The sequence below is a fragment of the Berghia stephanieae genome, chromosome 8, assembly GCF_034508935.2.
Source record: "Berghia stephanieae isolate SIO BIC M18660-M18661 chromosome 8, UCSD_Bste_1.3, whole genome shotgun sequence".
Lineage (NCBI taxonomy): Eukaryota > Metazoa > Mollusca > Gastropoda > Nudibranchia > Aeolidiidae > Berghia > Berghia stephanieae.
The window spans coordinates 32,235,331-32,304,908 of NC_088367.1; the positions used below are offsets into that span (position 1 = coordinate 32,235,331).

The 69,578-nt window shown below is 34.7% G+C and overlaps 3 protein-coding genes across 3 annotated transcripts in view; 2 read left to right on the forward strand and 1 right to left on the reverse strand.

The window, feature by feature from the left end:
- Positions 1–3,242, forward strand: part of LOC144978520 (uncharacterized) — a 16,469-nt gene extending 13,227 nt beyond the window's left edge. Inside the window, exons 12-14 of the mRNA XM_078924700.1 lie at positions 463–552; positions 801–914; positions 2,993–3,242. Coding sequence (XP_078780826.1) covers positions 463–552; positions 801–914; positions 2,993–3,217 — 429 coding nt within the window. The 3' untranslated portion in view covers positions 3,218–3,242. The remainder of the gene's footprint in view (positions 1–462; positions 553–800; positions 915–2,992) is intronic.
- A 19,839-nt stretch (positions 3,243–23,081) lies between these two features.
- On the reverse strand, positions 23,082–30,971 carry LOC144978521 (uncharacterized). The gene is made up of 3 exons (XM_078924701.1): positions 30,896–30,971; positions 27,042–27,576; positions 23,082–25,886 (listed from the first exon to the last, which is right to left on the reverse strand). The coding sequence occupies exons 2-3, from the start codon at positions 27,514–27,516 to the stop codon at positions 25,495–25,497; spliced, it is 867 nt and encodes a 288-aa protein (XP_078780827.1). The 5' UTR covers positions 27,517–27,576; positions 30,896–30,971; the 3' UTR covers positions 23,082–25,494.
- Positions 30,972–31,280: 309 nt separating this feature from the next.
- On the forward strand, positions 31,281–59,639 carry LOC144978522 (BBSome complex member BBS2-like). The gene is made up of 22 exons (XM_078924703.1): positions 31,281–31,401; positions 32,431–32,575; positions 34,415–34,624; positions 37,072–37,197; positions 37,584–37,646; positions 38,186–38,263; positions 39,571–39,675; positions 40,876–40,962; positions 41,811–41,888; positions 42,570–42,636; positions 43,922–44,019; positions 48,109–48,285; positions 48,607–49,008; positions 50,096–50,152; positions 50,463–50,496; positions 51,683–51,746; positions 53,431–53,538; positions 54,779–54,905; positions 55,490–55,756; positions 56,996–57,108; positions 58,654–58,802; positions 59,086–59,639. Exons 2-22 carry the CDS (start codon positions 32,459–32,461, stop codon positions 59,184–59,186), a joined length of 2,628 nt encoding a protein of 875 aa, XP_078780829.1. The 5' UTR covers positions 31,281–31,401; positions 32,431–32,458; the 3' UTR covers positions 59,187–59,639.
- The last annotated feature ends 9,939 nt before the right edge of the window (positions 59,640–69,578 follow it).

The window sequence follows — 69,578 nt, forward strand, 5'->3', positions numbered from 1 at the left end:
ATCCACTCTGATGACAGATTTGTTTATAGGCATTATAATTATTTTTATTGTGGCAGTCAACATCGTTTCCCCAATTCTAACCATTAGAATATACTAAGCTAAACAAACATTTATCACCCACCTTTTGTCAGCTTATCATTCAAACCCGTGTCAGTTGAAATTGGTGAAAATCGTTGACATACACAGCTACATATAGGCCTTCACCTGGAACACCTACAAAAGACGTCTAACTTCTTCGTTGTGGCACAAGACCGAAGGGCTACAGCTCAGGTGGTCGCTGGTTTAGATAAGTAAGTAAGTAAGTATAGGCTTTCATTGGACAATCAGGATCTCTCCTCAAAAAAGTAAATTGGTTTCGATGGAGATAATTTTATTTAGACGGGTCTAGCTTTTTTTTTTTTTTTCAATTTAAAAAGAAAGGTGTATTTTAATTTTGTTTCTTTTTTTTCTTTCCCTTCTCAGGCGGAATATTCAATGAAATTAGAGGAGGAAAGAAAGAGGCAGGAGGAAGCTCTTGTTGTTGTGAGACAGGAAGAGGCAGAAAAAGCCAGGGTGAGGAACATCATTTTAAAAATTTCTTCCATGTTAGTTTCGTTTATTTTATTTTTAAAATTTTATTCTTTTATTTTTTCTTTTTCAGTGTCTTTTTTCTTTTTTAAAGGTACAAAACTTTTTTGTTGTTGGTGAAAACTTATAGTTTTTGCTATTATAGGAGCCTTATGGCCAGGGTAAGTAAGCACAGGGATGGGATGTTATTCCAATTAAGGGGAGAGAATTAAAAATTTGCTTTTGTTTTCCAGGACCACATGGCATCTTTAGTTACAGAAGAGAGGGAAAGAGGAAGGGAATCTGTCAGGGAAGCGTTAGAAGCAGCACGGGCTGACACAAGATCTTATATCGATGAACAGCGACGGGTAAGTCCAATTATTGAGCTTTTTAAAAACTGAGCTTTTTATATAGCGCAATATCCACTAAATGTGCTCAAAGCGCTTTACAAGGGGTCCCTGGCCAACAGCAACATTTAACATGTAGGACGGGAGATGGCGCCTATTAGGCGATAATACAATTTTTTCGGACAGTTAAATGCCGTTAATGGCCAGGCACTCATTTTACACCCGAGTACGGTGAGAGAATGTGAGTAAAGAGCCTTCTCCAAGGACTTTACTATGCGCAGAGCGAGGCTCGAACCCAGGACCTTCCAATCCGAAAAGATTGTCTTACCACAAGACAACATAGCCGCACTATTAGGAGACTTGTATATAGACAATAGAAGTATTTACATTTTAATTACACCTGTCAGTTATTATACCAAAAAAAGTGGTGTTTATACAGGCTTTGTCAAGGTCCAATTTGGCAAAATGTAGTTTTCTTCCCTCAATTCAGATTTTTTTAAACCAAGTTTTTAATGCACAACTGGTGATAATACTTTCTTTTGTTCACACTCACCAGAATGTTAGGGTCTAAATGGTTCAATACAAAATTTATTTGACAACAGTTTTGTGAGTTATTGACAAATGGCTGAATTCTCGGGTCTGTTTTTTCTTTTTAATGGAGGTTGGAGGGGGGGGGGGGGGGGAGGTACAGGGCCCAAAACTGTTATCTAATATTAATTTTTGTTTTTTTTATTGGATAAATTGCACCTTTAAAAAAAAAGCCAATAAAATTCAATTTTAGGCTTTCAATCAATTCGAATTGATGTTGACTTAGGATTATTTCTTAATTGTTGTAAGATTTGAATTACAGAACATTTTTGTTTCAACATGGGGTGATGTTGTAATAAAACATAAATGATTCAAAAATCCTAGATATTACCAACAACAAATTTGGTCAACTATTAAACATTTATCTTTCAACTCAATGACAAATAATGAAGAAAGTCACCACATAATTGTATAAAATCTGCAGTGATGGGCAATCCGCCTTTTGGAGATAAAGACATTGAACTTGAACTTGAATTCAGGCAGTACGATCGACCCATTAAGTCAATTTGTTTGGTAAAATGGTTCAAATTCGCAGCTCAGTTGAAATCTTTTGCAAGCCATTACTGGTTTGTATATTTTTGTTTGTGTTCTTTTTATTGGAATTAAATAGATGCTGGATGGCGTCTTTTGACCGTCCAAGGTGGATGGGGGTCACCATGGCCGAGTCTTCTATCCCTCCATATCTCTATGAACGTATATCAATATTCTACCATCTACCATCTACCATCTACCATTCTACCATCTACTTTTGACGTCCATGGTGGATGGGGGTCACCATGGCCGAGTCTTCTATCCCTCCATATCTCTATGAACGTATATCAATATTCTACCATCTACCATTCTACCATTGACTTTTGACCGTCCATGGTGGATGGGGGTCACCGTGGCAGAGTCCTTTATCCCTCCATATCTCTAATTTCCTTTTCCAGGTTCCTTTATCTGTCTTCGTCTTTTTTTTGAGATTTAAGATTACTTTATTTCGTCCTGGTCCTAGCTGGAGTCTTTGGCTGAGATGTAAATCATCTCACTCTTATGCTCTGATTCAGTTGTTTTTTTTTTTTTAATATTGTGTAAACTTTTGAGTACTTCTCTTAGTGGGACCCTGTGTTTGTGTTTGGATGGGACTAAAGACATCTTGGAATCTTCTTCCAGTCCCTATTTGAACCAGTATCCTTTCTCTTACTATTTTTCATGAGCTTTTAATCAATCATAAATCTAGAATTTTTTACTTTCCCATTTTCATTTTTTTACTGGTGTTGACCTTCAAGTTTTACAAGTCGTACTGTAAAACCCTCAAAAAAACAAAAACAAAACAGAATCCCATCTAGTAAGTAGATAAACCTTATCCGGGTCTTAATGAAAATACTTTGCGATGTAATGAGGAACAGTGATTTATATTCAAAATACAAGAAGCAATTTTTACCATCATAGCTTCAAAAATATGGATGAGGAGTGTTACATTTAAAAAGTTTATCTATTATTATATTTATTTATTTACTTTTTCATTCCAGAGGGATTCAACCATAAGGCAAAGACACTTTGCCAGTCTTGACCTCTTCCTAGAGAGCTGCAGACAGCAAGTTTCTTTTCTCATGAATCACGAGCAGGATAACGATGGCGCAATTTTACAACTTCCCCAGGCTGCAAATGTGCAAAACCACGACCAACAGCATCCAAGACAAAATGACAATAGGAATTCCAATGAAGATCTAAATAAAGAGACGGGCGACTCATGAGGTCGAGTCGATGATGGAATATTGACATATGTTCGTATTTATTCTATGGAGTGGAAATACCAGCCGTTATATTATATAAGCTATGCGGGTATTTATGTTAATTCATGGAAAAGAAAATACCTTTGCTTTTTGTAGATGGGCAAGATGGCTGAGTGAATAAGGCCTTGCACCAATACCCAAAGGTCCATATTTCAGGCCATACTGTCGATATCCTTTTTTTTTTTTATCTTGAGCAAGAACTTTATCCATTTTCGCTCACTTCGCTGCACTGCACTGCAGCTGTTGTTTTGTTTTGTTTTGTTTTTTTGTTGTCATTTTTCATGTCAGACCCTAAAGAAACATTTCCTTTAATGACGAGTGAAGGGAATTTTAAATAGCTGTCAATTGAGATGACTTGGGCACCTTTTCTTTATAGCTTCTTCTATTGCTGACAGTTGGCCAACAGTAACTGTTTACTGGTGACAAAGAAGGCCTGGCACAAGCATTGCTTAGTGGATATTATTGTGATACTAAGCTGTTAGAAGCTGTGGACTGTAAAAAATAATAAACTAATATGAATGTAACAGCTTCAAACAAGAACAAAATACCAAACACGTTTCTGGCTTTTAAAACATGTTTTAAAAATATTTTTCTGTCGTTGATCTGGTTTTTATTTTTTAGTAATGTAATTATGTTCTCATTGTTTTTTTGGGTTTTTTTTTTTTATGGCTGAAGAAGGGTTTTGAGCCCAAAACGTTCTGGGTTGTTTTTATTTTTGGTATTTTATTCTCTTTTGAAGCTGTTATATTCATTTTTGTTTGTTACTTTTTTTTACAGTGGATATTATTAATGATTACTATTAATCTTTGGAGATTTTGTGTACTTGATCTGGACAGAGCTGAAAGAGGTTTGATAATAAAAATGTTAAAAATTCCAGCAACAGCTAACAGAATTAGCCATTTTTGACTGGGAATGGAACCCCAGACCTACTGATTGTAGTGTATTTTTTTGGTTTTAGACAAATCTTCGTAGATCTATTATTAAAAGATAATAATAGGAAGTGGTGTATAGAATTAAAATAAAAATCTGAACAAGTGTATATGAAAGGTGCCAGACAAAACAAGAAAAAGAAAACATTCCAAAAAAATCAGTCGACCTCGACTGGGGATCGAACCTCAGACCTTCTTAATTACCGGTCAGACATGCTTCCATTAAGGTAATCAGAAGGCCTGAGGTTCAATCCCCAGTCGAGGTTGACTGATTTTTTTGGGATGTTTCTTTCTCGTATTTTTCTTTCTTTCTTTGTCTGACACCTTTCATACACACTGATTCAGATATTTATCTTACACCGTGCCTGCTCCTTAATTTCTTATTCTGTATAGAGTTTATAGCATCTCTTTGATTTCTGATATTTTACAGAAGAGTAAACTGTGCTTAGAAACAGATGACAAAATTGTTTGCTTTTGTTTCCATGGTGCTATTTTTTTTCTCAATTTACTGATTGAACTTGGTTTTTTAAAAATATAAAGCTCTTAAATATTTTCAAAGGCAAAAAAAGATAATAAGTTCTTTAAAAGAGCTTTTGTAAGACCATGTAGGTGCTGCAGAATTTTTAGCGTATTTATACATGACTTACCACCTCAATAGGGTAATATATGAGTGAGTCAAATTGAATATATTGTCACAATGCTCAGAGTTACAAAATTAAAGTTCTCCTGCAGATTAAGAAAAAATATTGATTTTTTCTCAACAAAATCAGACAAATAGTTTTCATTTAGCTTTATGGAAAAAAATGTGGGTATCCATGAGTGGAAAATTTCCGGCTTAATCCAGATTTTTGTAATGCATCTAGCTCACCTCAATATAATACCATTCAGAGGCAACATGTCACATTGAAAAATAAGTGTCAGACATCTTGAATTTGTTACAGTCGGATTTCAGGCTTTTGGCAATAAACAAAAATTGAAATTAACAGCTTCAAAAAAAAACAAAAAAACAAAGAACAAAATACCAAACACGGAACGTTTCGGACTCAATTCCCTTCTTCATCCAACAACAAAAAAATTATAAAGACATTTATGTTTTTTTTGTGTTTGGATGAAGAAGGGGTTTGAGCCCAAAACATTCCGTGTTTGGTATTTTTTTTTTTTTTAAAGCTGTTATTTTCAATTTTTGTTTCTTTCTATTTTACAGTCCACAGCTTATAGCAGCTTTGTATCACTTTGGCCTGACCTTCTTGCACCATGAGTATCGTTTTGAACCTAAAATTGTTACCAGGTTGAGGTGGTGGGTCACATATTGTTGTTGCCTTCATTGTTCAAACTCATCTTATCCAAAGTTGTTTTAAATTGGAGGTTTAAAAGTGCCATTGATGGAAGAATTGTGGATGGAGTTAATTTCACATCATATATTGTCATATAATCCCTGTGAACCACATAAGTCAATTTCTGTTGTACAGCCGTTTCATTTATTTCTGTTTGTTTTTTTGTTTTGTTTTTAAGGGTTTTACGGTGCTTGCAACACATTAAGGTCATATCAGCGCCAGTAAAAAGGAAGAAAATGGGATAGTAAAAAGCTCTAGAATTACAATTAAAGCACCCAAGAGAAAGAAAGACAAAGGGGAAATGGGAACAAATAGGGATCAGATGTAGATTCCAAGAGAATACCACCAATGTACTTAGTTTGAGATCACCTATAAGTCTCATCTGGACACAAGCACAAAATCCAATAAAGACGAATAGAGTCAAATGCTTACATCATACATTCAAAATAACAAATATACTAATACATAACAGAGAGATGATTTACAAGGAAAAAAATATCATCTCCCAAAACAATAACCATGCATTTGACTGTTTCCCTCCTAGCCAGGACTCCGGCCAGGGCCAGGACAAAACCAAGTAATCTCATTCCAAGACAAAGACAGAAAGCATGTTGGAAAACAGATATAAGGGGATAGAAGACACAGTATGTACCCCCCTGCCCCCCAGCATTTATTTCTCCGAATTATTTTTTCGCATAACCATTTGCCCAACCGGTTATGCCAAATGTAGATATTCAATGAAATTTTGTGACGATTGCAAAATGAGAGCTTTAAAAAATATCAGGATGGTGACGTCAAAAGATGAAGTTGGGCCAGATCTTCTTAGAGTATAGGCTAAACTGGTGTGATCCTATTACTATTACTGATATATTTACTTTATAACAGTACTCTCAATATTAGAGTTATAAATCCAGGCCTTGACTTCTCACTTTACTATTTAATTCTCCGCACGAGGAGTAAGAATGTAATGTACAGGTCGAGTGGAGTCCGGGTCAACTCAACTATCTAGTCATGGTGCGGTAAGTTTAGGCACCTCTAGTTGCGGTAAGTTTGCACTGTCTTCCCATTTGTACAATAAATTGATGAACAGTCGAGTTCTGGGTGGGGTTCCTGACTTCCCATTGTGGGCAAGGAGGTACTTGTAGTGTCTTCTATACCCCTGTATGTTTTTCAATTGCTTTCTGTCTTTGTCCTGGAATGAGATTACTTGGTTTTGGCCTGACCCAGGCCGAAGTCCTTGGCTGGGAGGGAAACAGTTGAATGTATAATTACAGTTACTTTTTCATTCCAGAGGGATTCAACCATAAGGCAAAGACACTTTGCCAGTCTTGACCTCTTCCTAGAGAGCTGCAGACAGCAAGTTTCTTTTCTCATGAATCACGAGCAGGATAACGATGGCGCAATTTTACAACTTCCCCAGGCTGCAAATGTGCAAAACCACGACCAACAGCATCCAAGACAAAATGACAATAGGAATTCCAATGAAGATCTAAATAAAGAGACGGGCGACTCATGAGGTCGAGTCGATGATGGAATATTGACATATGTTCGTATTTATTCTATGGAGTGGAAATACCAGCCGTTATATTATATAAGCTATGCGGGTATTTATGTTAATTCATGGAAAAGAAAATACCTTTGCTTTTTGTAGATGGGCAAGATGGCTGAGTGAATAAGGCCTTGCACCAATACCCAAAGGTCCATATTTCAGGCCATACTGTCGATATCCTTTTTTTTTTTTATCTTGAGCAAGAACTTTATCCATTTTCGCTCACTTCGCTGCACTGCACTGCAGCTGTTGTTTTGTTTTGTTTTGTTTTTTTGTTGTCATTTTTCATGTCAGACCCTAAAGAAACATTTCCTTTAATGACGAGTGAAGGGAATTTTAAATAGCTGTCAATTGAGATGACTTGGGCACCTTTTCTTTATAGCTTCTTCTATTGCTGACAGTTGGCCAACAGTAACTGTTTACTGGTGACAAAGAAGGCCTGGCACAAGCATTGCTTAGTGGATATTATTGTGATACTAAGCTGTTAGAAGCTGTGGACTGTAAAAAATAATAAACTAATATGAATGTAACAGCTTCAAACAAGAACAAAATACCAAACACGTTTCTGGCTTTTAAAACATGTTTTAAAAATATTTTTCTGTCGTTGATCTGGTTTTTATTTTTTAGTAATGTAATTATGTTCTCATTGTTTTTTTGGGTTTTTTTTTTTTATGGCTGAAGAAGGGTTTTGAGCCCAAAACGTTCTGGGTTGTTTTTATTTTTGGTATTTTATTCTCTTTTGAAGCTGTTATATTCATTTTTGTTTGTTACTTTTTTTTACAGTGGATATTATTAATGATTACTATTAATCTTTGGAGATTTTGTGTACTTGATCTGGACAGAGCTGAAAGAGGTTTGATAATAAAAATGTTAAAAATTCCAGCAACAGCTAACAGAATTAGCCATTTTTGACTGGGAATGGAACCCCAGACCTACTGATTGTAGTGTATTTTTTTGGTTTTAGACAAATCTTCGTAGATCTATTATTAAAAGATAATAATAGGAAGTGGTGTATAGAATTAAAATAAAAATCTGAACAAGTGTATATGAAAGGTGCCAGACAAAACAAGAAAAAGAAAACATTCCAAAAAAATCAGTCGACCTCGACTGGGGATCGAACCTCAGACCTTCTTAATTACCGGTCAGACATGCTTCCATTAAGGTAATCAGAAGGCCTGAGGTTCAATCCCCAGTCGAGGTTGACTGATTTTTTTGGGATGTTTCTTTCTCGTATTTTTCTTTCTTTCTTTGTCTGACACCTTTCATACACACTGATTCAGATATTTATCTTACACCGTGCCTGCTCCTTAATTTCTTATTCTGTATAGAGTTTATAGCATCTCTTTGATTTCTGATATTTTACAGAAGAGTAAACTGTGCTTAGAAACAGATGACAAAATTGTTTGCTTTTGTTTCCATGGTGCTATTTTTTTTCTCAATTTACTGATTGAACTTGGTTTTTTAAAAATATAAAGCTCTTAAATATTTTCAAAGGCAAAAAAAGATAATAAGTTCTTTAAAAGAGCTTTTGTAAGACCATGTAGGTGCTGCAGAATTTTTAGCGTATTTATACATGACTTACCACCTCAATAGGGTAATATATGAGTGAGTCAAATTGAATATATTGTCACAATGCTCAGAGTTACAAAATTAAAGTTCTCCTGCAGATTAAGAAAAAATATTGATTTTTTCTCAACAAAATCAGACAAATAGTTTTCATTTAGCTTTATGGAAAAAAATGTGGGTATCCATGAGTGGAAAATTTCCGGCTTAATCCAGATTTTTGTAATGCATCTAGCTCACCTCAATATAATACCATTCAGAGGCAACATGTCACATTGAAAAATAAGTGTCAGACATCTTGAATTTGTTACAGTCGGATTTCAGGCTTTTGGCAATAAACAAAAATTGAAATTAACAGCTTCAAAAAAAAAAAAAAAAACAAAGAACAAAATACCAAACACGGAACGTTTCGGACTCAATTCCCTTCTTCATCCAACAACAAAAAAATTATAAAGACATTTATGTTTTTTTTTGTGTTTGGATGAAGAAGGGGTTTGAGCCCAAAACATTCCGTGTTTGGTATTTTTTTTTTTTTAAAGCTGTTATTTTCAATTTTTGTTTCTTTCTATTTTACAGTCCACAGCTTATGGCAGCTTTGTATCACTTTGGCCTGACCTTCTTGCACCCATGAGTATCGTTTTGAACCTAAAATTGTTACCAGATTGAGGTGGTGGGTCACATATTGTTGTTGCCTTCATTGTTCAAACTCATCTTATCCAAAGTTGTTTTAAATTGGAGGTTTAAAAGTGCCATTGATGGAAGAATTGTGGATGGAGTTAATTTCACATCATATATTGTCATATAATCCCTGTGAACCACATAAGTCAATTTCTGTTGTACAGCCGTTTCATTTATTTCTGTTTGTTTTTTTGTTTTGTTTTTAAGGGTTTTACGGTGCTTGCAACACATTAAGGTCATATCAGCGCCAGTAAAAAGGAAGAAAATGGGATAGTAAAAAGCTCTAGAATTACAATTAAAGCACCCAAGAGAAAGAAAGACAAAGGGGAAATGGGAACAAATAGGGATCAGATGTAGATTCCAAGAGAATACCACCAATGTACTTAGTTTGAGATCACCTATAAGTCTCATCTGGACACAAGCACAAAATCCAATAAAGACGAATAGAGTCAAATGCTTACATCATACATTCAAAATAACAAATATACTAATACATAACAGAGAGATGATTTACAAGGAAAAAAATATCATCTCCCAAAACAATAACCATGCATTTGACTGTTTCCCTCCTAGCCAGGACTCCGGCCAGGGCCAGGACAAAACCAAGTAATCTCATTCCAAGACAAAGACGGAAAGCATGTTGGAAAACAGATATAAGGGGATAGAAGACACAGTATGTACCCCCCTGCCCCCCAGCATTTATTTCTCCGAATTATTTTTTCGCATAACCATTTGCCCAACCGGTTATGCCAAATGTAGATATTCAATGAAATTTTGTGACGATTGCAAAATGAGAGCTTTAAAAAATATCAGGATGGTGACGTCAAAAGATGAAGTTGGGCCAGATCTTCTTAGAGTATAGGCTAAACTGGTGTGATCCTATTACTATTACTGATATATTTACTTTATAACAGTACTCTCAATATTAGAGTTATAAATCCAGGCCTTGACTTCTCACTTTACTATTTAATTCTCCGCACGAGGAGTAAGAATGTAATGTACAGGTCGAGTGGAGTCCGGGTCAACTCAACTATCTAGTCATGGTGCGGTAAGTTTAGGCACCTCTAGTTGCGGTAAGTTTGCACTGTCTTCCCATTTGTACAATAAATTGATGAACAGTCGAGTTCTGGGTGGGGTTCCTGACTTCCCATTGTGGGCAAGGAGGTACTTGTAGTGTCTTCTATACCCCTGTATGTTTTTCAATTGCTTTCTGTCTTTGTCCTGGAATGAGATTACTTGGTTTTGGCCTGACCCAGGCCGAAGTCCTTGGCTGGGAGGGAAACAGTTGAATGTATAATTACAGTTACTTTTTCATTCCAGAGGGATTCAACCATAAGGCAAAGACACTTTGCCAGTCTTGACCTCTTCCTAGAGAGCTGCAGACAGCAAGTTTCTTTTCTCATGAATCACGAGCAGGATAACGATGGCGCAATTTTACAACTTCCCCAGGCTGCAAATGTGCAAAACCACGACCAACAGCATCCAAGACAAAATGACAATAGGAATTCCAATGAAGATCTAAATAAAGAGACGGGCGACTCATGAGGTCGAGTCGATGATGGAATATTGACATATGTTCGTATTTATTCTATGGAGTGGAAATACCAGCCGTTATATTATATAAGCTATGCGGGTATTTATGTTAATTCATGGAAAAGAAAATACCTTTGCTTTTTGTAGATGGGCAAGATGGCTGAGTGAATAAGGCCTTGCACCAATACCCAAAGGTCCATATTTCAGGCCATACTGTCGATATCCTTTTTTTTTTATCTTGAGCAAGAACTTTATCCATTTTCGCTCACTTCGCTGCACTGCACTGCAGCTGTTGTTTTGTTTTGTTTTGTTTTTTTGTTGTCATTTTTCATGTCAGACCCTAAAGAAACATTTCCTTTAATGACGAGTGAAGGGAATTTTAAATAGCTGTCAATTGAGATGACTTGGGCACCTTTTCTTTATAGCTTCTTCTATTGCTGACAGTTGGCCAACAGTAACTGTTTACTGGTGACAAAGAAGGCCTGGCACAAGCATTGCTTAGTGGATATTATTGTGATACTAAGCTGTTAGAAGCTGTGGACTGTAAAAAATAATAAACTAATATGAATGTAACAGCTTCAAACAAGAACAAAATACCAAACACGTTTCTGGCTTTTAAAACATGTTTTAAAAATATTTTTCTGTCGTTGATCTGGTTTTTATTTTTTAGTAATGTAATTATGTTCTCATTGTTTTTTTGGGTTTTTTTTTTTTATGGCTGAAGAAGGGTTTTGAGCCCAAAACGTTCTGGGTTGTTTTTATTTTTGGTATTTTATTCTCTTTTGAAGCTGTTATATTCATTTTTGTTTGTTACTTTTTTTTACAGTGGATATTATTAATGATTACTATTAATCTTTGGAGATTTTGTGTACTTGATCTGGACAGAGCTGAAAGAGGTTTGATAATAAAAATGTTAAAAATTCCAGCAACAGCTAACAGAATTAGCCATTTTTGACTGGGAATGGAACCCCAGACCTACTGATTGTAGTGTATTTTTTTGGTTTTAGACAAATCTTCGTAGATCTATTATTAAAAGATAATAATAGGAAGTGGTGTATAGAATTAAAATAAAAATCTGAACAAGTGTATATGAAAGGTGCCAGACAAAACAAGAAAAAGAAAACATTCCAAAAAAAATCAGTCGACCTCGACTGGGGATCGAACCTCAGACCTTCTTAATTACCGGTCAGACATGCTTCCATTAAGGTAATCAGAAGGCCTGAGGTTCAATCCCCAGTCGAGGTTGACTGATTTTTTTGGGATGTTTCTTTCTCGTATTTTTCTTTCTTTCTTTGTCTGACACCTTTCATACACACTGATTCAGATATTTATCTTACACCGTGCCTGCTCCTTAATTTCTTATTCTGTATAGAGTTTATAGCATCTCTTTGATTTCTGATATTTTACAGAAGAGTAAACTGTGCTTAGAAACAGATGACAAAATTGTTTGCTTTTGTATAATTGTATAACTCAATAACCATGCATTTGACTGTTTCCCTCCTAGCCAGGACTCCGGCCAGGGCCAGGACAAAACCAAGTAATCTCATTCCAAGACAAAGACAGAAAGCATGTTGGAAAACAGATATAAGGGGATAGAAGACACAGTATGTACCCCCCTGCCCCCCAGCATTTATTTCTCCGAATTATTTTTTCGCATAACCATTTGCCCAACCGGTTATGCCAAATGTAGATATTCAATGAAATTTTGTGACGATTGCAAAATGAGAGCTTTAAAAAATATCAGGATGGTGACGTCAAAAGATGAAGTTGGGCCAGATCTTCTTAGAGTATAGGCTAAACTGGTGTGATCCTATTACTATTACTGATATATTTACTTTATAACAGTACTCTCAATATTAGAGTTATAAATCCAGGCCTTGACTTCTCACTTTACTATTTAATTCTCCGCACGAGGAGTAAGAATGTAATGTACAGGTCGAGTGGAGTCCGGGTCAACTCAACTATCTAGTCATGGTGCGGTAAGTTTAGGCACCTCTAGTTGCGGTAAGTTTGCACTGTCTTCCCATTTGTACAATAAATTGATGAACAGTCGAGTTCTGGGTGGGGTTCCTGACTTCCCATTGTGGGCAAGGAGGTACTTGTAGTGTCTTCTATACCCCTGTATGTTTTTCAATTGCTTTCTGTCTTTGTCCTGGAATGAGATTACTTGGTTTTGGCCTGACCCAGGCCGAAGTCCTTGGCTGGGAGGGAAACAGTTGAATGTATAATTACAGTTTTGGGAGATGATATTTTTTTCCTTGTAAGTCATCTCTCTGTTTTGTAATTATTTTTAACATATGATTTGTTAACATTTGAGTGTAATCCTCAGTGGAATCTTGTGCTGGTGTCTGGGTGAAACATTTAGGTAATCTCAAACTAAGTACACTGATAGTGTGCTCTTTGAATCTACATCTGTTCCCTATTTGGACCAATTCCCCTTTGTCTGCCTTATCCTTGGATGCTTTAATTGTAATTCTAGAACTTTTTCCTCAAGTCCTTTTAATTGTACATCTACTAGAATATTTTTACTAATTTTCTTCCTTTTTACTGATATATATGACCAAAATGTGTTGCAAGCGCCGTAAAACCCTTAAAAACAACAACAAACAACAGTCGAGTTGAATCGATTTTGGTCTCCATGACTAAAAAGGTGAGTTGTTGAAGTTGTGCGGTAGCTTCCTTTCATTTTTTCATTGTCCTCTCAACAAAAACTATTTTGCAAAACTGAAAAATTGTAGTGAAATACCCCACTAAGATCTATGTGGTTAATAGGGAATATACTTTCATATAATATTGTGTCTAATTTTGGCACAGGAAATATTTTGGGACCTTTTAGAGTTTTCATGGTGAATGAATATTGAGTTACTAATGAATTTTATTCTACCTTAAGGTCAATAGATTAAGTTCACTAGATGCGGATCTCTAGAATGAAAACATGATATTTGTTACATAAAAATAGTACAATTAGTGTAAGTGTATTGTTTTTGTGTGATAAGTTTTTGCATTGTAAAGTAGTTTGATAGATTAATACTGCAAGTGTAAAAATGATTGTGAAGTGAATTTCCTTGTAAATAAATCTGGAGTTATGACTTATGATGCAGGTTATTGGGGTATATTTATAATAAGCGTCATGAATTTAACAAATGATCATAGCCGCAAGAATAGGAATTGTTCTTCTTCTTCTTCGAGTTTAAGCAGTCAGCGCCATCTTGTTGACAATTCATGCTGCTCTGTAGTATACATTAGGTACACGGATAAGACGTTTTAGAAAGCTTCTTTGTTGGGTGTGTAAACAATTTGGAATGTTAATGAAGGACAATAAGTATTAACTTTCTCCGAGTTCACATGCATGGAAAATCGAACAAATTTATTTGATTTTCAATGAGGGTGAACTTAAGAGAGTTAAATGGTATCATACCTTATTATCAGTCATAAAAACATTTTTTAAAAGATTGTCAATGTCCCGAATGGCTCGTACATTTCATTTTGATAATATAAAAATGAAAATGCCAATCAAAGCAGAAAGGAATTTCATTTTTTAAATACCCCCACTCCCCCTCCTAAAAGTAACAGCCCCAAAACATCCTGCCTGAACTGGGGATAGCTTCAGCAGATTTTCTGATAATGGAAGATCTAAATTATATAGGGTACTCTCAGATATAGATGTTAGATGTTATACATTTAATTATTCTCTACATTAATTTCATGTCGTCGATACATTCCAGTTAAGTGTCAACATTTGAAACGTTTCGTTTGAAAATCTTTCCTCACATTTCTAGGTGGATTCTCTCTCTTGTGACCTCCCATGATATGCAGGGAGGTTACTTTTGCTGTCTTCAATCCTATATCTGATCTCTCCGGGTTGCTTTCTGTCTTTGTCATGGAATGGGATTACTCAGCTTTTGTCTTGGCCCAGGCTAGAGTTCTTGGCTAAGAGGAAAACAGTCGGATGTATAGTATTTGTTTTGGGAGATGATCATGTTTTTTTCTTCTTGTAAATAATCTCTGTTTATGTAATTTAATAGTTTTTGTTTTGAATATAGTGTGTTTGCATCTGAGTGTGTTCCTTTTAGTTTGGATCCTGTGGTTGTATCTGGACGAGACTTTGAGGTCACCTAAAACTAAGTAGCTACATTGATATACACCTGTTACCCTATTTGATAAATTAGTTATCCCACAGTCGAGAGTAGACTACCATTATATATATATATATATATATATATATATATATATATATATATATATATATATATATATATTATTTTTTTTTGCCATTGGTCATAAGACAGTGGAATTCTGACAGCTGAGGAATCTTCAGTGAATCTTCATGAAGTCTCAGCTTTTTATACGGAATGGAATGGAACCAGTCCCCTGTCTTGCTTTTTCTTGGGGACAGATTTTCTGTTTCTCATAATGTCAGTCCACATTCGAAAGTGTTTATATTTATTTACTATGAAGTACATACTACGATTCTGACCAGCTGGGTGGGGTTCCTACCCCCCATAGTGGGCAGGGGGGTACATTCTGTCTTTGTCTTGGAATGAGATTACCTGGTTTTGTCTTGGCACTAGCTGGAGTCCTGGCTGGTAGGGAAACAGTCAAATGCATAGTTATTGTTTTGGGAGATGATATTTTTTTCCTTGTAATTCATCTCTCTGTTATGTATTACTGTATTTGTTATTTTGAATGTATTATGTTTGTTTTTGTTTTTAAGGGTTTTACGGCGCATGCAACACATTGTCATATCAGCGCCAGTAAAAAGGAAGAAAATGGGATAGTAAAAAGTTCTAGAATTAAAATTAAAGCACAAAAGAAAAGGTAAGACAAAGGGGAATTGGTTCAAATAGGGAACAGATGTAGATTCCAAGAGCACACCGTCAAAGTACGTAGTTTGAGATCACCTGATAGTCTCATCCAGACACAAGCACAGGTCCCAACTAAGAGGAATACACTCAAATGTTTACCAATCGTATAATATGTAAACTACACATAATACAATGCATAACAGAGAGATGATTTACAAGGAAAAAAATATCATCTCCCAAAACTATAACTATTAGTACTATACATTCGACTGTTTTCCTCCCAGCCAAGGAACTCCGGAAAGGATCAGGACAAAACTAAGTAATCTCATTCCAAGACAATAACAGGAAACAATTGGAAAACGGGTATGGGGGGATAGAAGACACAGCATGTACCTCCCTGCCCACTATGGGAGGTCAGGATCCCCACCCAGTGAATGTATAATGTAAGCATTTGAATGCATTCCTCTTTGTTGGATCTTGTGCTTGTGTCCGGATGAGACTTTTAGGTGATCTCAAACTAAGTATATTGATGGTATGCTCATGGAATCTACATCTGATCCCTATTTGTTCCCAGTTCCCCTTTGTCTTACTTTCTCTAGGGTGGTTTAATTGTAATTCTTGAACTTTTAAGCTCCGTAAAACCCTTAAAAATAAAAATAAATAAAGATTCTGACCAGTTCAGATTTACTCTAACTCACCGTTTTCACCAAGAGAGCAGTAACAATGGTGCAAGTTGGAACTTCAATTATGTACTGTTATTTTTTTTATTTTTAACATATGGTTTGTAAACTTTTGAGTGTAATCCTCTTAGTGGGGACCTGCGCTTGTGTCTGGATGAGACTTTTAGGTGATCTCAAACTAAAATCTACATCTTTTCCTATTTGAACCAATTCCCCTTTGTCTTCCTTTCTCTTGGTTGCTTTAATTGTAATTCTAGAATGCTTTTACTATCCAAATTTTCTTCGTTTTTACTGGCGCTGATATGACCTAAAAGCGCCGTAAAACCCTTAAAAACAAAAACAGAGTGGAAGGAGTGCAGTTATTTCCTACTTACCTCCCTTTTGGCAATCATTATAACATTTATTTTTTTTCGCCCTTTTCCATCCCCTTCCCGTCTTTTTTTTTTTCTTATCACTCTCATCAATTTCGAAAATCTGCATTATAAAATAAGATAATAATAATAATCTATGCCAGTTCTGATCACAATTTCAATGGCGGAATGTTGGGAGTGAAAATAGGAATGATACTGCCAAAACCAGAAGGGTTGACAGGTATGTGTAGCTGTTATCTCTGCTCTCTTATGGAAAACTAAAATATTATGTCATGCTAGGTTCTATTCTGATATGGCGGTATTTTGCAACAAAAAAAACAAAAATAAAATCCCAAATTTTGCAAGCTAAAAACAGCAAAATTTGCAAAATTTTGCGATTCGTTTTCCTAAAAACCCATAATTAGTTCATGAAAGAGAAAGGTATTTGCTTGTTTTTAAGGAGTTCACAGTGAGTGCTTACAACAAATGTAAGGTCATATCAGCGCCAGTAAAAAGGAAGAAAATGAGAAACTACTCTTGATTAATTATCTTTCACGTTCTACACGAGCTATCAAATGAAAAGGAAAAAAAAAAAAATTGTTAATTTTTTTTTTTTTTTTTTTTTTTTGCAAAATCTCAAAAAATTTGCAAAAGAAAATGCTGAAAAAATTGCCATGCCAGCCAAGTTGAAGTTTGCCTGGTAAGGATAAGCCTAATACTAATAACAATACTCAGTCAAATATTATACTCTACATGGCTACACGACAGACACTTGTTCATGGTTTGTGCGGCAATGTGGTTTTGTGGTATGACACTCGCTTTCGGATCAGAAAGTCCTGGGTTCGACCCTCGGATGCATAGTTGAGTCCTTGGAAAAGACTATTTACTCGCATTCTCTCACTGTACTCAGGTGTATAATGAGTACCTGGCCGTTAACAGTGTTGTCTCAGTCCGAAAAAATTGTAATATTGCCCAACAGCAGTCACGTCTCGTCCTACATGTAAAGTGTTGCTGTTGTCCAGAGACCCCCTGTAAAGCGCTTTGAGCATGTTTAGTGGATATTGCGCTATATAACAGCTCGATTTTTTGGGGGGGTTTTTTGTTCATGGTTTAAATGGGGATTCTTGTAAATGTTGATCTGTGGAGTGAAAGTAGTTTATAATGAAATGGCTTGTATGCAGGCACCTATATATATATATATTATAAAATTTTGTTCAGCAATTATTGCTTATGATTTTCTGCTATACATAATAAAGACTTTATCACTATTACGCCTTATATAAAATTTGTCTTTTTTATCATTTTCCCATCTGAATGTGTCATACTGTCTTTTGTCACTTTGGCCTAGAGTTTTGGGCTTGGCTATTATACTGAAAGAGATTTCTGGGTGGGGTTTTGTTTGTTTGTTTTTAAGGGGTTTACGGCGCTTGCAACACATTAAGGTCGAATCAGCCCCAGTAAAAACGAAGAAAATGGGATAGTAATAAGTTCTAGAATTGAAGCACCCAAGAAAAGGTAAGATAAAGGGGAATTTGTTCAAATAGGAAACAGATAGAGATTTCAAGAGCACACTATCAAAGTACGTACTTAGTTTGAGATCACCTAAACATCTCATTCTCTCGTTAAGCACGGGTCCCCGCTAAGAGGAACACACTCAAATGTTTACAAATCATAAATAATGTGAACAAAACGTAATACAGTGCATAACAGAGAGATGATTTACAAGGAAATTAACTATACATTCGACTGTTTCCCTCCCAGCCAAGGACTGGCCAGGGTCAGGACAAAACTAAGTAGTCATTTCAAGACGAAGACAGAAAGCAATTGGAAAACAGATATAGGGAGATAGAAGACACAGTAAATATCTCCCTGCCCTCTATGGGAGGTCAGAAACCCCACCCAGTGGGTGGAGTGTGACCATTTCCATCACAGCTAAAGACAGAACACTGGAAGGGGAAATAGAAGACACAGCAAGGGTGTTTGTTTCACGGCGCCTGCGACACGTTTTGGTCATTTCAGCACCAGTAAAAAGGGAGATAATGGGATGCAGTCAATATAAAATAATAGTTTTAAAATTTCAAGATTGTCCACTCTTTACACAGAGACCAATAAAGAGGTGAGTGGAATGGAGAGCCTTGATCGCCAATGCAATGAAGCACAGTACACAGGAGAAAAAGGAAGATAAAGGGGAATGGTTCAAATAGATCAGATGTAGATTCCAAGTGATCACTATCAGTGTGCTTAGTTTGAGATCACCTAAAAGTCTCATCCAGACACAAGCACTAGATCAGACTGTAGCCATCGTTAACTTATAGCCTGACACTGACAGTGACCAAAATATGACATCAAAAAGACAAGTCTTTGGTCACAAAAGAAGGCAAATCATGAGTTGTATTCAATAGTTCAACCAATGGAATCACTTGTTTCCTTGAGCGCTGAACAAACCTAAAAAATGATGTCAAACTATAAGTCCTAGTGTCAGGCTATGAGTTCGCGATGGCTCCAATCAAACTAAGAGAAACACACTTGAATGCTTACATTTACACTCAAAACAACAAATATAACAATACATAACAGAGATAATTTACAAGGACAAAAATATCTCAATATCCCAAAACTCTAACTATACATTTGACGGTTTCCCGTCAAGCCAAGGACTGCGCCCAGGGAAAGGACAAAACCAAGTAATTTCATTCCAAGACAAAGACAAAAAGCACTATGGGAGGTCAGGAATGCCAATCAGCACAAAAAGGATGATGGAGCCTTTCTAATCTCATAGCTTGCCACTGCCCCAAAAATGATGTCACCAAAGAAAGTGAAAAGTGAATTGTATTCAGTAGTTCAACCAAGGGGACCATGTGCTTACTTGAGCACCATTAGCAACTCCCTTTACATTGTGTTTTTTTTATTGTGACTTATTTGGCTTATGCATCTTGGCTCCTGGCGGAGCATAGGGCCTCAACAACACTCTTCCAACTTCTGTCCTTGGCACAGACCTTTGCCTCACTCCAGGTAAGATTGGAGACGCACAAATCTTGGTGGAGGCTTCTCCTCCAAGTCTGTTCTGGACAACCTCGTTTCCTCTTGCCCTGTGGGTTCCATTCGAGAGCCTGCTTGGTTATATTACAGGGCTCTTTCCACAGGGTATGGCCAACCCATCGCCACTTTCTGCATCTGACCTGGACATCCATTTCTTCTTGTCCAAATGTCAGCATTTGGCACTTTGTCAAACCATTTCAACCTGAGTATTTGTCGAAGACAGCGATTGACAAAAGTTTGTATCTTGGCTGGTGTCGTCAAGGTTGTTCGCCAAGTCTCTGACCCATAGAGAAGGACTGCTTTAACATTAGTGTTAAATTTAAATATGTTAACCTTTTTTATCGTGACACAAAGTTTAAGGGAAGTGCCAGGTTATGTTCAACTAATAATTAGGGAGTTGAAAGACTCTAGCCTTTGGTGTGTTAATAAAGATAAGTGTGCTGCTTATACTTATACAATGAAAATGGAAAGACATCTAGAAGAAAAAAGAAGTGTGTTGTAGATTTTTGTATCGAAATGCATTTAATATTAATTAATAGGGCAATGTCATAACCATAAACAGTAACAGAAACAATGTAAAAACACAAACGCTTAACACTGAAATATTACAAGAATAATAATACTGATTTAGTCCATGTTTCTTCAACACAATATTATAGCAACCCAATTTGTTATAAAACTAATAACATCAAATAAATTAATTATATAAAAAATGGAATAAAATCCTCCTAAAACTATAAATATAAAACAAAGTAAAATTTAATTTAAGCTTCAATTTAATAAGTGAAAACAGAAAATATGGACGTTTCGGGATTTCCCCTTTATCAACAAAACAATGAATGAAACACTACAGACGAATGAGATAATGATTATCTCATTCGTCTGTAGTGTTTCATTCATCCTGTTTTATGAGCTTTAACATGAGTTTTAACATTATGAGCCAGAGGATGTTTACCGATTTGACACGGCCTGACATGGATACACATCATCTGCTATTGAAACCTTTTTGCCACTTCAGAGGTTTTCCCGTCTATGTATTTCAGTCATGGATATGAGTATGTATGCGTTTTAAATAACTATGGAATAACCTTATTGTCCTTAACACCTTCCATAATTCAATCTGTACACAAAGGGTTATCAGATCCTATTTCCACTCTTCACAAAGAAGACAATGTTGAGATTTTTTTTTTCATTTTTAAGGGTTTTACGGCGCTTGAAACACATTTAGGTTATATCAGCACCAGTAATGGGATAGTAAAAAGTTCTAGAATTACAATTAAAGTACCCAAGAGAAAGTAAGACAAGGGGGAACTGGGAACAAATAGGGATCAGATGTAGATTCCAAGAGCATACTACTGATGTACTTAGTTTGAGATCACCTATAAGTCTCATCCGGACACAAGCACACAATCCCACAAAGAGGAATACACTCAAATGCTTACATTATACATTCAAAATAACAAATATAATAATACATAGCAGAGAGATGATTTACAAGGAAAAAAATATCATCTCCCAAAACAATGACTATGCATTTGACTGTTTCCCTCCCAGCCAGGACAAAACCAAGTAATCTCATTCCAAGACAAAGACAGAAAGCATGTTGGAAAACAGATATAAGGGAATAGAAGACGCAGTATGTACCTCCCCGCTCACTATGGGAGGTCAGGAACCCCACCCAGTTGATGAGATTTGAAACCAACGTTATAAAACAAGCATGATAATATAACAATAACACTTGTGCAGACCTGCCTACTTTGGAGTTTTCAGGGGTTATAACATTGTAGACATTATGACCAGACCTGCCTACTTTGGAGTTTTCAGGGGTTATAACATTGTAGAAATTATGACCAGACCTGCCTACTTTGGAGTTTTCAGGGATTATAACATTGTAGACATTATGACCAGACCTGCCTACTTTGGAGTTTTCAGGGGTTATAACATTGTAGACATTATGACCAGACCTGCCTACTTTGGAGTTTTCAGGGGTTATAACATTGTAGACATTATGACCAGACCTGCCTACTTTGGAGTTTTCAGGGGTTATAACATTGTAGACATTATGACCAGACCTGCCTACTTTGGAGTTTTCAGGGGTTATAACATTGTAGACATTATGACCAGCCCTTCCTACTACTACGAACATTTCATAAAACTACGAATTTTTGGGCTGTAATTGACAATTTTATAAAGATTTTTAATTCAATAAACTTCTCGAAAACAAAGTTTTGTTGCCAGAGATAGTATGAAGTATTTAAAAGTATTAATTTAATGCATTTAAACACAAATTGATAATTTGTCAAGGTAGTTATACTGTCTACTGTGTTATTTCACCCCTGAAAACTACGAATTTTTTCCATTCCAAGTAAGCAGATCTGATTATAACTACTTTCAAGAATGACAAATTTGTGTTTAAATATATTAAACTAATACTTTAAAATCCTTTATCTACTAGCTCTGGCAACAAAACTTTGTTTTCAAGAAGTTTATTGAATTAAAGATCTTTATAAAATTGTCAATTAGGAACCGATAAAGTCATAGTAGTAGGGAGGTCTGCTTGTGGATTACTTAAAAGAATGGCAATCATTAACAGACACTGATTATGTCCCAGTATCTCTCTTTTTTTTTTTTTAGTGCACTTGGCTCACAAACAAAATGAATATGAAGAAACGTTAGGCTGAGTTAAGATTACTGACATTGTGCTTTATACTGCTCTATCAAAACAAATTCAAGAAAACTGTCACTAAACGTACTCAAAGCGCTTTACACAGGTTCCCAAGCCATCAATACTTAACATGTAGGACAAAACATGAATGACACTTGTAGGGCACTATTTTACAAAAAACATTTTCAACAAAGACAAGACTGTCAACAACCCAGTACTCATTTTACACCCGAGTGCTTTGAAAGAATGTGAGTAAAGTACCTTTCCCAAGGACGGAATAACCAAGAGTGGGACTCGAACCAAGGACCGACAGGTCTGGAGATGGTAATCATACCACAGCTGCACAAAATCGATGCCACTCTTAGACGAATTTAATTTTTTTAAAAACATTCTTGTAAATTTTATAATTGGCAAGTCTGATCTATCCACTCATCACAAATTGGGAGCTGTGCCAGTAAAATTTGGCAGAAAGTGCATCACGACAGACTCTTATAAAAAATGCTGCTACCTGCCATGAAAACTGTAAATGTGTTTAACCAAAGGTATCAACATTACAACTTCTCTCAGCTCGCCAATGTCAACATAAAACAAAACTGCTTAAATTTATGATCATACAATATTATAGAACATGATATGGTGATTAAAAAGATGGTGATAATTGATATATGCTGTATTTTGAAAATAAAAAAAAAAGATTAAATGCTGTATCCTATTAAAACCTTCTGCTTTATAAAGTAAATTCGAATTATCCATAATAAAAAACAAAAAGACTTTGTAGATACTTGAAAAGTATGTGACAAGTGCTTGGTAAAGTCTTATTTCCAAAATGTAAAATTGAAAATTAAAACAAAGAAACTCTCTCTCTCTCTCTCTAACTATGAATTCAATGAACTTTTGGTATAAACAAAAAAAACACAAAAAACGACATTGACTTCTATGACAAGAGACCTCATTCTGGCATTTTGAAAAAGGAGGAATATTAGTTCAAAAGGAGGAAATAGTGCACGACATGTAGAACTTCAAATTAATCTACCAACACTGATGTGTTTTTAATTTCATAACACCATAATTTTAGCTTATATTCAATTACTGGTTATTTCAGTTACTCTAAAATATTCAGCATTTGAGACATAAATCAAATTTCTTGACTCTAATCACAGGTCAACAAGTTTTCATGAGGATAGCTGAAGAATGGGGTCTCTGCATGACACATTCCAACGTAACTAAAAGGCAACGCATCCTACACCATCACAGAGAAGGATTCCTGTCAGTCATCTTATCCCAACATATTTAGAAAGCAAAAAGTATTAACCTTTTCTAGCTCCTCACACCAATTGGCACCCAGACGTAAAGACCATAAAATACCTCGTCATACCGTTTTTCACTAAGTATGATAACAACAGTGTTGTAAAGCTTATGTCTGAAGTAGAATGTGACCTACCTACCGAAAACAGTATTATTATGTCAGGATGAATCACACTTTAAAAAAAGCAAATTTAGAATTAAAATAAGAAATTCGAAATTTGTGAATTTGAGGGTTTTTATTATTTTTTACAATATATGACTTTGTATTTATTCTCTTTTATAATGAATTGAAATAAATTCCAAGTTTCATCTATGTGGGTGTCCTGATAGCTCAGTTGGTTGGGCACTCCCTTCACACACAAAGGGACCAAGATCGATCCCGGGTGCAGACGAGATTACTTTTTCTGATCCCCCTGTCTCCCTAGCAGTGAATGGGTGGCTGGGTCTCTGAGATCTGGTGGAAAGTATGTTGCGTTAAGACTAGCGTCCTATCGAAAGGATAGCAAGCAATTAATATTGTCCATTTCACACAACAGGGATAAACTCCAGCTCAATGGGCCTAACTAATGGCTCTGAAGGACTACTTTTTCATCTATGTGACGATGTGCCACGATTAAACTTTCAAATTTTCCTAAATATACTGAAAACAGCTACACATTACCTTAACAAACTGGATATTCAGCAACATTCTAATGAGTAGGTACTGGACTGTATATTTTCTTTGCCTCAAATTGTGTCAGATTGTTAAAAATCAAAAACTGTCCCTCTCTATACAGTAAGGCGGAGTAACACGCCGCTCTTTGTAACTGATTTGAAACCACTAAAGAGGTGAGTGGAGTGAGTGGAGAGCCTTGATAGCCAATGCAGTGAAGCACAGCACAACACGGCGATGAAAGAGGTGATAAATTTTCAATCCATTCTCTCTAATAGACTATATATAATCTGAAAGATCACAGACGACTCTGTGCATTAGTTACGGTTGACGTGGTGGACAGAACTGGTGAAAGGCTGAAATTGACCCCACACCATCAATACTTTAAAACTCATGGAAGCCAAAGTTAATACAATAACTAGTTGAATCAAGACTAATCGGTGCTGATGGTGACAAAAAGTGAATAAGGAGGAACATTTTGAACGATTGCCTTTTTAAGACCCATTTTTACTGAATTAATCCCCCACTTTTAGAGCAATTGAGATGATAAACCTTCATTGATACTCTGGCTAACTTGTGAAGATTGGGAAAATTCACCTATTTGTTACACCAAACATCAAGCCTCTCATTGCAGTACATTTGATTGGGGGAAATGTAATTTTAAAAAAAAGAGGAAATTCCCCCTCTGACACCAAAACTGCAGATCCAATGGAAACCATCAGCACCAACTTAATCGCATATAACAATAATGAAAGAGACATTAGAACAAATGTTACAGTGAATGACATAATCAGTCGGATGGTGAAAAGGTTTGAACTGAGATATTGCCAAGTTTAGTTAGAAGGACAATTTTTATCAAAAATGAATTCATGTCATAAATGATTAAATCAACCCTTTTTATGCATCCTCGGGAAATATCAAAGCTTAATTTCACTTCCAGATATTTTTCCAGCTAGTCAAGTTAAAAAAGTATTAAATTTAAGAAAAGTTGCTGGATACCTTTCCTATACATCTGACCATAACTTCATGAAAAATCACCAGATTTACTTCAAATAAAGATTAAAATGCTCTCTCAAAAAAAATAAAAATAAAAATGCAAATCCAAAATTTCCACCTTCCGACTGATTATGTCATGCACTGACACAAATATCATCAATCATGAGTTATTTTCATTTTCACCAACCAATGTCTGTAACTTTTGTTTTGGATCGGAAAATCGTTTGTTAACACTCGCATTATCGTCAGATTCGAAAACATCATCTGCGTCATACTGAAGTAATCTACGCTGAGGTTGATAGGTTTTTGGCAAGAAACACAGCCTGTTATCGTCATTGTCATCGGCTGGGACTGGTGTGGATATGCTTAATGAATCGGTGGGCCTACCGCTGTCGATGCTGGTGGGACCGGATGAAGTCAAATGGGGAGGAGGGGGGTGGCTATCTGTTGTCTGATCTCGAGGGTAAAGGCTGAGGAGTGGGTGATTGTCTGAACGCGGAGTGGCCATATGATGAATGGCTCGAATGACCACATAGCCCGAATCAGCATCATCTGAAAAAGATGGGAGGAAAAGTAATTAATAAGTATGGTAAGGCGGGGTGACTAAGGAAACAGTTTTCTGCTGATTCAAAATTTATTCTTAGTTCTTTAAAAACTGATTTTGATAGTTTTGTTTTCTTCTGTTATATCTCATTGACACCATTTTAAGATTTATTTTTATAAGTAACAGAGCTGAATCACATATAAAATGGAAAAAAAAAAGTACAGTGGATTCTTGATAACTCCAACAACACCACTGGACCAGAAAGATTGGTTGACTTTATCCATTATCAATGGAACTAACTTAGATAAAGAACAGAAAGTTTGGGACCAACAAGGGTGTTTGACTTTGAAGAGTGTTGACTTTATGCAGACTCCACTGTATGTATGTATAAATGAGAGGTTGCTTATTGTAATAATAATAATAATAATAATAATAATAATAATAATAATAATAATAATAATACACATTTATATAGCGCTCATTCTCGTGTAAAACACAAGCTCTGGGCACTTTACAATATAAATATCAATTTTAAGTGAAAAAAATAAAATAATAATAATAATTCATAGCCAAATCAAGGATTCATAGAGTCAATAAAAACAAATACAGTAAAAATGTGTCTTGAGATTCTTTATAAAGGTAGGTAAAGACTTGCATTCCCTCAGACCACGTGGTAGTTCATTCCAAATCTTGGGGCCGAAACAAGCAAACGATCTATCACCAAATTTTGTTCTTGATCTTTTTTCCGAAATTTTCGTTTGGTCATTACATGATCTTAAAGTGTAATTTTCAAATTCACACATGACCACGTGATCTGTGAGATATGCCGGTGCTATACCAGTCAAACACTTATATAAACAAGACACGCTGCTTTGTAATATGTGCGCTTTTCAATGGGCAACCAGTGGAGATGATGAGAATGATTTTGATAGAGATAATGGTGATGGTTGTTGTTGGTTTAAGTTAAAGTTGATGAAGATATTACTGCCACTCCATGAGATATTGATGGCATTACGTAAAATAGCGATACAAGAAAATGAGTCCTGGTCATGATGGCAACACTCAAGGTGATGGTTATGACGTTATTCTTCAAATTAATTGTGATGCTGATGGTGGTGGTGGAAACTATGCTATGAATGGTATTGGTTAGTCATCATACATACCCTTGAGATCTGCCTCTTCTGTCTGGGTAATGACGATAGATTTCTGAAGTTTTTTATACACAAAGATGAGGATGATGAAAGTGATGATGATTAGCACACTGAGGAGGCCAATGAGAGCAAAGGCCAGCGTCTTCCAATAGTTGTCTTCATTGTTGATTTCACTGTTCAATGGAGCTGGTGATTTCTTTTCTCCCTTACTATTTATCTTATGTCTGATAAAATGTCCCTGATTCCTGTCTTTATCTATTGCCAATTTATAAAGACGACATTCTACATTCGAGGACTGAGAACACGGTTTGATGATGTGGCTTTTTGTACAAGATGAACATTGCTTACAGCGACTTTCTGCTGCATCAAAGAAGTGACCAGAAGGACATGGCACAGAACTTGAGTTGGTGGTGCCCTTAACTACTATTAATGTCAATAGAGAACACTTTAAAAGGAACAGTAATGGGTTGTTTAGAGAAGCAGCCATATTTTTCTCAAAGAGAAATCGTCCAATTCCAATCCATAAAGATGTGATTTCATCTCTTATCTGAAAAAAAAAAATAAAAAAATAATTTTAAAAAATAAACAACAGCGTTATAACATAATAAAATCAACTCTCTCAACCCTAACCCCGACTATCTCAGTATTTGACTGTGGTTACTTTTACCCCATTATTATAACACTTTTTCTGAATCATATCAAATGAGTGTTATATATAAGTGTTTTCGTCTGCTGAGGAGTAAACAAAACCATTGCAACACATCTAATATTTTGGAAGGAGTCATTTTTTTTGTCTTACACGTTGCGATTCTCATTCAATGGTAAAAATAGGCCAATTTAGCTGTCACACTGTTTTATCCTATAATAACCACAATCAACTGTGATGAAAAATCAGACAATGAAATTTGAAAGTGAATGTTTGTGCAGTCATTGACTATCCTGACTGTCATATAAAACGGATGCATGGCGTAGAAGGATAAAATTGCTGCATGAGAAGACTTGATTCAGCTTTTTGTTATTTGTTATTCTCACTCCTCTTATAAAATCAAACGCTCTTAAACATTCTTGAATTATTTGCAATCTTTGACAGAGTATTTATTAGACTTGGTCACATTGTCATAGGTATAAGGAATTGTCTGTGCTGTCATAATGAACTGTCCAAGCCTGTCATCGTTGCTGATCAAACAAATATTATGATCTTTGCTTCAGTATTTAAAGATAAGAAGTCAAGTTAAGGGGTACACTTCAATGCTCTGCTGACATGGAAAAATCAGATAAATTAATGTCAGTAAACACGGACTAAAGTGCTCCAAAATCATGAGCAAGCTCTCCAGTACCAAAGTGTGTGTGTGTGTGGGTGGGGGGGGGGGGGGGGGGGGGGTGGGGGGGCAAGCAGCATTGAATCTCCTGAAGTAAATGTGCCAAGGATATGTTCGACTACCACAAGAGTTTGGAGTAGCAGGCTGCGGTACTTGCACAAATGTTTAGAAGGAAAAAAAAAATAAAGACCAAAACCGGAACCAAAGATACATCTCAGGAGGTATTTGATCAACACCAATCATTCAAATGGAAACATCAGGTGATCTTGAGTCTTAATATTAAAGAACCAAAGAATTCTGAGACGATTTATGAAGACGAAAGCATCCAGGAACAACCCCTCCTTAATAAAAAATGCATCAAAAATAAGTCAAAACAAAGACAGAAAAGGTCAAACTTAGCTGAAAAGCCAGAAAATTGAATGAAAGTATAAAATAACTGGCATGTCTATTGATTTTAATGAATCACACAACTGCCCCCCCCCCCCCTCTCTCTTCTTGAAAATGCCAGCCATCAGCAACGACATTAAAAGGAACCCATGGCAAGGAATCTGAATATTTTAAATAAAACTAGCCAGGCAATGACTGGATTAGATACTCAGATGGCATGGCAACAGCAGCAAACAAATCTAGAGGAGCTGGAATCTACATCGAAGGGCCAAAAGGAAAAAAAAACAATAAAAGCATAAAGCAACAAGAGACATTTACAGTCTACACTATAAAGCTGAGTCATTGGAAACTTTAACAACTCTCTATGCAAGCGAAGAACTAATGAAACTAAATCAAAGTCACAGAGAAAAAGAAGTGAGACTTCAATGGATTCCTGGTCACTGTGGCTGTGGCATTATAGAGAATGAAATATCAATCAGACACTTTGGCAAGAATGAGATCTGAGGAAACTAGAAATGGAAGAAAACAATGAAGTTGGTAAAATCAAGTCATTCACAAAGGTCCAAGCAAAAGTTAATCGGTACAAAAGCCACCCGAGCGAGAATAACATTGACCCAATCAAAATAAAACTTCTAAACAGAAGAGACCGAAACACAAGTTTTAATAAGTTTTCCTAGTTTTAGTTTTAAGATTAAGACTATCCTACAATCGCGACGCAATCGCCTGAAACTGAAACACCACATGAACAAGATGTCTAGTTCAAAATAAGGAAAACAGCCATCTGCGATTGTGGTGAAGGAGAGGAAGTTTCCTACCATATTCTCCATACCTGCTACAGCAAGAGAGAATTTTTGTTAACGTTCAACTTGAACCACACTAGGCCACCACATCTCTTCTCTGCAGTCTGCAGATCAACAAACTTATGAATGAAGTTGAAGTTGAAGGAGTATGAGCCATGCCATGGATTCGTACAGTAAACAATGAGAAGATAATATAGGCACTTTGATAACTCCAGTCCAGTGGCCGCCGATAGGCTCACTGTAAGGTGAAACCCGTTTTTTGGAACTTTATTCTTGACCCTTTACTGTTTTGGTCACCATGGCGTTATTTGTGAACCTATGTGACTAACTTTGGTATCATTATAAAGGGCACAAAACAAGCTTTCTAACGGTGTATTTAATTCTTAATTCCTGATTGTATTTCTCAGAAAGCTTATGTAATAAAAATTTATAAATTTTTGAATTATAAGAACTTTTTAAATTATGGATACATTTTAATTATACTTCATACATCGATAGACAATTAATTGAAGAATATCTCTGCCAAATTTCATCAAAATTGATACACTCGCTCATTATTTTATTTTTTCCGCCATCAACCCCACTTTTTAGGACAAAAACCTCATATTTTTCCCCCTTTTCATTTATCCTTAATTTTTTCCATACTTTCCATCCATAAAAATGATTTATATGAAAATAAAAGATTATTTTCTGACGTTTAAAATGATACCTAACACTTGCCAATTATTTTTTAATTGAAACAAAATTACTGAAAACAATAAGTGGGCCATGTTGACTGTAAAACTCAAAATTTCACGATCGCCGCGAGATGCTGGTTTTGAGGCAGCAGTGAGATCACAGATTCTCTCTGTAAAATTGACAAAAAATTTCAATAGAAAAATATAAATAACTCTGGAACCGTAGGTCGTAGAGAAACAAATAAGGTATCAAATTTTATGTTTTTTCAAGTCCCATCCCCCTGACTGAGTCAAATCAAGATATTTTGAGTTTGAAAATTTTATCAAAGTGCCTAGATAATACAAGAATTGAGAGGCATTGTGGTTATTCTGGTTTTAGGCTTTACAACCACGCTTCAAGCGCTTTGAATGGTGTCTGTCTCTGTTCTAGATGGAGGAAAATCTGAATCTGAAATTTCTCTTCGACCAGTCTGCTAAACTCTGACTGACTGACTGCTCTGAATCTGAACTCGAGCAGTCTTCTTGTCTTATAGGATTACTTATTATTCGGATAACGAGCTGAGAGGAATGGTGGTGCATAATTACATGGCTTGACACCACATATATCTGTAATGATTTAAGGAAGTGAATCATAAAATAGTTGTACATGTTTATAAAATTGAACCAAAAATCAACAGGTTTACCTTAGATAAAAGAAAGGAAGAAAAAGTCCATTATTTATTTCAGGACTTGGTCACGTGACACAAATTTGACCGTCTTAGCCTCTAAATATATGAGAATAATACTAAGTGAGTCTATACACATAATAAATAAACGCTATAATATGTGTAAGACAAATAATTTAATAAATTGTTTGACTCTTATGATTTATCTAAAAATGCAGATAACGAGAATTACAATCAGAAATTTATATTACTTCAGGATTTCATGATACTAACGTAGTAAAATGTATAGGTTATTAAAATGTCCGGTTTAGATTACATTACCTCACAAAACTTACTTTGTTTGACATCATAGTCATTATATGTGATATAACGAAAGGGGACTGTACTCTTAGAAAATATGTCGTGAGCTTTCAGCTTCATTGACGACGACCACCGTCACTTATATTGAGGGAAGTGTCTATACGAAACATTTCCCTCGGTTTGTTTATTTACGCACTGTGAAGCTGGTATTGATTAATTTCATGGTAAATGCAAGCATTTCTTTCCATATTTATATTACCTTCACAAACCATCAATTTACCAGTACCCCCAGTCCGAAACCATACAATACAGCGTCTACACAAGTCTACAGTCTACATCTTCTCTAGCTACTTCTACTTCTACTATAGCAGTAGCAGTATAGTAGCCACCATACTAAAAGTAGGCTTAAATATATGGTTAAACTTGCTTTGTTTTTTTTTTCGGAACTTTATTTTTAGCCCTATATATTTTTGGTTACGAAGTGGCAATTCGGACTCGAGACTGAACTGAATAGCCCTTGGCTATTCCGACTCAATCTCTAATTCCAATGTACTTTCGCAAACACAGGGGGGAGGGGGGGGGCACTGTGGTGGAAGATAGAAGCAGAAGAAAAGGTCAGAAGAAATTCTGTTTTGCCCATTTCCGACTTACTCAGCTGTTACGCCTTCTTCGGATTTTGTCCTGATTTTATTTGGTGGACATTCTGTACTGTAAAGCTGTCAGTAAAGCTTTTCCTTTTAGACGACAGTTGCTATGACTGACTTATGTTCTTTGAAGGCTTTTAACTCTTTTCTTTTTAATTTCTCACTGATCAGTGATTTTATTTTTCTCGTCAAATAAAGCAGGTTTAAACCGCCTGTTGATATCTAGTAACTATACCATTATTGTTATTTTCATTTGCATCAATTTTATGTAATTGTCAATCATTAAAATAACTTACTATTTTCAAAAAAAAACTATAATGCAGTAGGAGACTATTCAGACTTGAGTCTGAATAACTTTTGGTTGCACTTGCGCATTGAAGTTTGAGTTCGATTAGCCATGGGAGACTATTCAGACGGTTGTGGTGGCATTGTTTGTAAACATATGTGGCTTCTTCATTTTTCTTTCAGATCCCATTCAAATCCTCCACAGATAGTATTAAATAAGTAAATACATACAGTTTTTTTCATTCATGGATGGATTTTAATTATCTTTACTGTATTTTTAAAATTGCTTCTTTTTTTTTTTTTTTTTTTTTTTTTTTTTACCAGAGATCACAATAAAACGACTGTTATCACCATGCTGGTACCAATCTTTACACTAAAGCTCAACCATAAAGTGACGCCAAGGACAGTGGCTGTTGGCAAATATGACGGGACTAATCCAGCTCTTACATGCGCTACAGCGGCTGGGAAGGTGAGTATGACTTACTTGCAAAGTGATCAAATATTGCAGCCTTGATGGTTTATCTTACCGCTGTGGTGAAAGCTCTCCATTCATTACAAATTATAAAAAGATTACAAGACTGCATTTATTTTGAGTATTGATCCATGACAAACCCCATACTCAAAACACCTTACTACTTTTTATTTTTGATCTCCTGATGGTTGATCATGGTGCATTTACTTCATAGGGGTAGACATCCTCTATCAGGGGTACCATTGGTCAAAGACAGCATTGCTTTACAACAAGGATGACTCTGGATTTAATGTCCATCTCCAATAGAACAAGGGAAATATGTGAAAATGCCTCAATGGCATTCTGTCAGAAGACTTCAACTTCAATTCTCAGAACTAATTTAGGTTATGGAATGAATCCAAGACTCTTCCAATAATATCAATGAACTAATGGCATTTAATTTTTTTGTCACTATTAAGACGAATGGTTAGTATTGTATGGTCATCTTTGGGTATGTTTCATTTTATTTGAAACGTAGTATGAAAGGGCCATGTTATCTGGGATTTCTTTGTGAAGTGGCGGGTGATTAAGGCATTGTACTGTGAACCAGAAGGTTCCAGGTTCAAGCCCTGCTTTAGGCACTGTCATTTTTTCCTTGGGCAAGATTATTAAAACTCCAATTTGCTCACTACAGACAACATGTGTGATTCTTGTTGACATCAGAAATTTGTTTGATGGATTAACTATATTCCTTCATGGAATGCCTAACCAATGGCATCTTACAACGCTGCCCGGAAGGGTGTAATTTTTTTATTTTTTTTAAATTAATTTGTCTAAATATTTTAATATGAATATGGCTGAATAAACTGAAAAAGAATTTGATCTAATGTGATCTATAGTCCAGTTTGTAATCAACTCCTCAATATAGTTTTAGGATGTAAACCGGATGCTGAATAGTGAATTTTAAGTTCAATTGATCGGAATAACCGGTACAAAAATCAAGTTTCTTGCTTTACACAAAGCGCATACCCGCCAATCCTTCCACTTTAGGTGGAATCATTCCTATTTTTACTTTTGCTTTCCACTGTTCTGCCATTGTCTCTAAAATTCTGATCTTCAAAAATGATGATAATGGTAATAATTTTTTTTAAATGGAGGGGGAGGGGATTAAAAAGGTGATTTTAAAAAAATGATTTCCAAAAGGGAGCTAAGTAGGAAAATTATTTGCACTCTTTCCCCCTTCCCTATTTGATTACATAGTACATGTGAGATGTAGTTTTGCCAGCTGTGCCCGAATACTGTCTTTATGTGTTTGGTGGCAATGTTGGTGGTCATTTTGATTCAGAATTATCCATTGTTAAAAGATTCTTATTTTTTTGTCTCAAATTCCTATTTTCTGACGTTCTGATTCCACTTTTGGAATATGAAGGGTTGGCAGGTCTGCATTAATTGTTTTCAGTAAAATGAATATTAATTTTTATTTTTATCTCTAACTTTAAAGCTTTCTTTATACTTTAACTCCCGTGAGTTCAACTTGAATGGAAGTTTGTTTTGTTTTTTGTTAATTATTCAATTACTCATGCAGGTGAACATGGCAGAATAATACAATTTTCAACATTAAATCCATCCCATATAATAACAGATTAAGGCGATGGATAAATATTAACTCCTCCTTTTAATTGTCTATAGTTGTCAAATATTTTGAGATATAGTTTTATGCAATTTTGATACTATGATTTATATGTCCTTTTTTTTTTTTTAATTGCAAAAATTATCTTTGATTCTGTAGTAAAATACAATGATTTCTGTGTATCGATATTCTAAAAACTTTGTTTTGTTTTTGTTTTTTTCTTAAAGGTTCTGGTGCATAGTCCCCATACACAACAATTGAGCACTGAAACAGGACTAGCTTCTGATATCAGTCTGCTGAATATCAACCAGCAGATTACCTCCCTTGCTACTGGCAAACTTGACCCTTCAGCCCCTGGAGATTTTGTTGTAATTGGAACGCCAACGACTGTCCTGGCATATGATGTCATCAACAACAGGGATGTTTTCTACAAAGATGTGAGTAACACTCATATTTAAATAACTCGTATGTCAATGTTTTTAGTTATTCTATCTGTAGAAATTAACATGGCCATCTTATCTGATTGTGATGATAATAATAATAAGAAAGCACCACATAGCATCTAGGGTCTCTGCTACTAGTAGTTTCTTCTCTGCCTGGTATCGTTTTGTTTTGTTTTCTTACAATGTTGTATAAATATAAAGTTATCAAATGATGCCTTTCTCTTGATAATCATCACACCTTTCAGCCTGATCTCTACTCTATGTGGTCTAGTGGTATGACACTCGTTTTTGGATCGTAAATTCCTGGGTTCAAGCCCCCCTCAGTGCATAGTCGAGTTCTTGGAAAAGACTCTTTACTCACATTCTCTTACCGTACTCAGGTGTAAAATGAGTACCTGGCCATTTACAGCGTTGTCTCTGTCCGAAAAAATTGTAACATCGCCTAACAGGCGCCATTTCCCGTCCTAAATGTTAAATGTTGGTGTTGGCCAGGGACCCCTTGTAAAGCGCTTTGAGCACATTTAGTGGATATTGCGCTATATAAAAGCTCAATTAAGATTACTCTGAATCTCAGATATAAACAGTTGCAAAGTTGATATTATAACTCCTAGGCAGTCTCTTTGCGCGGCTATGTGGTCTAGTGATATGACACTTGCCTTTGGATTTGAATGTCCCGGGTTCCAGTTCCACTCTGAGCAGCGCATAGTTGAGTCCTTGGAAAAGGCACTTTACTCACATTCTCTCACTGTGCTTCGATGTAAAATGAGTACCTGGCCATTAAGGGGTGGAGCGACACTAAAAATGATGAATTTTGACCCAGTTTGCTAAAATTAGATTTTGGTGGGATGTTGTCATGTGACCATTTGTCTGCATAAAAAATTGCATGAGAACTTCATCTTCAGTTTTTTTCTACTCAAAATATCTTATTTAGTGACCCATAGTATGGTTAAATCCTGCCCATTTTTAGTTTCAGTGGACTGATTTCATGAAAGAATATCAAATAGTCTTTATAACTAAGTAAAGGCAAAAACATATCAATGAAAAGTAAAAACTCTCCTCTATCTTCAACAACCAATCACTTTGTTCTTAATTATGTCATGTTGTCACAATCCAATCAGAGAGCGAGAGGAGAGTTTTTCCCTAAACTGGTTTACTTTGACTTGTAAATGCGTTTTTCTCAAAACTGCAATCTCCTCCCTCAGTTTTCAACCAATGTTCTTCAAACTTTCTACAAATGAGTGTCATACAAATACGCAGGTCCTCTAGGAGCCGGATTTTTGAAAAAAAAAATTAATTTATGAGTAATTTTTTTAAATTATGTAACTTTTTTTCAAGGGGAATAATCGAGTAATAACTTTGAACTTAATTTTTAAAGTTTCTAATTAAAAAATTAAAAATTGGGCTCCTAGAGCCTCTTTATTTTCCTTTTTTCTACCTCTGGCCAAAATCTTATGGCAATGGGTTGATAAACAAAAAAGCCTTTGATTTTTTTAAATTTGTTGTTTATTTTCCAAAATGGTGTCGTTTCCATAGCAACGAGCAACTTTTTTCGAAAAAAATTATATGCAATCATCCTTCCCAAACATATTCATTATGACTGTGCATAGAAGTTTAGGATATTTCATGAAATAAAAAAAAGGACCCTTTAGTGTCGCTTCCCCCCCCCCCCCCCCCATTAACAGCTTTGTCTTTGTTGAAAATTGTTATTTGTTATATCGCCTAACAGGTGTCATGTCTCGTCCTACATATCAAGTGTTGCTGTTGGCTAGGGACCTCTTGTAAAGCGCCTTGAGCATGTTTAGTGGATAATGTGGTATATTAAAGCTCGAGTTTCTTTTGGGGATTTTTTCTGTATCAAAGCATTATGAAAATGACCCTTTGATAAAATCTGATATATGGTCAGTGTAATCATCCTTCGACTTAGTCTCTTGTTTACAATACTTTTACATTTTAAAAGATACTTCCGTTTTCTCAGCTTGAGCACATTTAGTGCTATGTAAAAGCTTTATTTTTTTTTTATTTTTTTTTTCTCAGACTTGCGATATAGCTATTTCGCTCTTTAGATTTTCGTCTATTCTCTGATTGTACTAGTCCCTCGGTTGTTTCTTTTCTTTTGAGTTCAGCTGAAGTCTAAACCTATGATAATTTTACTTTCCCATCATCTTCTTTTGGACTTAAATGAACTAAAATTATTGCAAATTTCTTAAAACTCCTTAACAATGCAAAAAAGTATTGAACAAAAGTGTATTTTAACTGATATTGTTATCGGCAGAAAAGGGTTTTGAACCCAAAACATTCTGAGGTGTTTCGTTCATTTTTAAAAGCAGGTATTCTCATTTTAGTTCAATACTTTTTACACTCCACAGCTTTTAGCAGAATAATGTTCACAAAGACAGTGAAACTAACGTCTTTATTCTCTATATAATGTTCTTTCCCTTTAGTGTCCTGATGGAGCCAATGCCGTCACAGTTGGCAGTTTGGGTGGGATTGACGCCCCACTGGCTGTTGTCGGAGGGAACTGCTCCATTCAAGGATACAACCAGGAGGGCGATGACATCTTTTGGACAGTAAGTTTTCTGGATTGGAATTAGCTGTATGTATAAAAATGAAATAAATAAAAGATAGGATAAAATAAAATTTGGTGATTTTAGTACCAATTTTGTATCTGCATGAATAATACATTGAGTATCATTCATATACCTCGATTTAATGTCTCAATGTATTATATTTTACAAAAACATGATATTCTTATCTTTAGTCAAATATATATTTGCTTTGGTGTTATATTACATAATATCTAGTATATATATATATTTAAATATACTTAATTATTTATTTATCTATCTATTTAGTTATTTTTTAATCTATTTATTAAATTCTTTATTTATTTATTTATTGATCTGTTTATTTATCTATATATTTATTTATTTATTTTATTCTATTTTTTCAACAGGTGACAGGGGACAATGTCCAGTCATTATGCCTTCTCGATTTCACAAGTAACGGACAGAATGAGGTTTGGCTATATTCTTTCAATCATTTCTTTTAAAATCACGCTCCTCTCATGACATCATCGGATTAACAAAATGTTTCCTTGACTCACATATGACCTGTTTTGATTTAAGTTTTTGTGCTGGACTTTTCTTTTAAGGGGGGGGGGATTAAGGCATTACACTGTGACCCAGAAGGTCCCGGGTTTGAGCCCCACTTCAGGCACTTTTGTTTTTTTTTTCCTTGGGCAAGATTATTAACCCCCAATTTGCTCACTTGGACAATATGGGTGATTCCTGTTGACATCAGACAGCTTGTTTGATGAATTATCTATATTCCTTTGTGGAATGCCTAGGCGACGATATCTTATGATGTCGTGACAGAAGGGCATATTTTTTTTTCCTTTTAAAATGAAATCTTGAACCAAAATAAAGATTCAATATATATATATAATCTCAGTTTAAACATTGATTACGTCCCATTAATTCTCTTTCTGAAATTTGATGAAATGTTTTGAAGAGTATTTCCGCTTAATCATCTTGCTATCCTTACTTTTTGTTTCAGTTGGTTGTGGGATCAGAAGATTTTGATATCCGTGTCTTTCGAGAGGATGAGATCATAGCAGAAATGACAGAAACAGAGGTAAAATGCATTACGATGTGATTTGTACAACTGATAATCTCAATATTCCGTGGCTGTACTCATAATATCCTCTCATCAAATTCTTTTTTTTTATTTAAAAAAAAAAATAGTATTGTGATGCAGCCTGATACAGATCTGCCAGTATACAAATTTAATTGTAGTCTGTACCGTATTTTCTGGGCTATATGTCACAACTTACCCTGGTTTCAACACTGCGGTTTATATTACAGTGCAACTAAAACCAGTATTTGTCTATGTCCGTGATACATTTTCTCATAATATTAATTTTACAGGATATGATAAATTAAAAATGTATACTTCAGGGTAAAAAACTAAATTAAGACAAAATTAATTGTTTATTTCATCAGGCAGTTTACATTTCGAAAAATGCTAATTCTATTGACCAGTTTAAGAAATTGATCGACAAAGAACTGAAATCATTAAGATAGATGAATATGATTAATGTTTGTCATAATCAAAAACAAATGTAATGTATTAAGATTGTTTCAATACCGTGCCATGTATAAGACATTGAAAGGATAATATATTTTTCTAGTTAGTCTTTAAGAAGTCAAGATAAGATAATAGGTGACAACATGACTCAGCAGTACGATCTTTGCTTCTTACCCGAAAAGTACTGAGTTCTGTCACTCGCTGTTGTGCTGTGTGGACTTGAGCAAGTCACCTCGCCCTAGTTCAATTTGTAGTGCTGCACTGCAGCTGAGTTATTCCAGTCTTCGCTTGGAATAGACCCTAGAGACAAATTTCCCTTATGGGGTGAATAACGGGAATTTTATTTTATTTATTATTACCGGATGTGGTAAGTAAAAATGCTTAGGGTTTTTTTTTCATTTTAAGTAATTTGATATATAATTTTTACAATGTAATAAACAAAAATGAATATAATAGCTTCAAAAAAAAGAACAAAATACCAAAACATGGAACGTTTCAGGCTCAAAATCCTTCTTCAGCCAACAACAAAAAAACCCCAATAAAAACATAAATACATTACTAAAATACCAGTTCGAGGTCAGAGAAATATTCAGTACCCCTCTGTAGAAAAATATTGGAATGTTTACATTTTCACTGGGTTTTTTAAAGAAATGTATTTATGTTTTTATTGGTTTTTTTGTTATTGGCTGAAGAAGGGTTTTGAGCCCGAAACGTTCCGTTTTGGTATTTTGTTATTTTTTGAAGCTGTTATATTCATTTTTGTTTTTTACTTTTTACAGTCCACAGCTTCTATCAGCTTAGTATCAATTTGTTTACATTGCTAATTTTCCTCTTTCTATTCTTCATGTTCAAAGGTGATCACAGCTCTGTGCCCAATGGACGGCCCTCGATTTGGATATGCATTGGCCAATGGCACAGTCGGGGTTTATGACAGATCATCTCGATTTTGGAGAATCAAGGTGGGCTTGTCATGTAAAAACAGCAGACCCAACACTGTTCCATCTAGAGCACAATGATAGTAATAGGATTTTGTCTTCATTTAAGCCCAAGTCACATGGCTCTTGTGAAGAGGATGAAAATATAATCCTCAAAAAACCTTGGCTTTTATGTAGCTGTTAACTTACTTATTTATATAATTCGAATCCATTAAATATACCCAAAGCTCTTTGCAAGATGTCTAAAGGCAACAGCAACGCTTAACATGTAGGAAGATTCATGACACCAGCAAGGGTGGAGGGAGGGGGGGGGGGAACAGATATAACACTGTTACCGCCCAGGTACTCATTTTACACCTTAGTGCAGGGAGAGAATGTGAGTAATGAGCCTTTTCTAAGGACTCAACTTTTCACTGCCCGGAGTGGGACTCAACCAGAGACCTTCTGGTCTGAAGGCAAGGGTCATATACCACAAGACCACAATGCTGCACTGTATGATATCAAGTTTAAATGAAATTGAACCAATCATATCTCTCCTTTTGTATACGGTTGATAGTAGGTCTGCGGTAGTCTGCATTTAAATTGATTTGGTCTGGCATTTTACTTTGATTATATCGTTTATCCATGCATGATCTTTACCATGCTCTGGCTATATTGATGATGATGATGATAATAATAATGATAATAATATTAATGATGGAAATGATGATAATAATAATAATAATAATAATAATAATAATAATAATAATAATAATAATAATAATAATAATAATAATAATAATAATATAATGATGATGATGATGATAATAATAATAATAATAATAATAATAATAATAATAATAATAATAATAATAATAATAATAATAATAATAATGATAATGATAATAGTAATAATAATAATAATAATAATAATAATAATAATAATAATAATAATAATAATAATAATAATAATAGTAATAATAGTAATAATAATAATAGTAATAATATATAATAATAATAATAATAATAATAATAATAATAATAATAATAATAATAATAATAATAATAATAATAGCAACAATAATAATAATAATAATAATAATAATAATAATATAATAATAATAATAATAATAATAATAATAATAATAATAATAATAATGATGATGATGATGAGAATGATGAAGATGATGATGATGATGATCATGATAATAATAATAATAATTAATATTTCAAATTTATTTCCAGTCCAAGAACCAAGCAATTTCTGTGACTGCTTACGATATCAACAATGATGGTGTCCCTGAGTTGATAACAGGATGGAGTAATGGAAAGGTGGGAAGATAATCTTTTAGCAATGCAGATGGGATTTAAAGAAAATATGGGACTTTAAGTATGAATGAACGTATGAATTAATTTTCTGATTGGGTCTCCAGGGGATCTGAGATGCGATACCCCGTCTACGAAGTTTGAATTTTAGGTAGGGGGTGTTTATTGTTGTTTGTTTGTGGGGAGTTTTTTAAATTTTTGTTGGGGGGGGGGGGGGGCATTTTTTCGATTGATTGTTCTAATTTCGAAACCTGATGCTCATGGCAGGCAGTGATTCACTATATGGGACAGCGTGTCTCAGCGGTACGGTCCTTGCTTCATACCCGAAAGGTACCGAGTTCGACTACCCGCTGCGTTGTGTTGCCTTGAGCAAGTCTCCTAGCCTTAGCTCACTTTGAGGCGCTGCACTGCGGCTGATGCCTAGGTTATTCCAGTCTTCCCTTGGAGTAGACCCTAAAGAAAAATTTCCCCATAGGGATGAATAAAGGGAATTTATTTTATTTTATTATTTTATTTATTATTATTTAATTGTTTTGAATGTGCTTTTTAGAGGGGAGGGGGGTGTGGATTTGTTTTTCTTTCTTTTTTTTTTTCTTCTGCTGTATCTAGCATTTAGATTTTTATAATTTCAATGACATTATATATCAAAATATCAAGTTTTAATTTCTTTTGAATTTTGGCCTATTTTTCACTTTATTTTCTATTTCATTGTTTATTTATACAATTCGAATACGTAGTTACTGTAGATGTTGTTAATTTCAAATAAAAATGTATATTTCGAATATGTATGTAGGTATTTATATAGCTTTAAAGTTTTTGTTGTTTTTCTTTGTTTTTTTTTGTTTTTTTTTCAGGTGGATGCGCGTAATGACAGAACAGGGGAAGTAATTTTCAAAGACAACTTCAACCAATCAGTGGCAGGCATTGTGCAGGTAGTGTTTGTAGAGATCATTATAATTTCTAACTTACGAAGAGTGACTTTATTTCATCTTTAATTCGTTTTCAAACTTTTTCATCATGGAAATTTTTTTTGAAGGTTAGAATAATTAACAAGTTTAGTTTGAATTAGATCCATTTTAATGTCTATTTAGAGAGAGATATGTCGAGATCATATTATCAGCTTTTGACATCATCTTGGTTGATTTTTCCATCGCTCACGGGTAGGGTTTTAGGTAAAGTGAATGAGGTTAATTGGAATTGAATGTAGGACACAAAGGTCATAGCCCTCCAGAAACTCCTCAAATCTATTTGAAAAACAACAATGACTACAACAGTAATAGTAGTAATAATAATAATAATAATAATAATAATAATAATAATAATAATAATAATAATAATGATAATAGTGATGATAATAATAATAATAATAATAATAATAATAATAATAATAATAATAATAATAATAATAATAATAATAATAATAATAATAATAATAATGTTGATGATGATGATGATGATGGTGGTGGTGTTGGTGGTAGTGGCAGCGGCGGTGGTGGTGGTGGTGATAATAATAAAGGAGTAACATCTTGTATTCTCGATTCTAAATTAAATGATGATAACGATGACCTTGGTATGTGGTATATCTATACAGCCAAAGCAATCACTTTTCACAGGCTGACTACAGACTCGATGCCAATGCTGTGGGTGAACAGTTACTGTGTGTGTCCGTGGATGGAGAAGGTATTGTCTTGATTTGATTAATTACTACGTCTGATAATCTGATAATCGTTGTAATAAAAATGAAATTTTAAAATGAAAATTGAGCTTTTATATAGAGCAATATCCATTAAAACTATAAAAAACTTAAACAGTATAAACCTGAGCTTTTATATAGAGTGATATCCTTTTTATGTGCTCAAAGCGCTTTACAAGGGGTTCCTGGCCAACAGCAACATGTAACATGTAGAATGAGACATGACGCCTGTTGGCTCAAAGCGCTTTACAAGGGGTCCCTGGCCAACAGCAACACTTAACATGTAGGACAACAACACATGACACCTGTTAGGCGACATTTTAACATTTTGGACAAAGATAATGCTGTTAACGGCCAGGTACTCGTTTACACCCGAAAACAGTGAGAGAATGTGAGTACAGAGCCTTCACCAAGGACTTAACTATGCGCAGAGCGAGGCTTGAACCCAGGACTTTCTGATCCGAAAGCGAGTGTCATACCACAAGACCACATAGCCGCACAATAATAGACAATATTTTGCAAAATGCAAAGTGATAAACTAGGGAGCAAAGCATTGATGCAAGATAAAAATTTGAAAAGGTGTGCATCAAACAGTGCTAGACAAAGCAGAAAGAAAAATAGATTTGAAAACCTGAGCATTTATACAGAGTAATGTTCACTTAACATTCTCAAAGCACTTTATAAAGGGTCCCAAGCCAACAGCAACACTCAGCACGTAGGATGAGATGTTATGCATGTAAAGTGACATTACAATTTTTTTTTTCAACAGAGACAATGCCTTTAATGGTGAGGTACTCATTTTACACCTCCGTACAGTGAGAGAATGTGAGAAAAGAGGACTCAGTTTTGTGTAGTCTTTTACTTCTGTCACAAATGTGTGTATTTTGTGCTTGAAAAACTGTAATCTTTTAAGTTTACAGAGTATTTTTATAGCGCAATATCCACTAAATGTGCTCAAATGCTTTACAAGCGTTCCCTGATCAACAGCAACACTGAACTTGTAGAACGAGACATGTCGCTTGTTAGTCTATAGTATTATTTGATTAGACAGAGACAACACTGCCAGGTACTCATTTTACACCTGAGTTCTATGAGAGAATGTGAGTAAAGAGTCTTTTTCAAGGAATCAATTATGTGCTGTATGAGACTCGAATCCCGGACCTTCCAAGTGCATACCAAAGACCACATAACCACACGAAGTCATCAGATAAAAACCATCCTTGTTAAAAGTGTGTTCACAACCTTTATCTTATCGGTCATTTTTGTCCCCAGTCAAGGGCTATAACCCAGCTACAGGGGGTCCTGGCAGCAACTTGTTAGATGCCAATGTAGAACAGGACACAATCCGAGAACTCAGTCAGCGCAAACAGGTAGGTGCTTAAATATGACAGTAAAAATAATTAAAGATTAAATATGACAGTAAAAATCATTAAAGATTAAATATGACAGTAAAAATCATTTAAGCTTAAATATGTCAGTAAAAATCATTAAAGCTTAAATATGACAATAAAAATCATTAAAGCTTAAATATGACAGTAAAAATCATTAAAGATTAGATATGACAGTAAAAATCATTAAAGATTTAATATGACAGTAAAAATCGTTAAAGATTAAATATGAGAGTGAAAATCATTAAAGATTAAATATGACAGTAAAAATCATTAAAGATTAAATATGACAGTAAAAATCATTAAAGATTAAATATGACAGTGAAAATCATTAAAGATTAAATATGTCAGTAAAAATCATTAAAGATTAATTATGTCAGTAAAAATCATTAAAGCTTAAATATGTCAGTAAAAATCATTAAAGATTAAATATGACAATGAAAATCATTAAAGATTAAATATGTCAGTAAAAATCATTAAAGATTAAATATGTCAGTAAAAATCATTAAAGCTTAAATATGTCAGTAAAAATCATTAAAGATTAAATATGACAGTGAATATCATTAAAGATTGAATATGACAGTGAAAATCATTAAAGATTAAATATGACAGTGAAAATCATTAAAGATTAAATATGACAGTGAAAATCATTAAAGATTAAATATGTCAGTAAAAATCATTAAAGATTAAATATGACCGTAAAAATCATTAAAGATTAAATATGACAGTAAAAATTGTTAAAGATTGAATATGACAGTAAAAATCATTAAAGATTAAATATAACAGTAAAAATCATTAAAGATTAAATATGACAGTAAAAATCATTAAAGCTTAAGGGGCGGTTTGGGTCTTTTTTGAAAAAAAATTAATTACCAATTTTGGGTGGTTTTAATCATTCTGTATCGTCATTATATGTTAAAAAAAAACATTTATGGTGAAAATGTTTAATTATATGTGTTGATACCCATTTTGAGACCTATTATGGGGGTCTGACATAAAAAAATATAACAATCTTGTGGCAAACGTTCCACAAAAACTAATGAAGGAATGACCTCCATATTCTTCCCTCTTGTCAACATTGTACTATAGTGTGTCACCATAGAGAGATTTTACGGCTTTAGCTTATGGAATTTTTATTAAAACATTACAAAGTTGAGAATCAAAATGTTGTGACAAAATTGATGTTAAAAATTCAGAATTAGGATTATAATTCAAAATTCACATGATTTATCCAAAAAATCTCTCTATGGTGACATAATACATTATCTATGTGATAACTGTGGAGATTTTCAGACAATTTCATTGAATAGATTCTGAGAAACGTTTGACACAGTATCCCATACCCTTAGAAAAATGACATATTGAGAAAATAGCAAAATAGCGTCCCGTTTTTCACACTTTTCTTACTACCTGTACCATTTTCGACTGTGTTTGTCGTACCTTTATAGACTACTTTAAGAATTTGGACTTCAATTATATCATTTCTAAGATAATGAAATGTCATTTTCCACCAAAATCTCAAAATCAATTTTTCGAAGGATTTTCCAAATATTTAGACCCAAACCGCCCCTTAAATATGACAGTAAAAATCGTTAAAGATTGAATATGACAGTAAAAATCATTAAAGATTAAATATGACAGTAATAATCATTAAAGCTTAAATATGTCAGTAAAAATCATTAAAGATTAAATATGACAGTAAAAATCATTAAAGATTAAATATGACAGTAAAAATCAGTTCCAGACAAAATAGAGGGATCATTACAAGGATATAGTCATTCAAAAGAATCAGTCTACTTAGACTGGGGATCGAACCTCAGACTTCTTTATTGACGGTCAGCAGTGCTACCATTACACTGCAAAGCTTATCCTATAGTTTAGAATTGAGCTTTTATATAGCGCAATATCCACTAATCGTGCTCAAAGCGCTTTACAAGGGGTCCCTGGCCAACAGCAACATTTAACATTCAGGATGGGACATGACGCATGTTAGGCGATATTACAATTTTTCACGGACAGAGACAAAGGAGTTAGCGGCCAGGTACTCATTTTACACCTGAGTACAGTGAGCGAATGTGAGTAAAGAGCCTTTCCCAAGGACTCAACTATGCACCAAGCATGCACCCAGGACTTTCCGATCTGAAAGCCAGTGTTATACCACAAGACCACATAGCCGCAAATAGTTAAGATGATTTAATGCTTATATAGACATTTCTGCCATAAACTTTTTCCTGCATCATTACAAACAAGAATGAAGCAAGAGAGGGTGAGAATGAAGACATTATTATTATTCTACATTTTTATTTTGAAAATATCAAAGCTACAAATTACGTAGCAGGGGGTTCTGGTGTAACATATATATGTCTGAAAAGATTATGAAACAGTTTCAAACAATGGAGAGGAAAAAATACAAGAAAAAAAAAAAAACATCCCAAAAATCAGTCTGCCTCGACTGGGGATCAAACCTCAGACCTTCTGATTGCCAGTCAGATGTGCTACAAATCACACCACAAAGGTAACCCAATAGTTGAGACGATTTAATTAAATGTAATAAAAATACCATCTGAAAGAGGCAGTTACGGTTTCTGGGACATGTGTGGAGAAGAGACGGAATAGAAAAGTTGGTAATATCTGGGATGATCGAAGGAAAGAGGGGAAGACCAAAAATGACATATCTAAATGACCTAAGAATGGCTAAAAGTGATTTTTAAAGCAATACAGGTTTCATGCGCACCGCAGAGGATCGTGATTCGTGGAGACAGCTGACTGGCAATGTGCTCAATCGCACAAGCCACGATGGATGATGATGAATAGAAAAAAGAAAATGATAGATAATAATCTAATGCATAACCCTATGAAGAATATAAATATTCCATTGTTATTGATGTCCCTCGAGACCTCATTGCATCCACTCTATGATTGGTCCGTCACATGCTTATCTTTCGTTGAGTCATTGCTGGTAGGTTTTACAATGTAGCTTACAAAATTTTGCACTGAATTGTCAAGAGTTGTTTTGGCTCACCATACCAGCTTGCATACTCGCTCACGACTTGAGAATCACAAGATCTAATGTAGTCCTTCAGACCCATTAGGCTCATGGAGCCGAAGCTTATCCGGTTTCTATAGCGTGAAAAGGACAATAGCAATTGCTTGCTATCCTTCTTTGATAGGATGCTAGTCTATTGCAAAGTACATTCCACCAGATCTAACAGACCCAGCTACCCATAATTCATTGCTGGGTAGACAGGGAGATCAGAGAAAAATCTCTAATGCACCCGGGATCGATCTCGGTCCCTTTGAGTATGTGCATCATCTAATTTTATTTTTAAGCTTGAATTTTCTCATCATTTTTGGTGATTCAAGGGTTTGTTTTTAAAAAAAGTATTTTAGACTTTTAAAAATAATATTTTAAAAACAATTTTAATCAATGTGATAAAGATTGGATTTAATTATTTGGCGGAAGGTTTTGTCCTCAAAGCGGCAATGAATGTCAACATTGGTGGCTACATAAAAATGTTTGTCTTCATTTTTTGTGGAAAATATCTAGCTTAAAAAAATATTGTGGTATGGGATATCAGACCTTTCAAAAAAATATAAAAAATTTGAGTCTTTTAATCGAGTTCTTTACTTCTTATATTAAAACCTTGTATTGATGTTCATTAAAACTCATCTCATGAAAGGCTTTGGTATAAATCATGAAATAAAGAGCACAATAAAAAAACACTCATTATTATCTGATAATAATTTTTAAAAAAATTTGCCCTTCCGCCACGACATCATAGGATATCGCCACCTAGGCATTCCACAAAGGAATATAGATAATTCATCAAACAAGATATTTGATGTCAAAAGGAATCACCCATGTTGTCCAAGTGAACAAATTGGGGGTTAATAATCTTACCCAAGGAAAGAAAACGAAAGTGCCTAAAGCAGGGCTCAAACCCGGGACCTTCCAGTTCAATGCCTTAATCACTCTGCCTCTTATTATCTGATATTATCTGTATTGTATTTACTGTCAAAATGTTATACCACATTAGCAGTTTTACAAAACGTGTTTGATCTTCAATACAGAACCTCGTCCTTGAGTTGAAAAATTATGCTGAAAATTCGAAGCTGGCAACGTCAGTGAGTGCTTCGCTGCTAGCGCAACAGGGAGGAGGGATGGCAGGGGGTCGTTTTGGAGGGGTCGGAGGTCAAGGACCAGGTCAGCCACCTTTGTCACACTTCCAAGTACAAGGAGGATTACAGGTAAGGTTTATTATCTAGAACCTTTTGCATGATGACATTGTTTCTTATTCTATATTTACTTCAGAATAAACTCAAGCTTGTAGCTGCTAGAAGCTGTGGACTGTAAAATAAGTATTGAACAAAAAATGAGTAAAACAGCTTCAACAAAGAACATGGAATATTTCAGGATCAAAACCCTTCATCAGCTAACAATCAAAAACGATAATTCTTGAAGTAATATCGTTTTAATTGTTTTTTGATGTTGGCTGAAGAAGGAAAATGCCCTGTGTTTATTGTTTTGTGTATTGTTAAGAGTTCATCTTTTTCATTTTTGTTTCCCAGTCTGGCAAGTCAGGTGGTTATGATACATCAGGGGGTCCATCAGGTGGTCCAGCTGGTGGGGCCTCTCCGGGAGGTCCTGGTGGCCTTGGTGGGGCTGGAGGCCTCGGTGGGCCGGGAGGCCTCGGTGGGGCTGGAGGCCTTGGTGGGCTGGGAGGCCTTGGAGGACCAGGAGGCCTTGGAGGGCCGGGAGGCCTTGGAGGACCAGGAGGCCATGGTGGGCCTGGAGGGTCTATGGGAGAAGGTGGTCCAGATGGTGGTGGTGGTGGGGTTGGTGGAGGACGGTTTGCAGGCCACTCGTTTGCAAGCGGGGCCTTGTCCATAGGGCTTGCCAACAATGCTGGTATCGCCAAACTGGGAGGAGGCATCGGTGAACTAGATAGAAGTGCAGTGGGAATGATACCGGTAGGTGGTTGGAGAATTATTATTATTATTATTATTATTATTATTATTTATTATTATTATTATTATTATTATTATTATTATTATTATTGATGATGATAATAATAATAATATAATGATAATAATAATAATAATAATAATAATAATAATAATAATAATAATAATAATGATAATAATAATAATAATAATAATAATAATAATAATAATAATAATAATAATAATAATAATAATGATAATAATAATAATAATAATAATAATAATAATAATAATAATAATAATAATAATAATAATAATAATAATAATAATATTAAAAATATAATAAATTTATATAGCGCCTATTTCCAATCTAAATTGCTCACTGGCGCTTTATATCGACACATCAGATATCATACACATATATAGAACTGACATTTAAAAAACCACATTGATTTGACAATGAAATAAATTATAATAAAATACATACTAAGAGTCTAAATTACTTGCCCTATAAAGAAGTTCAGTTTTTAACTGTTTTCGAGAAGTAAGTGGATTTTCACTAATTTTTGTTTCAATACTGATGGAGTTCCACAATCTGTAACTTTGTGGTCTAGTGGTATGAAACTTGTCTTTTCACCTTTAGGGGCCCAAATACTGCACAGAACTTCAAAGAAATTTTTTTTGATAGAGCATTTATATAGCGCAATATCCACTAAACATGCTCAAAGCACTTTACAAAGGGTCCCTGTCCAACAGCAACACGTAACATGTAGATCGAAACATGACACCTGTTAGGCGATATTACAATTTTTTTTCCGACAAAGACAATACTGTTAACATGCCTGGTACTCATTTTACATCTGAGTCTGGTGAGAGAATGTGAGTAAAGAGCCTTTTCCACGGACTTAACTATGCGCCGAGCAAGGCTCGAACCCAGGACCTTCCGATCCGAAAGTGAGTGTCATACCACAAGACCACATAGCCGCACACAAAGGTGCCGGTTCCCATCTAAAGAGCTTACCAATGACTATTTTAAACCTTTTTAATTTTTATCTCTGGTCTGATGTTATTTTAGCTTCAGTTTAATGTTAATAATTATTTCTATACATTTCAGGCGAACACGCAACTACAAACCACGTTAGCCGTTAATCCTGGAGACCAAAACAAAGCAGTGAGTTTTGTCCCTTGAAGTTCGTTTATAGTTTCAAACCCTTATCAGCAAATACCAAATCAGCAATTTTTTGGCCATGAACTTTTTTTAACTTGCTCAAAATGGAAGACGAAAAAAAACCCAAAAGTCCTTTCATATATTCGTTGTTGTGTGGAATTTTATTGATGTTATTTGAAATTTTATTTAGCTAATTCATTTTTAAATTTATTGATTACTTTTAAAAGAATACTGTATGGTATTATTTATGTTGTTGCATTCTTATCTTAGAAACAAGGAATAAAAATAAATATCATCTTTATCTCTAATCCAGCCCCATGTGGAGTTACTGATCAGTACCACTAATGGTAAGCCATTAACCCATTTCTCTTCTTTAAATCAAGCAAAATATTGGTCAGCTTGTCAACATATTTCATATATATTTTCATTTGATATTGATAGCCAAATAATTCTCTTTGATTAAATATCTTTCATTTGTGGAACAACTTGCTTAAAACTATATGGCTTCTATAGAGATAATGCGTTGGACTCATTTCCACTACTTGATTTTGCCATACAGTATTGAAGGAAACTATTGAGGAAATCAGATAAATACATGCACAAAAATTAAAATAGCATCTTATATATAAATAAGGCTCAAAACCCTTCTTCAGCCAACAGCAAAACACAATGAAAATATAAATATGCATTACTAAAAAACCAGATTGACGCAGAGAAATATTTGGCATGTGCTTTCTATTTATGACTTTGTATATGAATTAGCAATCTTCGTGATTTAAATGCTTATTTGATGGGTATTAAGGACCATAATGGTGTGTCAAATGCATTCTCTTTGCAAGACATTTTATGTTTTAAGAATGAATAGTGTAAAGAATGCCATTTCCTGTTTAGATAATTTTTTCCTTTACTTTTTAAAAAGAGTAATTTATCCTTTTCCACTTCCTTCTATTGTGCGGCTATGTGGTCTAGTGGTATGACACTTGCTTTCGGATCGGAAGGTCTTGGGTTTGAGCCTTGCTCGGTGCAGGGTTGAGTCCTTGGAAAAGGTTCTTTACTCACATTCTCTCACAGTACTCAGGTGTAAAATGAGTACCTGGCCATTAAGAGCGTTGTCTTTGTCCGAAAAAATTGTAATATCGCCTAACAGGTGTCATGTCTCGTCCTGTTGCTGTTGGCCAAGTACCCCTTGTAAAGCGCTGTGAGAATGTTTAGTGGATATTGCGATTTATAAAAGCTCAATTTAAAAAGCTCAATTCCTTATTTATTTATAAAATTACATTTCAGTCATTGAATTTCCTTATGTAGGTATTGACCGAATGCCTAAAAGAACATTTTGAATTGAATAGAGTCAAATGTTAAGGCTAATTTTCACCAACGCCAGTCTTGTATTATTTAGTTGTACAAAACTCAACTCTTTACTGTGTGGAGTGAATTTCTTTCCATAATTTTATCTTTTTACTCTAAGTATTCAAATTATTTCCACTGTCAATTATTTTTATATTTCTAATTACTATTTTTATTCTTTGTTAACAGATACCATCATTAGAGCTGTTCTCATTTTCGCTGAGGGAATTTTTGAAGGAGAGAGTCACGTAGTGTGAGTCAAATTCTTTTTTTATTAACTTAAAGAAATTTATAATTATTTCTGCTGACTTTGTCAAGCTCAACATTTAAGATTAATTGTCTTAAAAGGGCATTATCCCGGGGCAGATCATGAAAATTGAATTTAGGTGTCGCCTATGTATCCCAGGAAAGAATTTAGATAATCCATCTAACTAATGTCAGATGTCAACAGGAATCACCTATGTTGTCCAAAGTGAGCAAATTGGGGGTTAAAAATCTTGCCCATGGGAGAAAAAAAAACCAAAAGTTCTTGAATTGGGGCTTGAACCCAGTACTATTCAAGGTTAACACGGTTAGAATTATAATATTTGAGATTTAAGTCGTTTAATTAATTTCTTTTATTCTCATTATTGGGACATTCATTTCAATTATAATTGCATAGTTTTGACTTAAAAGTATATTTCGAGCCTCATTGTACCTACCGTATTGGGATTGTGGGTCACCTTCTCGGCCTTGACCTTCAACTTGTAAGAAATCTGGTTAATGAATATTGACAATGAAATTTGGAAGATCTTAGAATTGAGTTATGATGGGAGTAGATTTGATTTGCATGCAGCATCTCTGATCGTGTGCTCATTGTTGTTGTAAAGCTACCCCTGACTCATTCACATTTATTGAAAAAAATAACAGGAAGCCTTTCACAGCATTAAGGTCCCTGGGACCGACTTTTATCCTAGTTTCGGTGGAATTAAGCAGACTGCCAAAAATGGTAGCTGAGGAATCTTTGTCAGAAATTAATGGGCAAAACAATTTTTTTTCTTGCGACTTAAATATCTCGGTGTTATCCCGCTTTCCTCTCACTCTTCACCCCCCCCCCCCTCCCCCCACCCGCTCCCTCTATACTTTGGGGTGTTTGTCCTTTACAATGTCAGACCTGCCTACTTGAACTTTTAAAAATTCGTAGTTTTCATTGAGAAAACAATACTAGTCATTAGATTTACCTTTTCAAGTAACCAATTTACCCTCAGAAAGATTTTTAAAACGTTTCTAAGTCCTTACACTGTGTCATTAATAGTAATATTTTCATTTTCGACATGATTCAATTTGAGTAGCTTATCTTGCTCTGCTGCAGATGGAGCCAAAATTCGTAGTTTTACGAAGTTTTCGTAGAAATAGACAGGTCTGCAATATATAATAAACCAGTAATGTCACCACCCAGATGGTTGTTATTAGAATTCACTTATTTTGTTAGGTAATAAATCTTTTTTTTTTTAAATTGAGCTTTTCTATAGCGTAATATCCACTTAACATGCTCAAAGCGCTTTACAAGGGGTCCCTGGCCAACAGCAACACTTAACATTTAGGACGGGACATGACGCCTATTAGGCGATATTACAATTTTTCTGACAGAGACAACGCTGTTTATGGCCAGGTACTCATTTTACACCTGAATATGCTGAGAGAATGTGAGTAAAGAGCCTTTTCCAAGGACTCGACTATGCGCGAGCAAGGCTCGAACCCAGAGCCTTCTGATCCGAAAGTGAGTGTCATACCACTAGACTACATAGCCACATTTATAAGTGATATGACACGCTTGGAAGGGTGAATTTGGCATAAAGATAATTACAGTTGAAAAGGATTTCTGACCAACAGTACAAAGATAATTATATTTGAAAACCCTGTCATTCATTTCTTATTATCATATATTTCCTTTTAAGTCACCCAAATGGACCAGCGGTATCAAACATGCTCAAAGTGCCCATAATCCCTCCCAAAGATGTACCTGTTGACCTACACATCAAGGCTCTGATTGGACAGAAGAATAGGTAAACTTTTTTAGACTTTTGTTTAAATTTTATACAAAATTCCTTTTTTAAAAATATAAGTTAAAAAGAATTAATTTATTATTTTTGTTACTTTTCTTTCTTGATGTAACTTACTTGAAATTGAGATGGAAAATCCAAAACAGTAAACATCCTGCCTCATATTATGTAGTCTACCTAGGATTACTCACTCATTCTATCCCATGACCGGTTGGTCGTCAGGGGGACTCTAGGGATGCAGACTTCACGATTCACTCATCACGGTCTTGGGCCTTCCTCATTAGATTGTTCCACGTCAGTCCTGTCCAATCTTTAATGCTATCCTTCCACACTTTCCTCTGTCTTCCTCTTTTTCGGCAGCCTTCTACTGTGCCCTGCAATATTGTCTTGCATAAGCTTTCATGTTTTACGAGGTGACCAAAGTTAGACAATTTCCTTCTCTTAACCATTGCAAGTAGTGGTTCTTGCCTTCCTGCCTAGGATACAGAGCTACAAAACATGACCTTTTACAAGTAAAAATAAAAATAGATTAGCTTTTAATCGCACAGTATTTTAGTGAATGCGCTGAAAGCATTTTACAAGGAGTCCTAAGTGGTCAGAAACACTTAACGTGGAGAAGGAGATATGACACTCGTAGGGTACAATCACAAATATGTTTTTTGGGGGTTTTTTAAATAATGACAACTAACTCTTACACTGGCCAGGTTTTTCATTTCGCACCTTTAAAAAATGACGATAAGTATTGAAATGTCAGCTTTGATTTATTAAATGGAGACGTATACTGTAGACGTTTCAGGTTTCCCCTTTATTAACAAAACACGATGAATTATTAAACGAAGATAGATAATGTGGACATTTTGGGTGTCCCCTTTATCAACAAAACACAATGAATTCATCGTATTTTATTGATAAAGGGGAAACCTGAAACGACCACAGTATCTATCTTCGTGTAATAAATTGAAGCTTACATTTCAATACTTATCATTATTTTTTCCTTCCAACTTCAAGCAGCAACATTTTCATTTCACACCAGTGTATCGTAAGAAAATGTGTGTAAAAAGCCTTATCCAGGGACTCAACTTTATCTCCACCCACAGCAGGACTCAAACCCCAGACCTAAAGGTCACAAACCGAGTGTCATACCACAAGGCCACTTGGCTTCAGAATAAATAACATCTATTAAGACTGAGACCCATAATACTTTTAACTGCTATTATTTCAGAATTGTTTTATTATCTTTCAGTAACCAGTTCCATGTTTTTGAGTTGACAAGGCAACTGCCTCGATTTTCTATGTACAATGTGGCCGAAGGAGACATACCAGATCCACGCAGTTCCGTCACCTTCACCCTTAATGACAGGCCTCAACGAGTAAGTAATTCATTGAAATGAAAGTATCTGAACTTTTATTCATCCCTTGGAGATATTTATCTTTAAGGTTTATTTTAAGGGAAGAATGGAATTTACTCAGACATCATTCACAGTGGATTTGGGGAGGTTAAATATTCTTCCACAACTTAACGTTCAGGCAAAAAAGTCTCTCTATCTCTCACTCTCTCTCTCTATCTCTCTCTCTCTCTCTCTCTCTCTCTCTTTCTCTCTCTCTCTCTCTCTCTCTCTGTCTCTCTCTCTCTCTCTCTATCTCTCTCTCTCTCTCTCTCTCTCTCTCTCTCTCTCTCTCTCTCTCTCTCTCTCTCTCTCTCTCTCTCTCTCTCTCTCTCTCTCTTGCGCTGTCTTCCCTTGCACGCACACTCACACTAACACACACACACACAACACACACACACACACACACACACACACACATTTTTACCAATCATGTTTCAACTATTATGACAATCTAATATTTATATATATAGAACACACTTAGGTACAGAACAGAAAATTTGAGACCAACGAGCTGTTCGTGTATCCTGTTATAGCTTCTAATTCTGACATTCTCCTCTCCATTCCAGATGTTAATGTGGGTTAATCAAAGTTTCCTACTTCAAGAAGATCTGACGACTGAGGGTGATTTGAATATTGCTTTCATCTCGCTTCGTGGCTCAGGACCTCTGATCATTCGCATGACACAGAATGGGCAGATAACTCTCTTAACTGATGACATGGATTTGGCAGGGGACGTCATCCAGGCCATGGCACAGTTCTTGAACATTGAGGATATGCAGAGTACAGCTGACTTCCCTGTGGAGACTGAGACTCTTAGGCAAATTCTTATCAAGGTATGTTCAGATGCTTAGAGCAGAAAATTGCTCAAATTTTTCATCATTGCTGATATTGTTTGTGAAAGAGGATTTTGAAACTTTGTGATTTTGCAGCAATACATTATGATATATATTCAAATAAGCATACTGAAATTTTTATTTACATAAAACAGAGGCTCCTACCCTGTTGCATTTTGCAGACTCATTCCGCATAATCAGTGTACATTCTGCAATTCTGCTTTCAAAGCAAAAATTCAGCGTTTCAATACAGGGAATTTTTAAAAAATCATTTCTAGTAAAAACATGATAGTAAATACAGCTGATCGGTGTCATGGACCAGAATGCACTGTTCTGTATCATTTTTCAAGATTGCAGACTTTTACACCTTTTATATTGTATCATGTGAGTACTTTTGGATTGTCTATTACATTATCTGTAGCAAAGCATGTCATACTTAATTACGATAAGTTGATTCCGCTTTTTAGTCTCAAATTCCGCTTTTCTTTTCTTTTTTTGTCTTTTAATTCCTCTTTGGGTCTTTGGGAGGAGGGGGATGGGTAGGAGCCTTTGCATAAATACAATACAATTAAAATTGTGATGATGCTACCAAACATTTCAAAAACATGTTATCATATTTGCGTCTGTTAATATTAGAATTTAAATGGTGAGTAAATATTCTTTTTTAGATTTATGACTGTACACAAACATATTTTAATGGCAAAATGAAGTTTGTAGGATTAAATCAGTGAGGGTTGAATGAATTTTATGCTAAAAATGATCACCCAATTCTTAAAGTGACAAATTGGGGAAAAGGCAATGGTTTTAACTCTCTCCTTACCGGCCATTTTCCGGATTTTCCCCAAAACTTCTCACTCAACCTATACAAAAATAGATTTATTTCACTCAAACACAAAAACTGTCAGTTCTTGCTAGACATATTTCTTTCTGCTAAACAAGCTCTTCAATGCAGTGTTATTATACTTTAACTAAAGAAAACAGTTTTGTTCAAATATTATGATGTAAAAAAGAAATCAGAATGACAAAAATGTTGGCTGCATAGTAACAAATGTGACGATTTTCCTATGGGTAAGGAGGGGGTTAAGATAAATATCTGAAATTCAAACACACTTTGTCAGATATTTATCTAATTATTTGGCGGGTTTTTTTTGTTTTTATAAGGTCCAAATATTTGCTGTCTTTGTATATTAAATTGAAGGCTCCATGCCATCTGACCATTGTTATTTCTTTCTTTCTCAGGTGGATGATTTCCATCGTGTTCGAAGCAAATTGACAGCTGAGATGGCAGATCACTCCAATATAATACGTTCCATGGTGGTACGAGCAGAGGATGCAAGGATTATGGGAGATATGTAAGTTGAGTTACATGATGAAAATGTTTGTGACATATGTAATAATGAAAATGTTTCTGCTTGAAGCTCGAAGGAAAAAATAAAGATAGTATTGAATTGTAAGCTTCAATTTATTAGATTAGACAAAGAGATGTCTGTCTTTTATCTAATAAATTGAAGCTTACAGTTTAATACTTATCTTTGTTTATGATATATGGATGGCAGTTTAGAAAACTCTATACACTCTGTATATTGTTACAAGTGAATGGGAGAGAGTGGGACGAGCAAAGAGAGAGAGAGAGAGAGAGAGAGAGAGAGAGAGAGAGAGAGAGAGAGAGAGAGAGAGAGAGAGAGAGAGAGATGGTGGGACAGAGGGAGAGAGAGAGAGGATGGGACCGAGGGGAAGAGATAGAGAGGGAGAGAGGGGGGGGGGTGGAGGGAGAGAGTAGGGTGGGACGGAGGGAGAGAGAGGGAGGATGGCACCGAGGGGGATAGAGATAGAGAGAGATAGAGGATGAATTGAAGCTTACAATTCAATACTTATCTTTGTTTGTGACATATGGATGACAGTTTAGAAAACTCTATACAATCTGTAGTCACAGATCATAACAAGTGTATAGGCCGGGAGAGTGAGAAAGTGGGACAGGGAGAGAGAGAGACAGAGAGAGAGAGGGGGGTGGGTGGGATGAAGGGAGAGAGAGAGAGATGGAAAGAGAAAGAGAGATAGAGAGAGTGGGTTAGAGAGAGAGAGAGAGAGAGAGAGAGAGAGAGAGAGAGAGAGAGAGAGAGAGGGATGAAGGGAGAGAGAGATAGAGGATGAATTGAAGCTTACAATTCAATACTTATCTTTATTTGTGTCATATGGATGACAGTTTAGAAAACTCTATACAGTCTGTATATTATCACAGATTATAATAAGTGTATAGGCCGGGAGAGAGAGAGAGAGAGAGAGAGAGAGAGAGAGAGAGAGAGAGAGAGAGAGAGAGAGAGAGAGAGAGAGAGAGAGAGAGAATGTAGGGGGGGGGGAGGGGTACTGTTTCTTCTAAATAGCATCAAATATGTACAGGCGAGAGAGTGGAGAGAGTCTATCAAAGATAACTATAATTAGTATATTTCAATGCCATTTGGCTTTCCAAAGATTAGCCGACAAGATAAGCATATCAAAATGTCAGCGGTGAAACTAAAAATGCTAAAAAGTATACATGGCCAAATTAAATAAATAAATAAATAAAAATTAGAAAATAATAAAATAGAAATAGTCATATCATGGCTGAAAAGGTTTGTGAAAAACAGTACCAGATAAAGCAGAAGGGGAAAAAATGTCCTAAAAACATTTTAGTATGTTTTTTTTTCTTGCATTTTACTTTCTGCTTTGTTTGGCTTTGTTTTATACTCACTTTTTCAGATCATGGTCTGGCTATTTCTAATATTATTAATTTTTTTTTTTTTTAATTTTATTTATTTATTTAATTTGGCCATTTATTATTTTTAGTATTTTTAGTATTTTTAGTTTTAGCTCTGACATTTTGATATTTAGTTTATTCTCATAATTCTCCCTATTTCCAGGCGCAACATGCGTAAAGCATACATGGAGCTGTACGATTTAAATCGGGATTTGATAGCTGGTTATAACATCCGCTGTAACAATCACCAAGAGCTTGTGTCTTGCTTGAAGCAGGTCAATCAGATCATACAGAAGGCTGGAAGAGTCAGAGGTACGGCATTGGCAAAGTCTAATACAACTATTTAGCCTATTTAGAAAAATCTAAAGACACATCTTTTCCAGAGATTTTTATCCTAGGCATTTTCTTATTGATGAGTAAATTATACGTTTTAGTTTTTGATTCCATTCTATTTTATCTGTTTTATTTTTGTTTTTTCGTTGTATTGTTTTGTTGAGTTTGTTTTTGTTTTTTTGTTGGCTCTTTTTTTCCTTTTAGTTTTGTTTCATTTTGATTTGTTTTCTTCGATGACAATTTTTATTCATTTCCTTCACAGTTGGCAAGTTCAAGACCCAGGTGATTACTTCCTGTCGGACGGCCATCAAATCCAACAACACCTCATCCCTATTCAAAATCATCCACACAGGAATGGCGTAGCCGCATCATCCTTACAGGAATGACATAGCCGCATCATCCACAGCGTAGCCGCACAAGTTTGTCACACACACACTGACAAAATTTTATTTTTTTCCCCTCTATTTTCAGTTCGACCATTTTGAACTTTTATTTTTACTTTACTTTTGACTGACTGCGTCAATCGGTTATTGTGACAAAATAATATAGATGAAGATCTGATAAACAAACACAATTATGGGCTTGTTTTTAACATTGTTGTAAGGTACAATATTATCCATTAGTTTGAGAGTATTTCCATAACAACAATGAATCCATAATAATTTAAGTTATCAGACCTGCAAATAAGTACTCAAGTCAAAATGATGAGAATTTTGAAAAATTGAGTTTTTTGAAGTTTAAGATGATGATGATTATGATGATGATGATAATGGTAATAATAATAGTAATAATAACAATAGTAATAATAATGATAATTATTATTATTATTATTATTATTATTATTATTATTATTATTATTATTATTATTATTATTATTATTATTATTATTATTATTATTATTATTATTATTATTATTATTATTATCATTACTATTATTATTATTATTATTATTATTATTTTTATTATTATTATTATTATTATTATTATTATTATTATTATTATTATCATTATCATTATCATTATTATTACTATTATTATTATTATTATTATTATTATTATTATTTATTATTATTATTATTATTATTATTATTATTATTATTATTATTATTATTATCATCATCATTATCATTATTATTATTATTATTATTATTATTATTATTATTATTATTATTATTATTATTATTATTATTATTAACATTATTAATATTACTACTATTATTTATTATTATTATTATTATTATTATTATTATTATTATTATTATTATTATTATTATTATTATTATTATTATTTTAATGGCAATATAGTACAATTGCGGTGAAGGTTAAACATTCCAATTTAATAAATTGCAATAGCTACTTACAGTCCGTCCATTGAGTATTAATGAATTGTTCAAAATTATTCAAGAATTACTAGATGTAATATTCATGTGTTGGTGACATTCCCAGGGAACCGCTGGCCTTTTTGGTGTTTATAAGTTCAACATTATATATTATGTCTTCAGTCTTGCTATTTCTTCTCATAATTTGTTCTGTCCATGTGTATTTGTATCCTTGTTCTTGAATGAGATCATAATTTGGTTTACTGGGTGGGGTTCCTGACCTCCCATAGTGAGCAGGGAGGTACGTACTGTGTCTTCTATCCCCCTATATCTGTTTCCCAACTTGCTTTCTGTCTTTGTCTTGGAATGAGATTACAGTCAAATGTATAGTTAGAGTTTTGGGAGATGATATTTTTCCTTGTAAATTATATCTCTGCTATGCACTGTATTGTTTTGTTTACATATTATATATAATTTGTAAACATTTGAGTGTATCCATCTTAGTTGGCGGGTGGTTGGATGGGAGCATCACCCTTGAATCATATACCTATGATGTTCGCATGGGTGTACGATCCGATAGTGATGTCGTTTCTTCTTCTCTTTACTAGCCTATCCTGCTTCTTTGGTTTGTGATTGTATTTTTGACAGGGGATATTTTTTTTTCTGTAAATCTTCTGTCTGTTTGTTCTTGGTTATTTATAATTTGGCTTATGATATCTTTAGGTTATGATTTTGATTTACATTTGTACTATTTTTGTTAGATTGCTTGTTTTTTTGTTTCAGCGGTCTCTCATATAACCTCAATTGTGTTGGAAGAGACCTAAAGCAACAAACAAACAAAAACAAAACCATTTTAGTTGGGACCTGAGCTTGTGTCTGGGTGAGACTTTTAGGTGATCTCAAACTAAGTACTTTGATAGTGTGCTCTGGGAATCCACATCCGTTTCCGATTTGAACCAATTCCCCTTTTGTCTTAGCTGTTCTTGGGTGCTTTAATTTAGCAATGACTATGAAAAATGTTTTTTTCTCTTTTTGAGGAAAATTTTGGTCTAGAATCAAAGCCCTATCTCTACTGAGTAAAAATGTTTTTGAATTTTGAAAATCCATTCATAAATAAACAAGTTATGCAGTTTCACAGGTGTAATTTATTTGGATGACCCGCAAAGAGGAAAAAAACGCGAAAATATGGGACGCTTTTTCGGCATTCTTTCTTGACCTTTGGTTGTATCTTGCGTAATAAGTGAATTAAAAGATTGAAACTTGAAGAGGAAATTAGGAAAAGTTTTGTAAAATACGGGAAAAGTACTGGTCATATTCATATGAAATTTTACAACCAAAAAGAAGAAATGTTCATGTATTACCTTGTCAGCGACAAAACCTCCACGCCCGGTAACTTTAGAAATATTTTACTCCAAAGAGTAAAAATCTATTTTTAACGGTCTTCTGGTTATCGCACGAGTTTTGTCGCTTGACATAATCTAAAATGACCTTTTTTCTAACTGTGTGCCAACTTTCAGTCATATTCATCGATAAACAGCGTCGTAATTAATTTTTTAAAATAGCATATACGAAACGGCTTCGTCCCATATTTTGACGCGAATTCGGGCACTTCGTAAGCGAAAAAGAGGCCCAAAGATTTGTGCGGGATAGTCCTTGCTATTTAATTGTAATTCTAGAACCTTTTACTTTCAAAATTTTCTTCCTTTTTACTGGCACTGATATAGCTTGATTGTGTTGCAAGCGCCGTAAAACCCTTAAAAACAAATAATTTGGTTTACCCTGGCAGACCTACATACTTGAAAATTTGAAATTTCGTTGTTTTTAGTAGATAGAAATTGTACTCGCTATACTTAACTTTACAGATTAACAATTTACCCTCACAATGGTCAGATAACACCTCAAAATCCTTGAAAGTATGTAATCTGAAATCAAATTTTATTTTCAATTCACACACACACACACACAAACACACTCTCTCTCACACACACATATACGCTCTCTCTCTCTCTCTCTCTCTCTCTCTCTCTCTCTCTCTCTCTCTCTCTCTCTCATACACACACACACAGACACACATACACACACCTCCTCTCTCTCTCTCTCTCTCTCTCTCTCTATATATATATATATATATATATATATATATATATATATATATATATATATATATATATATATACCTCCTTGCTGTCTTCTCTCCCCTAGAGACTTTTGGTTCTTTTCAAAATTGAAAACAAATAAATACACACTCAGTAGATCAAATCAAATGGAAATATGCATCATGTACCTACATAGTTTTATTCAACTGATGCTACCATGTAAAGATTTAAAATAGTAGCTTTAATAATTCAAAAATAATTATTGGTCTCGGATAAAAATGTAAATACTGATGGGGCAAAAGAAGCTACATTCAAACACGGATGAGATAAATAGGGTTTTTGGCCAGGCGGAGGGAGGGTGTCTTGTCAAATAGGCTTCAACAGTCATGACGTCACTTCCCTCGTAATGACGCATAGTAACTTAGTAAAACTGAGTTAAAGTTAATTGTGAGTTGTAATCAGTATCTCAACCAATAAACTCATTTATCTCCTGGAGCACTTCTAACAACTACTCGCTTTTTACTTACGCGAGGTGATCGTCGTCTTCTTTTGTGACATAACATTTTGGTCAGTATCAGGTCAGGCCTTCAGTTTACGAAGGCGACGGTTAAGCGCACCAAAGCTCTGAAGATATATGATATTATACTCTTTTGTCTGTTCTTTGTCCTCCTTTTTTATTGACGCTGAAATGACCTAAAAGTTTCCTTTTTAAAAAATCTATTATAACCAGGTATTCGCTGACTACATTTGATGCAAAAGGAAATTTCTCCCATAGTGGGCAGGGAGGTACTTGTGTCTACTACCCCAATGTATCTGTTTTCAAGTTTCTTTCTGTCTTTGTCTTGGAATGAGATTACTAAGTCTTGTCCTGACCCTGGCCGGAGTCCTTGGCTGGGAGGGAAACAGTTGAATCTATAGTTACAGTTTTGGGAGATGATATATTTTTTTCCTTGTAAATCATCTCTCTGTTCTGTACTTTTATTTATTTTTTTTTTTAACATATGATTTGTTAACATTTGAGTGTATTTCTCTTAGTGGGATCTTGTGATTGTGTCTGGGTGAGACTTTTAGCTAATCTTAAACCAAGTACATTTATAGTGTGCTCTTGGAATCTACATCTGTTCCCTATTTGAATAATTTCCCCTTTGTCTTACTTTTTCCTCAAGTCCTTTTAATTGTACATCTAGAATGTTTTTACTATCCAATTTTCATCCTTTTTTACTGGCGCTGATAATATGACCTAAATGTGTTGCAATCGCCGTTAAAGCCTTAAGAGCAAAAAAAAAAAATACAAAAAAAAAAAAAAACAAAAGGAAATGTCTCGTTCAGTTCTACGTGTTAATTTTGATGTGTAAATATTTCGAGATTCACAAGGCAATCAATGACTGATGGTCCCAATGACTTTACAATAAAATCCTTTAGATTGAGTCATCAATCATCGCAATTTGTAAACAAGAACGAATGACAATAATATTTATTCAATGGCCATGATAAAGTTTGACTTTATATATTTTTTTTATTTCCTATATTATTCATTGATTGATTTTTGGCATCTCTTGGTTTCGGTTGGTTTGTTATTTATTAATTTTTCTTTTTGGTTTGTTTGTTTTTTTCTTTTTCTTTTTTTTCTGTTTTTTTTTTTGTTGGTGGGGGGGGGGGGGGGCAGGGGGAGGAGTTGGAGTTTATTTTGTTATTATTTTTATTTATTGCTAGAAGGGTTTGTTGATTTATTTTTTTTTTGAATTTTTTTATTTATTTTTTTTTTATTTTCTTTTTTTGGTGGGGAGAAAAGGGGGGGGGGGGGGGGGCGGGGTATTTATTTATCTTATTAGTATTATTTTTGGAATAAAGATTTGTATTTCTTTGTTATATTAAAAAAAATTTTGGGGGTATTTTTTTTATTTTTTTTTTGGTGGGTGGGGGTGGGTTAATAATAGATATTGATACGTTCTGACAGTGATGGTTTGTCATAAATACATAATAATGTGTTGTAAAATAAAGTAAAATAAACACCACTATAATATTCATGCTTTCGCTTCATAATTTCTTTTCAACCAACTTAGGTTGTGTTTGCGTTGTGAATGCGGAGAAGTTTCTTTATGTGGGTTTGAGCGTAGCCATCGTTAACTTCTAGCCTGACACTGGCCAAAAAATGACGTCAAAAGACCAGTCTTAGGCCGCAAAAAAACAAAAACAAATCGTGAGTTGTATATTCAATAATTCAACCAATTGAATCACATGTTTCCTTGAGCTCTACTAACGACAACTCACCAGACGCTACACAAAACCAAAAAATGGCGTCAAACTGTAAGTCCTAGTGGGTTCTAATAATAATAATAATCTTTAATGTCCAAATTAAAGGCAATTCATGTGAGGTAAATAATGCTCAGTTAGGTTCATGGTATGAACATCAACACATTGCAAATACAGACACAGCCATACACGAACATATACGCTTGCACATTGTTTCTACACATGTATACAAAAGAAATGAGCGTACATACATACACATATCAAAATTGTTTATTTCAGGAAATATACATGATAATGTAACAAGGGTAACATATTAATTGACATAATACCATTTCCTAAAATAGTGTACAATGTATAGAGCTGGAGTATTAATTTGAACATTGAAGTTTCAGACTTTGCCACAGAATGTCCCAGAGGTAATAATGATATTAATGTTGATGACGATGATAATGATTATGATGATGACGATGATAAAGATGATGATGATGATGATGATGACGATGATGATGACGATGATGATGATGATGACGATGATGATGATGACAATAACAGTGGTGGCTATGGCGGTGATGGAGACGACGACGATGAGAGTAACAACGGTAGCAATGATATTAATAATAAGAACAACAACAATAATAATAATAACAATAATAATAATAGTTATCACTATCACTATAATAATAATAATAATAATAATAATAATAATAATAATAATAATAATAATAATAATAATAATAATAATAATAATAATGTTGATAATTGTGGTGATGATAACAACAATGCTAATAATACATACATACATACATACATACATACATACATACATACATACATACATACATACATACATACATACATACATACATACATACATACATACATACAGACATACATACAAACCAGCATACCATCGTATATGCATGCCTACATACATACGTACATACATACATACATACACATATACATACATACATACATACATACATACATACATACATACATACATACACATATACATACATACATACATACATACATACATACATACATACATACATACATACATACATACATTAATACATACATACGTACATACATTAATACATACATACGTACATACATATATTATACATACATACATACATACATACATACATACATACATACATACATACATACATACACACACACAAACAGACAGACAGACAGACAGAACGATGCGATATATTTGCTGGGACAGCAGAACAACCATATTATAAATATAGTGTCTGATATTAAGAAGAAGATGGCAATGATTGTTATGATGATGATGATGATGATGTTGATTATGATGATGATGATGGTGATGAGAATGATGATAACGACGGCGGCAATGTCGATGATGATGATTCACGCCACTGCTGCTCGTTATTTTCATTTGTTGTCTCATTTTTCCATAGCCATCATTAATATGTAGCCTGACACTAGAACCGTGGCCTTCGTAAAGTTATGGCCTGACACTGACCAAAAAACCCCCCAAATAATGACGTCAAACTGCCAGTCCTTTTGGATTTCAGTGTCAGGCTATAACATAACGATGGCGACGCTAGAACCCTCTAGGACTGGCAGTTTGACGTCATTTTTTAAGTTTGTGTCGCGTCTAGTGGGTTGCCGTAAGTAGAGCTCATGGAAACAAGTTATTTCACTGGTTGAACTATTGAATACAACTCACGATTTGTTTTCTTTTGTGGCAAAAGACTGGCATTTTGACGTCATTTTTTGGTCAGTGTCAGGCTATAACTTTACGACGGCTACGGTTCTGGTGTGAGGCTATAGATAGTATGCAGATGACGTCACTCAGGCCTTTGTTATTGTTTTTGCCATCCGCGTTTGTGAGTTGTTCTCACTAAACTGTATTAACCAGACTATAAAAGTTCATGGTTACACAGAGTTTGTGTGTTGGTCCGTTATACTTCCGGATGGCAATGTTGTGAACTCCTTGGCCAAGCGCATTCTATCTATAGATAGTTCGAAGATGACGTCATTCAGGTCTTTGTTATTGTTTTTTGCCATCCGCGTTTATGAGTAATACTCACTGAACTGTATTAACCTGACTATAAACGTTCATGGATACACACAGTTTTGTGTGTCGGTCCGTTATACTTCCGGATGGCAATGTTATGAGCTTCTTAGCCAAGCGCATACTATCTATATGTTAACGATGACTATGGTTTTAGTGTACGGGTGTAGTATGTGTGTATGCTTGTTAGTGTGTATGCTAGTTTATTGTAAAGCGCTATAGAGCACTGGTCAGTGGCTTAATGGGCGCTATATAAGTATATTATATTATTATATTATAGGTGCACGTGTTTACAGGTCTGATAGCAATTGGATTCATTAGTCTGATGTCACGTCCGCCCAGCAACCAGCAGCTTGGTTCTAAACCAAGAAAATCGGTACTGTTTATTCTTCATGCTGGCTAGAACGTTTTCCCATGTCATATGATCAGAATGTATAAAAGTCAAAACATGATCACAATAAACTGTTTTTCTCCTCTGGATACACTTTTATGATCGTCGGAGAAGTATTTCATAAGAACTAGTTACTAAGTTACTATGCATCATTACGAGGGAAGTGACGTCACGACTGTTGAATCCTATTTATTGTGGCCTTTATTAAACTTTGTTGTAATGGACAGTATTTTGCGTTGGTTTGAGGGTATTTCCATTATAACAATCATCGGCCCATAATAATTTGGGTTATCAGACCTGCAAATACGTACACGTTGTCTTCAACGAACTTTTTGTTGAGTGTTTGGCAGTATCTCCTTTAAGAAGCATTGCTCGCATTATTCCAGTTTGTCAATAGTATGTACAGAGGAGTGTTGTTGGAAATGTTAATTGGAGGAGAAGAAGGAAGTGATAATTTTTCACCCTGCTCACTCTCTTTATCAGCTGCAAGTAAATGATCACAGTTGTAAAAAGAAATTTAAAAAAAATATATTTAAAAAATTGAACTTTTATATAGCGCAATATCACTAAACGTGCTCAAAGCGCTATAAAAAGAGCCCCTGAGCAACAGTAACACGTAACATGTTGATATGACGCCTGTTAGACGATAGCACCATTTTTTTTACGACCGAGACAACGTTGTTGGCGACCAGGAACTCATTTTACACCTGAGTACGGTGAGAGAATGTGAGTAAAGAGCTTTTTCCAATGACTTGACTATGCGCCGAGCGAGGCTCGATCCGAAAGGGAGTGTCATACCACAAGACCCCATAACTGCAACAATACAATAACTATTTTTTTTTTAAAACAACAGATTTATTATGTACAGAACAAAATTTGGAGTTTGATCTTTGTGATATTTATAAACACTTCATGCTGTTTTGTAAATAATAATAATTTTTTAAGGGATTATTCATCCCATAGGGGAAATTTTTCTTTAGGGTCCATTCCAAGGGAAGACTGCACTTACTGGAATAACCCAGGCGTCAGCCACAGTGCAGCGCCGCAAGATGATCTAAGGCGAGGTGACTTGCTCAAGGCCACACAACGCAGCGGGTATCCGAACTCGGTACTTTTCGTATGTATCAAATTTCATCTGACAAAATCATATGCTAGTCTGATTGTTTTGTTTTGTTTTGTTTATTTATCTTAACAACGCCACTACCACATTATCTCATTCCTCTGTAGTGTTTCATTCATTCTGTTTGTTGATAAAGGGGAAACCCGAAACGTCCGTTTTATCTGTTTTTCGTAATCAAATTGAAGCTTACATTCAATTTCACGTTGTAAACGTTGCTGCTCGAAGCTCGAATAAATAAATAACGAAAACAGATAATACAGACGTTTCGGGTTTCCCCTTTATCAACAAACAGGATGAATGAAACACTACAGATGAATGAGATAATGTGGTAGTGGCGTTGTTAAGATGAATAAACAAAACAAAACAATCAGACTAGCATCAAAACATAAAAAGTTAATTGTTAGTTGTAACAGCTGGGTTAGACTATGAAAAATTGCTGTATTTTATCTCTTCATTTTTATTATTTTAAATTTTATGTTGTTGTTGTTGTTGTTGTTGTTTGTTTGTTTGTTTGTTTTTGTTGTTGTTGTTGTTGTTTGTCTTTTGTTTTGTTTTTTTTTGTTTTTTTTTTTTGTTTTTTTTTTTTTTGCAAATGTAGATATGCCAGAGGCAATTCTACAATATGTTTTGCAACAGCTAACGTAACGTAATTACTCTTTGGCGCTTTCAAGTCTGCAAAAATTGTACTTATAATTAATTATTATTACGGTACTTGCTCATAATTTAGTATGGATTTACTAATGCGGTTGTACTTTGGAAAACCCGTTTTTTTTTAAATATTTTGGCCAGACCCTCATCATGTCAAAACCTCCCAAACCTGGGATTTGTTTTAATCAATCGAAATGAGTGCGGCTAAGTGGTCTAGTGGTATGACACTCGCTTTCGGATCGGAAGGTCCTGGGTTCGAGCCTCGCTCGCTCTGCGCATAGTTGAGTCCTTGGAGAAGGCTCTTTACTCACATTCTCTTACCGTACTCAGATGTAAAATGAGTACCTGGCCGTTAACAGCGTTGTCTCTGTCCGAAAAAAATGTAATATCGCTTAACAGGCGTTATGTCTCGTCCTATATGATACGTGTTGCTGTTGGCCAGTGACCCCTTGTAAAGCGCTTTGAGCACGTTTAGTGGATATTGCGCCATATAAAAGCTCAATTTTTTTTTGCAATTAGAAGGACGAGTTTTTTTTTGGGGGGGGGGGGGAAATTTTAAACGCATATTTTCAGAATATATTTTCAGAACGCTTCTTTTTTGTTTACATTCCAAGATTATTTATTTTTCAAGAGAGAGGACCTACCAAATTTCTCTGACGCAGATCTGAAGTTCAGTAATGTATTTATGTTGGCTGAAGAAGGGATTTGAGCCCGAAACGTTCCGTATCTGGTATTTTTAAAATTTATTTTTGGAAGCTGTTATATTCATTTTTTGTTTATTACTTTTTACAGTCTTGTAGCAGGTTAGTATCATATTGACGTGCGTATTGTCAGTGTAAGGTTGAATAGGGATTTCAGTAGTTTAACTC

Excerpts from the sequence above, each read along its gene's own strand:
- LOC144978521 (XM_078924701.1), bottom strand. The coding sequence starts at position 27,516 with ATGGCTGCTTCTCTAAACAACCCATTACTGTTCCTTTTAAAGTGTTCT. Across the intron at positions 25,887-27,041 it reads AGAAGAGGCAGATCTCAAGG|ATGATGCTGATTCGGGCTAT; the intron begins GTATGTATGATG and ends CATCTTTTTCAG.
- LOC144978522 (XM_078924703.1), top strand. The coding sequence starts at position 32,459 with ATGCTGGTACCAATCTTTACACTAAAGCTCAACCATAAAGTGACGCCA. Across the intron at positions 44,020-48,108 it reads AACTCAGTCAGCGCAAACAG|AACCTCGTCCTTGAGTTGAA; the intron begins GTAGGTGCTTAA and ends TCTTCAATACAG. Across the intron at positions 48,286-48,606 it reads AAGTACAAGGAGGATTACAG|TCTGGCAAGTCAGGTGGTTA; the intron begins GTAAGGTTTATT and ends TTTGTTTCCCAG.